The sequence below is a fragment of the Cricetulus griseus genome, chromosome 4 (assembly GCF_003668045.3).
Source record: "Cricetulus griseus strain 17A/GY chromosome 4, alternate assembly CriGri-PICRH-1.0, whole genome shotgun sequence".
NCBI classification, from domain to species: Eukaryota; Metazoa; Chordata; class Mammalia; order Rodentia; family Cricetidae; genus Cricetulus; species Cricetulus griseus.
In genome coordinates this window covers 169,349,890-169,420,662 of record NC_048597.1, presented here as the reverse complement: position 1 = coordinate 169,420,662, position 70,773 = coordinate 169,349,890, and the positions used below count along the sequence as shown (strand labels likewise).

General features: G+C 46.9%; 2 protein-coding genes across 6 annotated transcripts; one reads left to right on the top strand and one right to left on the bottom strand.

Moving 5' to 3' along the window:
* Positions 1 to 17,928: 17,928 nt before the first annotated feature.
* On the top strand, positions 17,929 to 32,737 carry Clk3 (CDC like kinase 3). 4 transcript variants are annotated; one of them, XM_027414949.2, is made up of 13 exons: positions 17,929 to 18,827; positions 22,154 to 22,305; positions 22,935 to 23,151; positions 25,259 to 25,355; positions 25,632 to 25,698; positions 28,015 to 28,131; positions 28,738 to 28,904; positions 30,014 to 30,108; positions 30,206 to 30,335; positions 30,675 to 30,757; positions 31,209 to 31,288; positions 31,579 to 31,669; positions 32,325 to 32,737. In XM_027414949.2, the coding sequence occupies exons 1-13, from the start codon at positions 18,378 to 18,380 to the stop codon at positions 32,499 to 32,501; spliced, it is 1,923 nt and encodes a 640-aa protein (XP_027270750.1). In that variant the 5' UTR covers positions 17,929 to 18,377; the 3' UTR covers positions 32,502 to 32,737. The 4 variants fall into 4 exon arrangements, with proteins under 4 accessions (XP_027270750.1, XP_027270752.1, XP_027270751.1 ...); XM_027414950.2 differs by having other exon boundaries at positions 18,772 to 18,864; XM_027414951.2 differs by lacking the exons at positions 25,259 to 25,355; positions 25,632 to 25,698 and having other exon boundaries at positions 18,692 to 18,827.
* Positions 32,738 to 33,307: 570 nt separating this feature from the next.
* Positions 33,308 to 67,467, bottom strand: Edc3 (enhancer of mRNA decapping 3). 2 transcript variants are annotated; one of them, XM_027414956.2, is made up of 7 exons: positions 67,395 to 67,467; positions 63,502 to 63,683; positions 59,044 to 59,363; positions 47,907 to 48,242; positions 40,637 to 40,790; positions 38,182 to 38,399; positions 33,308 to 35,629 (listed from the first exon to the last, which is right to left on the bottom strand). In XM_027414956.2, exons 2-7 carry the CDS (start codon positions 63,663 to 63,665, stop codon positions 35,295 to 35,297), a joined length of 1,527 nt encoding a protein of 508 aa, XP_027270757.1. In that variant the 5' UTR covers positions 63,666 to 63,683; positions 67,395 to 67,467; the 3' UTR covers positions 33,308 to 35,294. The 2 variants fall into 2 exon arrangements, with proteins under 2 accessions (XP_027270757.1, XP_027270756.1); XM_027414955.2 differs by having other exon boundaries at positions 67,320 to 67,450.
* Positions 67,468 to 70,773: the final 3,306 nt, after the last annotated feature.

Here is a 70,773-nt window from a genome sequence, read left to right as displayed (position 1 = left end):
CCCAAGTGCTGGGATTAAAGGCATGTGCCACCACCACCCGGCTATGACATAGTGAGTTCTAACACTAGCAAGCCTAGAACTCACTATGTCTCAGCTGGGTGGTGATGCCATGTATGACAATAGGCACAATAACAAAAAAGATGGATCAAAGTCATTGTTGGCTACTGTATTAGGTTCTCTAAGGGAACAAAACTGATAGAATGAATATGTATGTATGTTTGTATGTATGTATATGGAAGTTATTAAGAGTGGCATATGGGCTGTGATCTGAGTAGTCCAGTGGTTCTCAACCTGTGGGTCAAGACCCCTTTGGGGGTCAAAAGACCTTTTCACAGGGGTTGCCTAGGACCATCAGAAAACTCAGGCATTAACATTATAATTCATAACAGTAGCAAAATTACAGTTACAAAGAAGCAGTGAAAACAATTTTATGGTTGGGGGTCATTACAACATGAGGAACTCTATAGAAGGGTTGCAGCATTAGGAAGGTTGAGAACCACTGAAGTAGTTCAACAGTGGTCAAAGATCCAGAAGTTGTTCAGTCTGCAAGATTGGTGCTGGAGTCTCAGGGATGTCCTAGAGAGCTGGCTGTTTCAGCAGTAGCTGAGAAATTTACATCCTGATCCATAGACAGGAGAGAGAGAGACAGACAGAGGCTGACTCTTAGCCTAGTGTGGGCTTTTGAAACCTTAAAGCCACCCCACCAGTGACACACCTATTCCACAAGACCACACCTCTCAATCCTGGGGACTAGGCATGCAAATATAGAATGGGGAGTATTCTCATTCAAACCACAACAGAGATGGAGATAGATGAACTGAGGCTCCTTTTCACTCAGGGTGAAAAGTCTGAGGACCACACCACGATACCGCAGTTCCTTCTGTTTCAGGATGCCAGAGAAAACAAGAGGAAATAGAAGCCTTCAGAAAAGGCAGAAAATTTCAAATGTAACACCCTGCCCATTCACATGCACGCAGGCGCACGCAGGCGCGTGCACGCGCACACACACACACACACACACACACACACACACACACACACACACACTCATACACACACTTCATCAAACTGTAAAATCGGAAGACAAATGACTAGAGAGAAGGCTTCGGTATTAGGAGCACCTTCTCTCAAGTGACCTGGATTTGATTCCTATCCCCTTCAGGGTAGCTCACACCATTTGTAATTCCAGTTCTAAGGGATCCAGTGCCCTCTTCTGGCCTCCTAGGGCATGAGGCATACATGCATATATGTAAGCAAAATACTCGTACACAGAAAAAAAAAATCTTAAAACTAAAATAAAGCCAGATGTGGTGGCACATACCTTTAATCCCAGTACTCAGAAAGCAGGCAGATATCTGTGAAATAGAGTCCAGCCTGGTCTACATAGCAAGTTCCAGGCCAGCCACTATATAATGTGACTCTTTTTCCAAAAACAAGAAAGGACAAACTGGAGGAAGGTACTTGCAAAGGAATAGTAGTGAGATGGACTGCTGAATGCTTATTCATTTCTAAGACAAAAGCCAAAATAAGGGCAGGAAGCCAGGCAGTGGTGGCACATGCCTTGAATCCCAGCACTTGAGAGGCACAGGCAGGCGGATCTCTGTGAGTTGGAGGCCAATCTGTTCTACAAGAGCTAGTTCCAGGACAGTCTCAAAAGCCACAGAGAAACCCTGCTTCAACCCCCCCCCCCAAAAAAAAGAAGGGCAGGAAATCTGGGTGTGGAGACTCAGGCTCTCCAGCACTTGTGAAGTAGAGACAGGACTATCAGAAGTTTAAGGAAAGCACTGGCTACATAAGGAGTCAGAGGCTTCCTCAGCTACATGGGACTGAGTCTCAAGAAAAAGGAGGTAGGAGCCAAAAGCAAGTGTGTTTCAGAAGATAAAGATGGAGCTGGGAATGTAGCTCAGTGGTGGAGCTTATGCTTGGCACTCAGAAGGCCCTGGCTTCAGTCAGTCCTCAGAAGACAGTACAGCCCAACCTCACACTAATGGCACAGCTCTGAGGTTGCACAGCAATACCAGGCCCTAACAAGTATGTGTGATGGGGACTCCCTGCTGGGGGGGGTGGGGAGATGGTTTGATAGATTTGGAAACCAGGGCTTTGAAAATTCACTTCTGGGTGTATGCCATGGAAATGAGCACCATTGAACCTGGTGTGGGCTCGGGTTTCTTCTCAGGCTTTTTACATGTATTAACTCCTTTAATTCCTGTGGTGGCTTAAATGAGAATGACCCCATAAACTCATGTTTTTGAATACTTGATCCCCAGTTGGTGGAAATATTTGGGAAGGATTAAGGGATCTGGCCATTTTGGAGGGATGTGACACTGGGGGTGGGCTTTGAGGTTTTGAAAAGCCCACACCACCCTACTTAGCTCTCTTTTTTTCTAACTCCTTATGGATCAGGTGTAAGTCCTCAGCTGCTACTCCAGCACTGTGCCTGCCTCCCTGCTGCCTGCTGCCATGTTCCCACTATGATGAGCATGGCATGGATTCACCCTCTGCAACCATGAGCCCCAATAAAATAAGTTGCCTTGGCCATGGTGTCTCTTCCTAGCAATAGAAAGGTAACTAATACAGTCCTCTACCTATTTATGAGGTTAGACTAACCATTTTTACTCATTTTACAGATGAAGAAGTGGAGAGGTTGAACAACTAGGCCACATAGTAAGCAGGGCTTGGATCATCTGTAGCCACTGTGCCGAGCACTGTGCACATTGCTCATGGTGTGCAGTCTGTAAAACACTTGCTGCTCATTGTGCACATGAAATTCCTGAGCAGAAATGCACTTGAGGAACCAAAGAGCAATCATTGGACTCCAAAGTTGCCCTTTGGAGAAGGGAAAGGTATCTGAGTTGGGGAGGCAGAGGATTCAGGGGTGTTTGTCAGCAGGTCTCTTCTATACCCTGCTGTGCCCATCCAGGGACCACCTAGAGGCTCTAGCATCCTGAAGAGAAAGCCTTTGCTGCTGTCCATAGCTGGCCTCCTTTCCTCTGTTGGACTTCCCCAGAGCCAGTGGAAGCAGAGCATGGGTGGGGTCCCTGATCACCTGGCACAAAGGGTGGGAATCAGAGCTGGAGGGAAGGAACTGGTCAAGAATGGTCAGAATAGAAAGGGTAGAGTGTGGATGCTGAGCTTGGGGAAGTACAAACCCAGACAGTGGCTAAGAGAGGTGAAGGACAAAGACCCAGGCATAGTGGCATATGTCTGTAGTGTCAGAGGTTGAAGGGCAGATGCAGGAGCATCATTTAAGACCAGCCCAGGCTACAAAACAAGGCCCATCTCAAAAGGCCAGAGACCAAGATGGTGAGGGGTGGGCAGTTTTAACAAGCTAGTGGCCTTCCCCACATTGGAGCCACTGAGACAAACAGGAGCTGAGGTTGTGAGAAAGCGAGAAATTTGGGGATGGGGTGAGGTGACTGCGAGGGAGGGAGTTAGTTGAATGCAGCATAGACCAGAATAGCAAAGAGGAGAGGGGTTTATCTGGGCCTCTCAGGTATGTGGAGAAGCCCAGACAGCTGGCCCCACACTGGCCTCTAGAAGAACCCAGAACCGGGAATGTTTTGTCTACAGATGGTACCCCTCTCCTGCTAAAGATCACCCCCAAAGGAACAACTTGATGTCTTTTCCATGTGTGAACCCCCCTTGTCCAAACCTGAAGTCTTTCCATCAAATCCACTTCCTGAGAAGCAATCTGCTCTCACCAAAACCGAGCTCTCTCCATGTAGTGAAGTATGCATTAGACAGTGCACATCCAGCAGCAGTTCAGGAAGGGTCCACAGCTCCTCAGTGTAGAGGGGCACTGGAGCAATTCTAAAAGCTGGGCTGGAGTCTCAGAAAACTCAGCAGTGATGCAGAAGGAGCCATGGCCAACTCTGGTTGACAGATGAGAGTGGGGAACCCTGAGGGGAGAGATCTCATTGATGGGGTGGGGAGAAGTGTCCGGGAGAAGAATGGCCAGTGTCTAAGAGCTACTAGTGCTGTGATGAAACACCATGACCAAAAGCTAACTGGGGCCGGGCGTTGGTGGCGCACGCCTTTAGTCCCAGCACTTGGGAGGTAGAGGCAGGCGGATCTCTGTGAGTTTGAGTCCAGCCTACAGAGTGAGTTCCAGGGCAGGCTCCAAAGCTACAGAGAAACCCCGTCTTGAAAAAATAAATAAATAAATAAAAGGAAAAAGAAAAAAATAAAAAGCTAATTGGGGAGAAAAGGGTTTGTTTGTCTTACACTTTCACATTACGGTTCATCAAAGGATGTCAGGGCAAGAACTCAAAACAGGGCAGAAACCTGGAGCCAGAAGCTGATGCAGAAGCCATGGGAGAATGCTTGCCATTGGCTTGTTCCTCGTGGCTGGCTCATGGCCTGCTTTCTTACATAGCCCAGGACCAACAGCCCAGGGGTGGCACCATTCATGGGCTGCCTGCCCTCCCACCAATCACTAAGAAAGTGTTCTACATGCTTGCCTGCCTGCACCCCCATCTTATGAAGACATTTCCTCTGTGGTGATATATTATTTATGATTTATTAAAGTTTGCCTGAGGATGCAAAAAGCAAAGTCAGCCACAGGCCATAGAAGCCAGGCACACACTTAATCCTAGGACTCAGGATTAAGAGATAGACAAATCTCTGTTAGTTCAAGGCCACACTGAGCTACACCAAATTGATCCAGTCCTAAAGAGAAACAGCTCACACAAAAATGATCTCAGCAATTGGGATCACACACCCTTAATTCCAGGACTCATGAGAGGTATTTAAGACAGGAACAGTGTCTCAGAACTGGCATTCATTCTCCAGCCACATTGAGATAGGAAGGCATCAATTAGCCTCCACGTTCAGGAGAGCATAGCAGTCTGAGTGAAACTGAGGACCAGTGAAGTCAGGAGCAATTGGAGGTTCGCCCCTTTGGTCTGAGCTGAGGTAGAAGTAAGCTAGTGGCTGGCTGCTTTGCTTTTCTGATCTTCAGGCAAGCTTTAATTAATCATAAATAATGTATCACCACATTTCTCCATTGTGGTTCCCTCCTTTCTGATAACTATACATTGTGTCACATTGACATAAAACTATCCAGCACAGCCAGCTAAGCTGAGGGAGATGCAAATCGCAAACTGGCCTTGCCTGTGGCTATTGAGGATGCTCGTACCAACCGACTGAGAGCAAACAACTTTCTGAGACAGGCTAGGAGACCAAGGACTTAGATGCTGCTGGGTTGTGTGACCTGAGGCAAGTTACCAACTGACTCTTGTAGCAGTCTTCCTGCCTGAAAGGGAGATTATACAGCTGTCTGAGGCATCTTAAATAGTCACTTACTGAGTTATCTAAAGCCAGTACTCAAGGGCTTCCCCAGCAGGATACAGGGTTGCTGGTGGCACTCTTATGGCAGCAAGCACAAGAAGCCCTATGAGGATCTTGGCACCCCCCCACTGGTCAGTCTGTTCCCAACTCTCATAGCCACGGGATCCACCAGGAAAGGGGCATGCACATGGCCTCGTCCACCGAGAGTCAGGAACCTTAGCAGTTATGTTAATGCAGGCATTTTAGGTCCCATGTCAGACAAGGGACAAGGACAAGGTTTTGCCAGAGACCTCTGACTGTAGTTTCCTACCATAGCATAGAGCTTGTTCCTCCAAGGAGTCCTTTTTCCTCCCTATACCAGGTCCTCCTACCCCCTAGAAGTGGGCTGGGCTGACCTTGGTCTCTGGAGCACAGCTGTGAGTCTCCAGAGCTCAGGGCCTGTTTCACAGTGCCTGGACCTCTCCCCTGGCTCTCAGTTGGCTTTTGGCTTTGGGTGCTCTCCTGGCCTCCAGGGCTGAGACTGGAACCTGGGAACAGATGAGAAGAGGCTGATGCCAAGAGAGACCAAGAGGCACACAAGGACATAAGCATGGGGCAGAGAAGGGAGGCAGTGGATGGACCCAGCTGGAAATCCCCTTTGAACCTTTTCTTTCCCTCCAGGCTGTGGTGAGAGACCAGGGCACAGAGCAGATCCGCACTTGGGCTATTCAGGGAGGCAGTCACTTCTCTCACCACTTTCTGTGTGTTCCTAAAGCCTCCCCTCGGGGGCTCCAATGAGACCCTGAAGCCCTTAGTGTTAAGAACAGCATCCAGTCCTACTCTCTCAGGACAAATTCTCCTAAGTTCCAGAATGCCTGGTGTGTTGGTTTGAAAGAAAATGGTCCCCAAAGGGAGTGGCACTAGTAGAAAGTGTGGCCTTGTTGGAGAAAGTGTATCACTGTGGAGGTGGGCTTTGAGGCCTCATATATGTTTGAGCCACCCGCAATGAGACAGTTCACTTCCTGTTGCTTTTGGATCAAGATGTAAAGATTCTCAGCTCCAGTACCAAGTCTGCCTGCACATTGCCATGTCCCACCATGATGATAATGGACTGAACCTCTGAACTGTAAGCCAGCCAAATTAAATATTTTCCTTCATAAGAGTTGTCTTGGTCATGGTGTCTCTTCATAGCAATAGAAACCCTAAGACACCTGGAGTCACTTAAATCCCTTTGGGGGCACTGACCACTTTTCTAAATTCCCCAAGAGAAGCTAAGGCAAAGGAAAAGAGCCCCATTCCATGGAGCTCCTCTACTCAGTGTCTCAAAGATGAGGACCTCAGCAAGAGTAGAACTGTCTGAGCACAAGCAGGGCACTGCCACCACTCAGTGTATGTCACATCAGCAACCACGGCTGGCCTTCATATCATGTTTCTCAGTTTGGTAAGAATGCCGATGAAGCCTTGACCACGGGACATCAGATAAGGCAGACTGTGACTAAAGCCCATGCGCAGTGGGCCCAAGCACACACTTGTAGTTCCCGACTTTTGTCCTGATCTCAGTCTAACAGGATCCCAGCCTCAGGAAGAAACTGGGGGGACAGGGAAGATACCATTGCCCCATGTCATCATCAGCCCTGTACAGGGGGCTGCCATTGTCCTCATTTGACAAATAGGTTTGGGGAAGGCAACCCTGACTCCTACCTTTTGAGTGCTCAGTGGTGCAGTGTGAGCCAGGGCTTCTGGGCTTGGAGGCCACTCTTCTCCCAACCATCACCACAGGCCTCACAACATCCAGAGTCCTGGCCATAGTCCCTCTTCTTCCTCCCTGGATCCCCTGGCTAGGAGCATCAGGAGGGACATCTGATCTAGACCATGTACCTCCCTCTTGAAGGCTCATGTCCCCAGGAGGCCCCTGCCTACCTGCTACAGATCTAGGATGTGGGAGTCCCCCACGAGTCCTAGTTTGTCCACCAGATCCTGTTGTAGAAGAGGAACCAGCGGCTATGCTGGCTGTGTGGGAGGAGAGACAGCCGATGGATAACCCCCTGCCCCAAACCCTCAGGGTGGGGAGGCCTTGATTGATCCAATGTGGAGGAGGAAAGGTAGATGGCCAGCTGCACACCAGGGCTTAGGCCTGGGGAAGCCTTAGGGACCTGGCAGAAGTAGAGTTGAGATGGCTGCCGAGTATCTGGTCCTGCATGGCCTCCGGAGCTCACACAAAAACCACAACTCAGAGGCTCTTACTTCCAACATGTCCTATACCCTTTCCAGCTCAGCCCCTGGGACCCATTATACAGAAAGAAGAGCTGAGGCCCCATGAGGAAAAGGGTGCCAGTGACTGGCAGTGTCTGTACATCCCACTGTTTTTCAAGAGCTCTGGGCTCCTCCAGAAGGGTTTGTTAAGGTTTCTGATCTCATGGAGGGTCATCTACCTGATGCTCTTAGATCCTTTAAATTCTTGCAGTCATCTGATTGCTTTCTTTCCCCAGATCCTGTGTCCTGCTTGTATTGCTGGCCAGGGAAAGCCTGTGAGGGGCAAACTACACCTTTATCTCAAGTCCACATACTCCCTTGAGGTTGGGCAGAGCCCTACTGCAAACAGTGCCACTCTGCAGCCTAGCTTTGCCTGACCACCACCCTCCTCTCAACACTGGGACCTCTTGCAGCTGTGATCTTCCTGGGGTCATGTAAGGAGAGAGTGAAAGAATAGCTGCTTCCCAAGATCCTAAGTCACACCCACCCGCTAACAAGAAAGCAGCAGGAAGCAAGGTGGGGGTGTTGTGGGTGGAGCTGTGTCCCCTAAAAAGAATTCTTGCAGTCTCCTGCACCTCAAAAATAAGACCGTATTTGGAGATGATAACCATGTTAAAAGGGTGCCGCTGAACTAGGTCCCAACCCCATGCGACTGTGATCTTTACAGAAAGGGGGAGATAAATTCAGGTGCAGGTATAGCCCGAGAGCCATGGATATGAGGGCAGCAACCCAGATGACAGGAATGGCAAAGGTTGCAGGATCCAGCAGAGCCCACAGCTAGGAGCCCACAGCATCGCCCCTGCAGCAGGGTCTCCCACTGCAAGTCCAGCCTGCAGAACTGTTTTAGACTGAGGCTGAGGTGCTCAGCTGAGGCTAGGCAGCAAACTAAAATGGAGGAACAAAGGTCAGATTCCCCACGTGGCAGCTTTCTGGACCCTGATTTCAAAGAGAACTTTGTCTTCTTGTATGGCCACTCTTGCAGCCCCAGGAAGCATGTAATACTTAGCTACAGTGTGACCATTGATGATGAGCAAGAGTGTTGTCCATTTTTACAGATGAGGCTCAGAGAAGTACAAGTGACTTGCCCAAGGTCACACAGGTAATACAAAGCCAGGATTTCAGACCAGCATTAGTACTCTTCATCTCTGTCTTAGACACAGTAAGGACCATGCCTCCTGGGATTAAGGACAGCCAAGAGTGAAATGGGGGGGAGGGGGCTGGAGAGATGGCTCAGCGGTTAAGAGCACTGACTGTTCTTCCAGAGGTCCTGAGTTCAACTCCCAGCAACCACATGGTGGCTCACAACCACCTTGAATGAGATCTGGTACCCTCTGCTGGCATGCGGGCAGAAGACTGTATACTAAATAAATAAAATCTTTGAAAAAAAAAAAAAAAGAGTGAAATTGGAAGGCAAAACTTGTTGGAAGATTTGGAGTCCTAAGTGCTGGGCCTTTGCCAATCAGATGACATATCATGGGTGGCAGCCAGCCCCTGGCCAACTGCTATTCCACCAGGCCAAGTCTTTGCCTGGTAGAATACTGTGGTAGGCTTAGTTCATGGTCTGTGACCCACATGCCACAGGGCTCTATGAACTGCTGTCACATTCTATGTTGCACCCTTTTGACAGGCTCAGAACTGGAACAGTTCACAGGTGGTCCTTAACCAGCCACCTATCCCATCCCTTCCATCAGCAAGCGAGCCTAAGTAGAGGCTTGTGGCGCTGTGCGGACCCCATCCCTGCCTTACAGCACTGTATCACCAGGGCTGCCTCGTGATATCCCTTGTTGGCGTCTGTGTCCTGCTCTGTGTGCACACTGCTGGGAGAAAGTTCATATGTAATGTGTCTGTGGGAGTGTGCATGTACATGTCAGTGTAAGCCTGTGCACACCTCAGTGTAAGCCTGCACATGCCTGCATTTGCTCTAAAAGACCAAAGGGAAAAGCCCGCCAGGAGAAGGCAGCAGCTGGGTTGGGACTGGAGTTGAGGGTGGGGAGGATCTCAGGGCCTAAGGCACCCTTGAACTGTCCCTGTCCCACATCCCACAGTAACCCCCTCACCAACCCTGCTTGTCGTCTGGGACAGATGTTACTTTTTAGTTGTGTGTGCATGTGCACATGTGGAGGCCAGAGGACAGCTTTATGAAGTCAGTTCTCTCTTCCCTCCTTAGGATGGGTCGCAAGGATGGAACTCAGGTTGCCAGGCTTGTCCAAGAGCTGTTCCCTCCTGAACCATCTCACCAGCCCTTATGTAGCAGTTTTCCAGGAGATAAAATACTCCAGCTTGCTGGGTAGTGTGGCACATGCCTGTAATCCCAGCACTTGGGAGCCAGAGACATGTGAGTTCGAACCAGCCTGCTCTATAGGGTGAGTTCCAGGACAGCCAGGGCTACAAAGAGAAACCCTGTCTTGAAAAATCACACACACACACACACACACACACACACACAGACACACACACACACACACACAATCCATCTTGGAGAGACCTTCATTATGACTCAGGAAGTAAACACTTGAAAAAGCTTCAGGAAGTCCCTGAAACAAATGTGCTAGGGCCCTCTCTCTATAGTAGGAAATTACCAATACGGAGTCAGGTAGAAATATAAGGGTATTTAATAGGGAAAAGCCTTACAGAGCGACCTAGCCAGCTGGCATGGCAGCAATCTGTCCAGCAAGTACCAAAGTGAAACCAAAAGAGCAAATGCAGTATCTACTCTACGTTATCCTGACCACGCCCTCACAAGCATGGTCAGGCACTCCTGTAGCCAGCCCCTAAGTAGGCGTGGCTACAGCTTCCCCTACACCTCTCCCCAAGCTTATCTCTGCAGTAAGGACTGCTGGAGGACACCCTCAGACTGGCCCACTGCTTGGAAGAGACATTCCCCAAACTGCCGGTTACGCTACCTGCAAACTGTGCAATGAGATCCAGGTTTCCAGCTTCAAGAGCCATCACCAGGGCTGGGATGGGTTTCAGTGACACAGCTGCCTTTGAGTCATTTCTGCTCTTGAGACTCTCCCCACACTCATAGACCTGGAAGGAACCCCAATAAACTCGCTTTCCCTAAATTGGACTTGGGTGGTATCTTAGTTAAGGCTTCTATTATTTTGATGAAATACCATGACCAAAAGCAAGTTAGGGAGGAAAGGGTTTATTTGGCTTACATTTCCATCACCAAAGGAAGTCAAGACAGGAACTCAAGCAGAGCAGGATCCTGGAGCAGGAGCTGATGCAGAGGCCATGAAGGATGCTACTCACTGACTTGCTCAGCCTGCTTTCTTATAGAACCCAGGACCAGAAACCCAGGGATGACACCATTTACAGTGGACTGACCCCTCCCCCATTATCACTAATTGAGCAAATGCCTTACAGCTGAATCTCATGGAAGCATTTCCTCACTGAGGCTCCTTCCTCTGTAATGACTCCAGCTCTTATCAAGTTGACACACAAAACCAGCCAGTACAGGTGGTATCCTTACTTTGTCCTTAGTTCTCTATCTTGAGCAAACAGATGTTTGTGCATTTGTGTGTCTTCAGGAACTGTTTCACAGCCCAGCCTGGGTCCCAACCCATCTTCTCTTCTCTGGGCCTCTGTACATGCTGCTTGCTGCTCCTGAAGTGCTCTGTATTCCAGTTTTCCTCTGGAAAATGCCCCGTCAACTCTCAGGGAGGAGTCAGAGGTTCAGAATCCCCTTCTTTGGAGAGGCTCTTGCTATCTATTGCCTTTCTCCTGGTCAAGCTCCCTCCTCACTGGCACACTAAATTGTGATTGTTTGTTTCTTGACATGTATGCCTTCATGTCATGCACTTTGGGGGGCAAGAAACAGGCTGCTCTCATGTGGGTTCTACACATGGGAGAGGTCCAGGTGTATAGTAGATGCTCACCAAATGCATGCTGAATAGATGGGGGCATGGTACAGGGGAGGAGGAGAGGAAGGAGACATAGGATAAACCTCAGAGGAAGAGCCTAGTTGGCTTGCAGTTGGGAAGAGAATGGAGAGCAGAAGGAAGTGGAGAGGGCATCCACCTGGCAAGGCCAGGCCCCACCTGTCTCTGAAGTAGAGCCATATATACTTCCCTTCAGTAGTCAGCTCCTCCTCGTGATGCAACCTGCTCCTCTAGATCCCTCCTGACGGACACTGGTGCCTCCTGGAAACTGGGATGTGTTGACAGAAATGAGATACCCTGGACTCAGTATGGGCCTTAGGTCACTCCACCCATCCCTTTATTCTTTTTTTTTTTTTTTTTCCCGAGACAGGGTTTCTCTGTGTAGCTTTGGAGCCTATCCTGGCACTCCCTCTAGAGACCAGGCTTGCCTCGAACTCACAGAGATCCGCCTACCTCTGCCTCCCGAGTGCTGGGATTAAAGGCGTGTGCCACCAACGCCCGGCCCCTTTATTCTTTTAAAAATAGATGTACTCACTGTCTTTCTAGCTGGGCAGTAAGGTCTCCTTCATGTCTTCCTGCTCACCAAGAAGCCCTCTACCTGGCACTTTAGTTCTCACACACCTTGAGTTGAGCAGCTATCATCATCTTACCCAGCCCTCCTCCCCTGTCTCTGGGTGCAGTCATGAGTGATGGAGATAGAGCTTCCCACCTCCTCACTTCTTTGAGACAAGGTCTCTTGTAGCCTGCACTGGCTCCAAATTCATTGTGTAGTTGAGGATAACCTTGAACTCCAGACACTTCTGCCTCCATCTTCTAAGTGCTAGGATTACAGAAATATGCCATCATGCCCAACAAGATAAGGCTTTTCTTTTTTTTTTTTTTTTTTTTTTTTTTTTTTTTTTTTTTTTTGGTTTTTCGAGACAGGGTTTCTCTATGGCTTTGGAGGCTGTCCTGGAACTAGCTCTTGTAGACCAGGCTTGCCTCGAACTCACAGAGATCCGCCTACCTCTGCCTCCTGAGTGCTGGGATTAAAGGCATACACCACCACCACCCGGCAAGATAAGGCTTCTTAAAACTAAAATTTTCCCCAAGTGCCTCATAAAAGAGCCTGATGTGACCAACAGGAACACGGATACACAAGAAAGGAGTTAGACTCTGACCATGTGACTCAAGGTTCTGATCACTCTTACCAACCAGTGACAGAGGCTGGCCAAGCTCTTGCCAATGGAACCCCTACCAGCCTAACATGCATATGTAGGAGTGTGCCCAAGCAACCACCTACCAGGCCTCCTGGTCACAGATCTCCCTCAGAGCGGCCTGAAGCACCGACTTCTTCTCCCAAGCAACTGGGTACAGCCTACCTTTCAGGGCCTGCACATGGTCCTATAACACTGCTAGCTCTTTCTGCAGCTGCCCTAGAGGGCCCTTCTGGGGCTCTTCTGAGACTCTTGTTTACTAAGAAGAACCCAGAACATCAGAGTAGAGGTTCAGCCTCTGCTGGAGTTGTGGGGCCCAGGCTAGCCCTAAGGGTTTACCCATACGATTACCTCCTCCCTGAACCCTTGAGTCACTCTTTCTTGGGAACACTTTCTTAGTCACTCTTCTGTTGCTAAAAGAGATACCATGACCAAGGCAACTCTTATGACAGTTTTAGAGGCTTAGTCCATTATCATGGTGGCAGAGAGCATGGCAGCAGTCAGGCAGGCATGGTGCTGTAGAAGGGGAAGGGGAGAGACAGAGAGACAGAGAGACAAAGAGAATGATAGCATAACTTAGGCCTGATGTGAGTTTTTGAAACCTCAAAGTCCACTTCCTCTAACAAGGCCAAGGCCACACATACTCCAATAAACTTTATGCCTCCTAATCCTTCTGTTTTTTTTTTTTTTTTTTTTTTTTTTTTTTTTTTTTTTTTCCCAGCCAGGGTTTCTCTGTCTAGCCCTGGCTGTCCTGGAACTCACTTTGTAGACCAGGCTGGTCTTGAACTCACAGAGATCTTCCTGTCTCTGCTTCCCAAGTGCTGGGATTAAAGGCATGTGCCTTCTAATTCTTTCAAATCATACCGTAACTCACTCCCTGTTGACTAGGCAAGCATTTAAATATATGAGCCTTTGGGGAGTCATTCTTATTCACCTTACCACACCAAACCTTCCAGGTGGTGTGTTCCCACCATTCCACTTGTAGAAACATCTCCATGGACCAACTTCCCCTCTAGACCTGTACTGGGTTCCCCACCAGCAGAGTGGGCCAGCTGTGGGAAATGTTCTATAGATGAACCTCCTCAAGTTACACTATGGAGGCATGTTCTAGTTTGTCTCTCCTTGACACTTTCTTTCCCACCTGTTCTTAGTAACCCTTGCCCAGCCTAGAAGCCCCCAGGAATAGGGCCAGGCCCTCCTTTCTCTGTCCCTCCCCCAAGGCATATATATGTGTGCTGGGGCCCATCTGTATTCTTATGTCTCCTGCCAAGAGTCTTAACCCACCTGGGCGAGCATGAGATGGTGCTTTTGCAGAGGCCATTCGGGAGCCAGGGCAGAGGTCTCAGCTACCCACAGGGAGACTCTGCTTGGGCCCCGAGGCATCTGGGCCTTGTCATCATCACAGCTCTGCTCCTGCATCTGCAGGCCAGGCCTCGGCATCTGCTATGGATATAGAGTACAGAATCCTGGGGTCTTCTCCCATTCAAGGGGCACGTTGTGACTGGGAGCTCCCCACAACTTGAATTATGCATCTACAGTCTGGTCTCAATTTCTGTCTGACCAGGGGAGATTGGACTAAACAGTGAGAGATTAAGAAGGGTATCCCTCTGTCTGGCTAAAAGCCTGCTTATTGCACTCCTTCCTTGGGTCCTGCATCAAGAAGGAAGAACAGGGAATAAAGTACAGGGCAGAGTTGAAGTTGTAACAGAGCTGGGGGCAGAGTTTTGCCATACATCCATTTGGGAGGAGCTCTGGTATCATCCTTACCCTGGGGGTCTCTAGGCTAGATTCTGGGCCATGAGGCTGTCAACACATCTGGTCCAAATGCTGCTGTGCCTTTCCCACCAGTGTTTGCAGTAGGAGCTGTCTGCCTGTCCTCTCCCACTCCCATCTCCTCTCAGTCTCCACCCTCACTTATTTTCTGGCCTCTGTCTCTTTTTACTCCTGTTGTCCCTGCAGCAGGTGCCTCTCCTGCTCCTGGTAGGCCAGAAAGCATTCCACCTTCTGGGAAGAATGCTGAAGGCAGCAGACTTGCAGAGCAGCTGAGGAGTGCTGGCTCATCCTCCCAACCCCACACACAGGATAGTCTGCAGCCTCTGATAAAGCAGATTCCTAGCCAGGGGCCCAGCTGATGAGCTTGTACACATGGAGTGTGGCTCACAGCTCAGGGTGGGGAAGAAAGGTGGGCTGCTCAGCTATTATCTCTTACTGCAGAGCTTCAGACATGCACTCTGCACCCCTGTCTGGTCCTACACACACACACACACACACACACACACACACACACACACACACACACATTCTTCTTTGTATCTGAAGATGGCTCCAGAGCTCAGGATAGCAATAAGAGGACTGGGGACTCTGTTATGGAATGCTAGAGAGCAGGGAGGCTAAGAAAATGGTTGTCACCTGGGTCCTGAGGGTCACCAGCCCAGGTGGAGAGCAGTGGGCAAGGAGGACCTGGTGAGAAGATGGGAGACTCATTTTCTGTGAGCATTAGCTCACAGCAGGCCTGGCTTAACTCCAGTAAAGCTGCTCACACTTTGTGCTCACACTTCTGCAGAATTTGGGCTTGTTCCAACAGGGCCTCTGGCACCAGTCACAGGTGGCTGGTCCAGCTTGGTCCACTGCTGCCTATTCTCTGCCAACCTGACCCAAAGCCCCTTTGACTGCCTCTTGTCCCACTTTGAGACTCTGCTGAGCACCTGCCAGGAAGAGAGGGGCCTGCTGTGCCCTGGATTCCAGGAGGCTGGTGGTTCCCTCAGCCCTTCAGTTGGGCTCAGTGGGTGGTCACAGAATAGTGGCCACAGGTGGCAGGAATCCCAGGGACAGCGGGCAGGGCTGGGTATGTGATCCATAGACACTATGCAATAAGTCCCTGCAGGACTATGGAGCAGTCCTGGCTGATTTGAGATGCAGAACTGGGGTCCATCCCACCCTGCACCCCTGGTCCAGGGTCCCTCAATGATTTGATTCACACTCCACATAAACATAGCCTCAACCCATCTAGTTTTCAGTTCTAGGCTTCCCTTAGCTATGGGTAACCTTCCTCAACCAAAAAGACTTTGATCCTCTCAAGAGCCAGGTTAGGAGGGGAACTGAAGCTGAAAACAGGATGATGTGTGTCTCTGGTCATGCTGGCAAACCCAGGAAGCCTGGGATTTGCAGTGTTGTCTGACTCAAGAGCCCACTTTCCCCAACCCTGCCACTGCATGGCGAGCTCCTCCAAGGACAGAGTCTGGAAACTGTAGGCTCAGGTGGACATTTGCAAGCTACTACTCTATGATATGGGGAGCCAGACGCCTTCAGCTCCTGCCCTCCATGCCCACCACTTTGGTGAGGGCTAGTTCAGCTGGTACCACCGTTTCTCACCATTGGCTTCTTCACCTATAAGGAAGGACTGGGTCAAGTCCTCCTGGGATTTCATCCACTCACAGGAATCCTGTAGGAAGACACTGAGGCCCTCCTGTTCCAGTGTCTACAACTCCAGCTTAGGAAGGGCCTAGTGGATATCTCCATTTGAGCAGATGGTGACCAGGCCCCTCTCCTACCCCACCTTTCATGGCTCTGACACGCTATATATTCCTCGAACTTTGTCCCTCTTAGGTTGGTACAACCTTCCAGCAGGCCCCTGCCCCTCTAAGCCCGTGGACTCCCTCCTTGGAGTCCCACAGCCCTTCTTGGTTGTCTTCCTACATCAGCACCACTCAAGGCCACTCTAAAACAGACCATGAGGACTAATCTCATACCCTGGCATGGCACCCACACACAACTCCACTCTAACTGGGTCCAAGTAGAAGAGAGGCCTCCACAGTTAGGCTGCCCATTCAGCAGGCCTGTGCTGAACTTGTTTTAAGAGGTTCATGGCCTTCCAAGCCAGGCTGTTTGGTGTGAGGAACCAAGGGAGGGTGGCATCACAGCACAGAAAGGGGAATCTGACCTCTCTCAGGATGCTTTCCAGGGAGGTGACCTTGGGGCTGAGGCTCAAATTTGTATCAATTCATTCCAGGCAGGACAGAGCTGGATACAGTGGAGGGGAATGCAAGGGCAGCTAGATGAGAGAGAGCTGGGGCTCAAGAACCTAGGGGGTAAAAAAATAAGGTGGAGAGAAACAAGAGGAGCTGTGGGGGTTAAATAAAAGCAGACAGGGGCATCCCCTTGGTGCCAGGGAGCCGCACACCAGCCACACAGAAAAGACTTATGGGCAAAGGGCACAGGCTGGGAAAAGTGTGGTGCCCGGGGCAGTGGGTGAGCATCGAGCCTCCTCCCTCGGGGGATGGCTTGGTCTGAGTTCCCTCTCATCAGAGTACTGGAGAGATGCTGCGGAGTGTATTTATGTAGGGAGGAGTAAATCAACACAGCTTCACTCCAGGACCAGTTCTTTCCTTCTGATAGATGTGAGTCCTTTCATGAAGAGAGACAAGAAAACAGAGCTCTAACGGGAGACCCTCATAGAGGAAGGCCAAGCTGCAGCCTCTGGAGTTGACACAGCTAGGAGACAGCTCCTGTTTAAGTCGAGAGGGGTGCTTTCTAGAGCCGGGGTGGGAGTGGGGAGCTTCCGGCAGGTCGCCTGGATTTTCCATGTTAGGAGAGCAGGCATGAAAATACACCATTCCTGATGCTTGGGATAGGGCAGGAGACAGGAGCTTTTTGAGGATATCGGCATTAAACTGGAGGATAATGGTTTCCCACAACCGTGGAAACGTGGGTGGGCAATTTTGGTGTGTGTGGGGGTGATGACACCACAGAAACCTGTGAATGTATGAAATTCTGTCAGTGTGGCCCTGAGCTTCAGGCGGGATCTGCATCTTCTGACACCTGGATTTTTCAGTATCTTTGGCTTCTGGGGTGGGACTAGAGGAAGCAGCAACTGAAGCTGCTGTTGAATTTCTTCGTGGTTAGAAGGTGACTATGGGGTCAGCTTGAGGTTACGTTAGCAATTTTAATCACCCAGCTTTTTTTACTCAGCTACTGTTTACTTTGGTGGTGATGAAGATGCCCGGCCACTACGTCAGAGACAGAGACTAAGGTCTCTAGAGAGACACTTTCAGCATGGGAGAGAGGCTCGGTGGCGACAGGGCCTGGTGGGCGTGCATCTCATCCAGCATGGGGAGCAGGGCACATGGGAAACCCTGGTTGTCCCCCGCCACCCCCCGATTCAGTGAGATCCTTAAGGGAAGGGATGCCCCGCCCTGGCCGGCTGCTCCAGCCTCTCGGGCCTCGCGTGGCGTGGGGCAATTAAGTGCCGCACCCGCCCGCTTGGCTGCGCGACGCGCGGGGGCGGAGACGCTGTCAAAGCGAGGCCTTCCCAAAGGACCTCGACCTGCTTTCTGGAAAAATAGGACCTCATGATCCTGCCACGACAAAAGCGTGGGGCAGTAGGTGGGAGGGGTCACGCCCGAGGCCGCAGCAAAAAGGACAGCCGAGTAACTCAGTGGCAGAGCTGGAGCGAGGCACGGCGCGGGGCTTTGTGTGGCGCGGGTTTCCTAGCCCAGCAACCGTGCTGATTGGCAGCAAGACGCTCTGAGGTGTTCAAGAGAAGGGGACGTACTCTCCTCAGACCCCACCGCCGAGGCTCGCGGGCATCTTCCCGGAGACTGCTCCGCAAGCTCGAGAGAGCTGGGGCGTGGCGCCAAGACTTTCAAAAACCCCGCACAAGCCGAGAGCAGAATGTGTCGCTTGCTTCTTGCGCGCAAGCGGAGTCGCGCCCGCCTTCCTCAGCCCGGGCGCACCGTCCGCTTTCGTCTCTAGCGCCCTCCCGGGCCCCGGGAGAACAATGCCAGTCCTCTCCGCGCGCAGGAAGAGGCTGGCGAGCACGGCCGGGCCGCGGCGGCGGAGTGGACCCAGCCTGGCAGTCCGGTGGGTTCCTTCTTTCGGCCCAGAGCCGAGCTCCGGCCGCGGTGGCGGCCGAGCACCGATGCGGCCTCGGGGGCCTACGTGCACTACAGCACGGCGAGGGGCGGGTCGCGGCCCGAGGATGCTCCCGGGACCTCCCGGAAGAGACCTCCACCGCGGCGACCCCGACCCCAGAGGGGCAGGTCGGTCCCCCAGAGCCTGCGAGTTGGGGGCTAGAGCGGCCAGGCCTCTGGGCCGGGTCGAGCCCGGGCCGCCGACGGCTGCGTCACGCGAAGGGGCGGTGCTGCCACGGGCGGAGGCCGGAGCCGGAAGCGGAAGAGGCGCTCGGAGTGGGGAGTGGGGCCTAGCCGCAGCCGGAGCCTGGGAGACGGTGAGTGTGGGCCCGAGCCCGCGGCCGGGCGGCTTGGGTGAGTCGGTGGCGACGGGCAAGCTGGTACGGGTACCTCAGCTCCCGGTCGGGTCTCGGCGTGTACCTTTTTCCCCTCTTCGGCCCACGTCAGGCCGCGGTCCCGACCTCTCACCCCTGACCCGCCGCTTCTCTCCCGGAGGGCGGTCACTGTAGACCCCTTTTCTGGATCCCGCGGTGTTGGAGGCGGAGTCCTAGCGGCCTCCGAGGCGGCTGGGAGGTTCCACATTGGGCCCCACGCGGGCCAGCCGGCTGGGGTCGCGTCCGACCTAGGCTAACCTGGAAAGGCTTTCCCTGCCCCGGGCTCGAGGCTTAGCCCGCAGACCTCCTCCGCGCGCCGCCTGGAGTTTGATTCTGGCCCAGGCTGGCCTTCCCTCTGGCCGCCGGGTCTTCCCTTGGCGGTTACGGGGAACGGGGCTCTGAGACCCCTGGGATCCGGGCGGAAGGAAGGGACTCGAGTGCCGGCCTCCGGCCCCTCGGTGTTTTGTTATGATGGAACCGCTCCATCCCGGAGAGTGGGCCAGACCGAGCCGGGAGTACAAATGTCCAGGCTGCTCCTCGGTCCGGCCGGGAGCCTCTATGCTTTAGTTCCGGGTGCGGGTGCCCTGATGCTTGGGTGGGAATTGCTTGAGTCTGGCCCCCGTCAAGGCGGAGTTGGCGGCCTTCCAGCTTCCCTCCTCCGTGCCCTTGAAAAGGAGGAGCGTTTTGCCCGGTGGCAGCCGCAGCTTGCGAGGTGGCAGGTTTGAGGTTGCAGTGGTGGGGCACTGCCAGCCAAAAATAACCATGGGTCGCTTGGGTGGCAGGAATCCGGGAGGGCAGCCGCTGACCTGGCTGGCTGCTCTTCTTGTCAGCCCGGTTCTCTAGCCAGGAGCAGCAAATGAGAAGCCAGCTAGGCCTGTGCTCAGAGAAAAAGCTGGCATCCTTAGCTTGGTTTCGTTGGTCACATTGCTTTTTTTCTTCATTGTACAGAGCAGAACCTCCTAAAGCATGATTGTGGCTCTTTAGTTTTAAAAAGCCTCTCTTTCTGCTGAGGTCTCAGAAAATCAGAGGGAATTTATGAGAAATGAGCCCAAAAGCCCTGGCTGGGATGATGACGTGGGACACCTGGTATTTCCCATATATCACCTGTTCAGGATGAGTTGCAAGGGAGGTGATCTCCATTACTACTACCCTGTGTGTGGTACTTAATGGCCGTCATACTTGGCCTTCTTTGCCAGGTGTTATCTTCATTTTCCTGGCATGGCAACAGAGGTCTAAAGTGATTTGTATAAATAAGGCCACAGGGCCAGTAGTGGCAGCACTGGGATTGAGTTCAGGGTTTTCTGCCGAAACTTCCTACCGGGTCCCTTGGAAAGGATTATAAATTAAGGCATTCATCATAACCCTGAGTGTTACCTGGAACCTTCTTAGGGTTAATGAAAGGCTATATTTAGTACTTATTATGGCCCAAACCTTTTCTAGGCTTTTGACTTTATAGGGCAGACATATTTAATTCTTCTAGAACCTTTAAGAGATTATTGTTTCCTTGTTTCAAGAGGAGGCTGAAGCTGAGTGGTTAATAACTTGTCTAAAGGCAAACATTGACGTGGTAGTGCCGTGGACTAGGTTGTCATTGGACTCTGAAGCTGTGACTTTCCTCTCAAGTAGACACGTGGTCATGAAAGATTTCTAGGTCTCAGAAGGAAAACTTTGGCCACGTGTATGTTAGACCATATCACCACATCCTCCAGATAGGGTGCTTTTTCTGCCTGGTGAGGATGGGCAGGACCACACTTGTCTTGAGGGAAGATATGTGCTCTGGTCAGTAGGATGTCTTTTGGGTCAGTTAGTGAGACATGAGATACTGCTTTCAGGCCATAGCTTGAGCACCTGCTGTAAGATAATTGGGAAAAAACAAAAACAAAATGATTATTTAGATGATTGTGAAAACAACAAATCTACAGATCTTATGTAGTGTTTATCTCTGAGGATTTCTGGGTGGCCCAGACTTTTCAGATGGAGGGTTGCTAGTGGGGAGATAGAAGGCAGTGCCTTTCTTAGGGTCCCCAGAGACTCCCAGTGGTTTAGATGAATTGGCCTCCCTGTCCTGCTCATACACAAGTAGCTGTTTCATTTTTGAATTGTGTTGGTGAGGTGAAGCAGCCTTGATGGATTTGTTTAAAAGGTGCTTGGCCAGGCAAGCCTGGGACTGTGCAAGACTAGAGGTTGGGTGTGAGCAATTGCTGGCTTGGAAAGCAAACAAGCAAAGGTCTCTTGCCTGGCCATCTGGTGAGGAGAATGTGAAGGGGCAGGATATGGGTGAAAATGGTACCATCCTCATGTAGCCATCTTCCTCAGCTGGTTGCTGATCCAGCTTGGGAGTCTCCTGTACTGGATATAAGTCCTCAGTGGCTAGGGGTAGTGAATCGAAAGCCTGCTTCTGCTTCCACGTGTAGACCTACAGCCACGTCTTCTAGGCACCTCCAGAGATAGTCTCACGAAGCAGTGATGGTCAGGGGAGCTAGACCCGATGGCAATGATGCTGTTGCTGAAAGTTGAAACACCTGGTATGGGACTCTAGTTGGTCTGAGGGCCTCTAAAATGTGCCTCAGGCAAGCAGCTTAGATTCTCTGAGGATTGTGGCACCTTCCTGGGCTGAGACTGGATGGGCCAGCAAGGGCTGGGCAGGCCCTCTGGGCCTATGCCCACTTGGCTACACCTTGGTAGAAGGTAGGGAATGTTGATGAGACATTGTGTCTTTGCTCAAGGTTTAGTGTTCTCCTTTCTACTGTGTCTTCTCACAACTTCGAGTTGAGTCCAGTTCAATGCTTTAGCAAGGCAGCTTGCAGTTTCTGAAACCACTAAGTACATTGGTTCCATGCCACCAGTTCATTAGTTTCAGGCTCCTAGAACATTTAGGTTATAGGATTCCATAGGCAGGAAGACATTGAGCAAAGCTCTTCTTTCCCCCTGTCCTAGCATCTCTGTGACAGTGCTCAGAATCCCCTAAGAGATCTACTTCTGTATCTGGGCCCTGACTTATCCAGTTCAAGTGTTCAGGCCCCTAGGCCATGCTGGGGAGGCACCTGTTTGTTTATTCACTGGCAAAAGGATGGAGTCACCCATTGTCTGCTGTTCTGTTACTGTGACCTCAGAGTTCTTCTTTACTTCATAAACCCGGGGGTAGGGGGGTTGCCCCTAAATAGAACAATGGGCCTCTTCTTCAGGAGCACCTGGCTGCACCAGGCAGCCCTGTGGCTGGAAGCAGTGAGCTGTGTGTTGAGCAGGGCTTTCTCTTTCTTGTGGCCTAGATGCATCACTGTAAGCGATACCGTTCCCCAGAGCCAGACCCATACCTGAGCTACCGCTGGAAGAGGAGGCGGTCTTACAGTCGGGAGCATGAAGGTCGACTACGATACCCATCCCGAAGGGAGCCTCCCCCAAGGAGATCACGGTCCAGAAGGTGAGTGGGAGCTGGTTTGGAAGGAAGGAAACACTTGTTTCCTCAGCGAGATGAGCAGATGGCCCAGAGGCTCTGGTGGCTTTAGGTTCTTTTAGATGACTGCTTCTGCCCAGCTGCCTGTGGATCCTTGCCTATTTCCTGGCCTCAGCAGAAGCTACCCTCCTTGTCACCCTTTCTTTGTCACAAAGTGGTCCTTCTTCTCCCTCTGTATTTTCTACACCAGTACCCCACCTATGAGCCTTCCTCAGTGGGAAGTAGGAACATTGTCCTAGCCTTAGAAAGACTGGTCCCAAGTCCTGTCTGAGTCCCCAGACCAAAGTAACAGTTGTACCAGGCTAGTCAACTCTGTCACTGTTGGAGGCCTTTCTCTATGCTTGCTCACTTTTTTTTTTTTGCTTCCTCACTCCTTGTGGCATGGAGGAGCACTGTCATTACCCAAGGCTCTGGAGAATAAGCTTGGTACCTTTGCACCTTCTCTTTTGTTTACTTCCCTCAGCTTGGATGCTTCAGCTCTGACAGGCTTTCCCTTAAGAGCCTTTGCAGGGGCCCTGCCAAAGGCCTCTTGCCTGCTGGCAGGAACCTGGCTGGTAGGACCCTTCTTGACTCGTGTCCTCACTTCCTCTTGGCAGCCATGACCGCCTACCCTACCCTCGGAGATACCGGGAACACCGTGACAGCGATACGTATAGGTGTGAAGAGCGGAGCCCATCCTTTGGAGAGGACTGCTATGGGTCTTCACGTTCTCGACATCGGAGACGGTCACGAGAGAGAGGGCCATACCGTACCCGCAAGCATGCCCACCACTGTCACAAACGCCGTACCAGGTCTTGTAGCAGCGCCTCCTCGGTGAGTGGTGGCCAGAGTGTGCTAACAGAGGCCTAAAAGCCTCATCTCTTTCTAGCCTTCTCTCAGGCTGCCTGGTCTGGGTGAGTACTGGCAGCCCTGTGCACACACACCATTGTGTGTGCACACATTTGTGTGCGTGTGCGTGTTTGGTACAGGGCTAAGCAAGGATGTTATGCCCTCCATCTTCTGGCCCCTTGCCAGTGGCAACTGTAGGGGCTCTGGCTCCGGCGCTGGCTGGTTTCCAGCCTGTCTGTGTCTACCCATTGTTCCAGGCATAGGCTACATGGCACACATGCCTGGGACACACTTCTCAGGGATCGTACTAAGATTGCTGGTTTGTGGCTTGGGGTTTATATGCCTTGTTCCCTTCATCTCCCTGCACATTGCTAAGTGCTTTGAGTGTGGACTTGACCACCTCTGTCGCCTCACTTTCAAACCCTGCTTTCCCAGAGGACCAGAGTCTGCATTACCCAATAAAAAGGGACACTTTACGAGTGATATTTTTTTCCTCTTTTAAATGCTGGGAATCCGACCCAGAGCCCATACATACTAGGCAACTGCTCTACCACTGAGCTATGTCACATCCCAGTCCCCATGCTTCCTCTTTGTTTTTGAAAATCTTGTTATGTATTCCAGGTTGGCCTAAAACTCCTGATCCTTTTGCCTCTACTTCCTGAGTGCTAGGCGCCACTGCCTGACTTCCTAGCCCTTTCTCTTTTTTGATACGAATCTTGAATTTCTGTGTTGAACCTTCTAAGTTGATGGTCTACAAGAGCACATCACTTTGCCCTGTCAGTCAGCCCAGATGGGGAGCTTCCAGTCTGACTTCCAGCCAGGCTCTCTTCTGCCTTGTTCCTTGATAGGTGGGATACTTGTGGTGAGGAGAGGCAGCTATCTGTGTGATGGGCCCCCAGGCCTCACCTTGTTGCAGACCACTTAAAAACAGAGGTTGGCCAGCATTCTAGGGTGGTGGGGTGAACAGACCAAGAGCCAACCCTGTACTCAATCCCATGGAAAAGGAAAGTCACTTGTATGTTTCTGAGGTTATGTGCTGTCTTCTCTGCTCCCCATCTGTTCTCCCCATGTTGTCCTCCTGCTGGCCAAGAGGCCTATGAATAGTAGTAGTGGGTTCATTGGAGGTATCTTTTCCGCTCAGTGCTCTGTGACTTGCGTGGCATGGGTTGAAGGTTGACTCTTGCAGGTGAGTCCAGCATGGCCTGTGGCCTCAGACAGTGCCACATGCTGCCACAGGATGGCAGTGTAAGTCTGTTGCTCTGCTTATTTTTGGTGCCCTCTGTCGTTGTGGGACGGGTTTGGTTTGTGAGTGGCACAGGTCCTAAGGCCAGGTCAGGAGCTGGCTTGGGGCCTGAAGGTCGGCTGTCCTGGAGGATCTCAGCCAGGCTCATTTCCTGCTGGAGACTGGTGGCAGGAGGGCTGCTGGCAGAAGGCTGTTTATGGTAGTTGGTTAAGTCTGGCCAAAGATGTCATGTGGGGGCAGGTAGTAGTTTGGTTTTATGTGGCAGCTGTTGAGCATGTTGTAAGGTTGTGTGGGCGAGTAGAGGCAGGCAGGGACAGGCTGAGCATACTGCTGCAGATACTGCTGCAGCTAAAGCCAGGATAGCCTTCTGACCAGTCCAGAAGGTTGGACCAGTTTGGGCCAGCCGCCTTTTTGCGCCGTTTGCTCTCACTGTGTTTTCAGCTCTGGCCAAAGTCATGGGAGGGTCAGGGCGGGGGAGACTCAGAAGAGGAGGGAGTCAGGGCTGTGGCTGTCCTTGGGGCCTGGCCCCTCTGTGTCAGAGGCTGGACATCTTTCTGAGCATTTGTGGCACTCTTCTTAGAGATAATGTCCGAGTTTTCTTACATACCTGTAGCTGTTTTTGCTTTTCTGTTTTGAAGTCAGTTTGTGTCTTGACGTGTCCCTTGCAATATCCCTATCGTTATATATGCTGTGTGCCTTATGAAATGCTGGGATCTGGAAAATCCAACCAACCAACCCACCGGCTCCTCACCGTCTCCACCTCTGCCTTTGACTGACACCTCAATCTGTCAATCGGAACCGCCTACCATGCGATTGGTCGGATGGCGTTTCGGGGGGCGGTGCATGCAGAGAAGCCAACAGAGCAGTAAGCGCAGCAGCCGGAGTGTGGAAGATGACAAGGAGGGCCACCTGGTGTGCCGGATCGGCGATTGGCTCCAAGAGCGATGTACAGCCACCTTTCGTAAAACTTTACCTCTCTACTTTCTACCCCCCTTGTTAGATGAGACCTCTCCTGCGTGGAGGGGCCTCTAGTGCTCGTGGCTCCTTAGTGGGGCCACCAGTAATTGCCTGAATGACACAGACACTAGCAACTTCTGTTTTTAAGAGTGTAGCAGTGAGCAAGAACCTTTGTTGTTTTTGAGGATTTGAATGCTGTGAACTTACAGGAGCTGCCAGACTCCCACCCTCCAGACTCTCATGCCCAGCTTCTTCTCTCTCACAGATGAGATCGTGGGGAACCTGGGTGAAGGCACCTTTGGCAAGGTGGTGGAGTGCTTGGACCATGCCAGGTGAGCATGTTAGAACAGCACAGCCAATTCTGGGTGTGAGCATCCTTGGAAGTTTGGGGTTCATGAGGGTGCAGCTCTTTTTGATGGGTAGCACCAGTGCAGGATGTATGTGTTGGGTTTTGCTGATCTCATGAAGTAAGGGAGAAATTCTTGGAGTTTGACGGGCATGTGACATCCTGCCCAAGAACTTTTGGTTATCTCTGCCCTTTCTGAGGTGTGGCATTGGTAACAGGGCAGGACCAAAGGCCTGGCTTATGTGGCCTGTTGCTGTATCCCATGAGCTTTTAGAGATTTTTGGCCAGGCATCATCCTTTTTTCTGGTTTCTTGGGCAGTGAAAAGGACAGATACCAAAGTTCTGGGAACCTTTCAGCAATTCAAAGTGAGTCAGTACAGGCCAGTGGAGGTGGAATTCAGCTCTGCCAGCAGCCCTGGAAGGGGTTTCTTTTGGAATGAGTTACACCCATGTTAAAGATACAACCAATGTAGGGGGACCTGGTCTGAATTAATGGCTTCTCTTTCTCCCTCTGGGCCAGGAGGTTGATCTTTGCCCCTCCCATGTCGGCTTGAGAGGTTCTAGCCAAGGGAAATCAGACTCTGGCCTTCTCATCCAGCAGCTGCTGCCCATTCCAGTGTGGCTAAGGTCTTGAATAGTCCGTGTTGAGTGTGTCCAGATTGGGGAGGCAGTGACTTCCTGTGTCATTCTCCTGTGGCCACATCTCTCCCTCCCATCCTAACAGTGTAACACTTATCCCCTATCATCTGCCAGACTAGGATCCTTGCTTTCTTCCCTATAGCTGTAGGTGAGAGGCAAACCTCTGGGAATCAGTTGTTCTCATGCCTAATAACCTCTAATTGCTTTAGTGCATTAGCAAAAGAGTACTGGTGTCCTCATTTGAGCCATGCCAGTCACTGCTTCAGAGATGAAACAAGAACATCCTCTGAGGTTGCCCAAGTTATACCTCAGCCATTGATGACTGAGCTGGGCCTGCTGCTGTTCATGGTTCTCCCACATTAAGTGGGCTGCTTAGAAAGAACCATTGGACCGAAAGTCAGCCATTCCTTCAGCCGTGAGTTGAAGTCTAATGTGACTGAGAAGCTCCCTTCTGCTCCCAGTTTCCACTCAAATACCTGTTCATCCACCATGACCCAAGAATGAGTGTAGGGGCACATACATACTGTCCTGTGACCAGATGTAGACAGGACAGATCCAAGAACTCTTGACAGCAGGAAGACAGCTACAGTGTATGGGCTGTTCCTCTTTGAGTAGCTGGGGATGGGAAATGAGCCTGAGGTCACTAGAGGACCGACATAAGGTCTTGGGAACGTTTAAAGAATTCAAAGGGAGTCAGTGCAGGCCAGTGGTGGTGGAGTTCAGCTCTGGCAGCATCCCTGGAAGGGGTTTCTTTTGGAATAAGTTACACCTGTGTTAAAGAGAAGGCCGGTGGGGGTGGGAACGGGGACTGTTTCAGAAATCTGAAGTAACAGCCATTCCTCGGCCTGGAGAAACCAGAAAAATGAATGAGGGCTATCGAAGCAGGCCATTCTGAAGAAGTTGCCTTTGCCTGTGGGCCTATGAACTTGTTTCCAGCACCAAGGCCAGTCCTTGAGCCACCAGAGGGTACACCCTGATGGGTCAGGGCCACCTCATTCCAGGTCTTCATTGGCACCTGAATACTAGCTCTCATTGACTAGTCTTGGCAATCCAGCCTGGCATGTTTCCTTGTCTGCTCACACCCTGCACACGGCCTGCTAGAGTGGGTGGGAGTAGAGTATGAAGGGCAGACCAACAACAGTGGGAACTCTTGGGACACTGATAAAGAGTTCCTGGCCCTCTATAGCTGGTGGTAAATGCTGAGACAGTTAGATAGTTGGGGGGGGGGCACACCTGGATTATAGTATAGGGAGTGACCCAGGCTTCCAGTGAAGAAGTTAAGCCTTACTATTGCCCAGGTAAAGAAAGTATGTGGTTGAACTCTGGGTAGGGCAGCTTGGCCTACAGGGGTAGGTTATCAAATACGCTTCCAGGGGCTGGGGTTGGTCAGGATTGGCCTCAGCTCCTCTGGATTCTTCTTGGGGAGCTAGAAATTTCTGAGAGCCTAAAGGTATATGATAGCATGGAAACCAAGAACATTCATACAGATGTCAGGGGATCTTGTATGGTGATCAGAAGTCTGGTGTTGCTTTTGACAGGCTGGACCTCAAGTGTAAACACTGTCTCAGGATCTGTGGTTTATATAGTGGTGTTATTGAATTGCTGAGGGGAGAAAGCTGAACTCTTGGCTGATGAGAGCCTTTACTTCTTTCCCGGTCTACAGAGGGAAGTCACAGGTTGCCCTGAAGATCATCCGTAATGTGGGCAAGTACCGGGAAGCTGCCCGTCTAGAAATTAATGTTCTCAAGAAAATCAAGGAGAAGGACAAAGAGAATAAGTTGTGAGTGTCTGCAAGGCGTGGGAGGGGTTCACTCAGTGGGGTAGCATCCTCTAGTTGTAGCTGCCTGGACCCTAGGGATTTCTCAGTGTCGCACAGGAGTTTGGTACTGCTTTCTCACAACACTCAGTCAGGGGAGTATGATGGGTCTTTCTGGAAAGAGCCCTTGGATTTCAGGCTCTACCCTATCTGGCTTTGTCACACTTGTTTGGACCCTTAAAGAGAGATTTTCTTTGGCAGATAGATGCCAACCAATCTCTCCAAGCACTTTACTGTGCTACACTCCGAAGAGGGGATGGGATGTACCTGCTCAGGCCCTCAAGAAGCTCAGCAGTACCTGGAGACCTATACTTGGTGCAGTTCTATCTCCCCCTCAGTAACTTGTGTGGCACGGCTGCTCACCATCCCAACCATGGGTGAGCTGGGACTAAAATGTAATCCCTCCACACAATAGGAAGTACAGTTCTTGCTCAGAGCCCATCTGTGTGACAGTGGATTGAAACATGTACTCTGGCTCTGAGGTTTGCGTTGTATGGTATGCAAAACAGTGGCCTTAACCTGGGAGTCAGGTGAGGTGGAGCTTGAACCCCACCTATCCTTTTCCTCTAGCCTGTGTGTCCTGATGTCTGACTGGTTCAACTTCCATGGTCATATGTGCATCGCCTTTGAGCTCCTGGGCAAGAACACCTTTGAGTTCCTGAAGGAGAACAACTTCCAGCCTTACCCCCTACCACATGTCCGGCACATGGCCTACCAGCTCTGCCATGCTCTTAGATGTAAGTGCCCAACATACTTTACCCTCAAAATAAAATCACCTAGTGTCTTGCCACCCTCCATCTCCTCTAGTGCATTGTTGATCATTCTGCAAAGTCTGTTAGAACTAGGGCCCCTGACTGAAAAGTCCTTCTGTCTTCAGTGCAGGGATGCAGGGACTGTATGTGCCAGGCTCTTTCCTGGGTTCTTAGGAAGAAAACGGGAAAGTACTCTAGAAGTTGCCTAGCTACTGACCCTGCCTTCACCTGCCTTCACCTTCATAGAAAAGAAGAAAAGGTAGAAGGTGGACCTGACAGATTTCTCCTGTCACTCAAATATCCACCAAGCTTGAAGAGCAGCTGTGATGGAACCAATGCTCAGCACACTAGGACTTATGTAGAAAAGGCAAATTGGAAAGTGACAAGTGAAGGTCCTAGAGCTAAGATGTATAGGGTCTGAGTAGGTGACAGGGGAGAAGAACCAAGTAAGGGGCACAGTTCTGCAAAGGTCTAGTGCAGAGGGAACTTGGTGGAAGTATGGCTCAGATGAGGTCATGGAGTTGTGAGGCTCTTAACTGGCCACACATGGGAACACTGAGGTTGAAAAGTAATGAGTAGTTGAACGTGCCAGCAAAACAGATTGGATGCAGAAGGCTTCCCTGCTTAGGGCTGGCTTATAGGCATGTGATCAACAATCTTACCTTTGGAGCAGTGAACCCTATTACATAGCTAGTGCTGAGGAAAAGGACTCACTAATGTTGCAGATTCAGTGAGATGGTATGGTAAGGCTCTGCCTCTAGAGAGAGTGGTAGAGGGGCTGTTTGATGGAAAGCATTCCTTCCCTCCCTGCCTTCTGAGGCTCATGAGGCCTTGCAGAACTCTTAAGAAAGCTGGGAGGGGTCAGGCAGTGGTGTTGCACGGCCTTTAATCCCAGCATTTGGGCGGCAGAGGCAGGCAGATCTCTGAGTTCAAGGATAGCCTGGTCTACAGAGCGAGTTCCAGGATAGCTAGGGCTACACAGAGAAAACCTGTCTAGGAAAAACCTCTGCTGGGGTTGTGTGTAGTTTGAGCAGGTCTGGCCAAGAGGTGATAGGCAAGCCTGGGTTCTCAATATATGTTTCTCACTCTCCTAGTTCTACATGAGAACCAGCTGACCCACACAGACTTGAAGCCAGAGAACATCTTGTTTGTGAATTCTGAGTTTGAAACCCTCTACAATGAGCACAAGGTAGAGAGCACTGACTGGGTGGGCAAGAGTGTGGCCCTGCTCCAAGGTAGGTCACCTACCTGGGCAGACTGACCTAGCTGGCCTGCCTTGCCTTCAGAGCTGCGAGGAGAAGTCAGTGAAGAATACCAGCATCCGAGTGGCAGACTTTGGCAGTGCCACATTTGACCATGAACATCACACCACCATTGTGGCCACCCGTCACTATCGCCCACCTGAGGTGATCCTTGGTGAGTGGCTTCATAGCCCCCAATGTTGTTTATACCCGGCAGTTGTCAAAATGAATAGTTGAATGTGGTAGCACACACCTGTAATCCAAGACCTTGGAAGGTGGAGACAGAGAGATCAGTTTAGTCAGCCTTGGGCTACACAAGACCCTGTCTCAAAGTGAGGGTAATAGTACCCATCAGTCTGCTGCTCAGGACTGGACAATACCTGAGAACCCCTGACTTGGTCTTAGTTAGAAACAGCCTTGTTAGTGGGGCTTGGGCAAGAGCTGTGCCAGCCAGAGTAGCAGCTTCCTGAGGATGTGGGGTGCTGGTCTCATATCTTACTGTCTTGGCTTACAGAGCTGGGCTGGGCACAGCCCTGTGATGTCTGGAGTATCGGCTGCATTCTCTTCGAGTACTACCGTGGCTTTACACTCTTCCAGGTATAGTACGGAGTTGGTGGGCTGCAGAGAATATGGTCAGGGAGCTCTGTGTGGTTAAGGAAATGATTGATACCTTCCATCCTACCAGTTACCATGCAAGTCTAGACTCTTAAGGGTTATAGTTGCTCAGGGGAAGGAATCAGTTGAAAAGTCTAAAGCAATTAGGAGGATTTCATCAATGACAAGACTGGGTACAAACAGATTCTGTCTGGGCAGAAGCATATCATGGGCATCCTGTAGCATGAAGAACCAACCTTATATTCAGTCAGCCAGCCAGGTCCACCTGTGGGGCCAAAGAGCATGAGCCTGGCCCTGGTTCCAGGCCCATGGGCTTGCCACCAGGTTGGCTTGAGATAAGAAGAGATAGCCTAGCTTTCCTCACTCTTTATTCTCCCAAAGTGGGCAGAGGTTGGGCCTAATTCCTACTTGCTCTGTCCCTGGTCTTCTGCAGACCCATGAAAACAGAGAACACTTGGTTATGATGGAGAAGATCCTAGGGCCCATCCCATCACACATGATTCACCGTACCAGGTAAGAAGGCTCCATGGCTCTGGGTCAGCTGGGTACCAGAGATACAATACAGCCTTTGCCAAGTATTCTGTGGTTCTCTAAGGTCCTAAGAGCCTTTACTATATGTCCCTCAAACCAGTCTGGTAAAAGCTGTTTGCCCCTACTACCCTTTGCAGGGTCAGGCCCACACCTCTTTTCTGGCCCTATTGCTACCTGAAGACTGACAGGCTTTTTCCCACCTCCCACCTAAGCCCAGACCCTGAGGGCTTCTAGTCCTTGACTCCCCTTCCTTCTCATTCTTGATTTTCCAGGAAGCAGAAATATTTCTACAAAGGGGGCCTGGTTTGGGATGAAAACAGCTCTGATGGGCGGTATGTGAAGGAGAACTGCAAACCTCTGAAGGTCAGTTTCTGGCTCCCCCAGCTCAGCTCATGCCAAGGAGACAGACCCCAGGCATTGGGCAAACAAGCAACAGAGACAGGACAGGCAGCCACCAGCTGCTTGACCATCCCAGTTCTCTGTGTGAGGCAGCACCCAAGCCTACTGGGTACTGGCAATGAGGCCTTCTGCAAGCTGCCCCTGAGGGGTCCTTAGCCCTGCCCCTTTCTACAGGGGGCTGAGAATATAATGGGGAAATACACCAGAAGAGCCAGTTGTCAGACTGCTGCTTCCTGTCCCCCTCTCTTCTCTCAATTTTGAGAAGAACTAGGCAGAACTGAGGCAAGGGGGAGGGAAGACCTAGATGTGGCCATGAAGGAGGCCTGTCAACGGTTATTTGGTACCTGGACAAGTGCATTTTGCAGAGGTGATTTCTGCCCACCCATCAGAACTTTGCATGTGGGGTAGAAGCACCAACCCAGCAAGATCCCACCCGGTAGCCTAAAGTTCTGAGCATGAAAGGAAAGGAGCTGGTCTGTCCTGGAGGGCAGAAGTAGCCCTCTAAGGAGGCATCATTGCCTCCTCAACCCATTCCAGCAAGGCATCCCAGAGGCAAGGGGACTGCGGTGGCTTCCCACAACCCTGCCGTCACACTGAGGCACCTTGTGTCCTTGAGCAGAGTTACATGCTCCAGGACTCCCTGGAGCATGTGCAGCTGTTTGACCTGATGAGGAGGATGTTAGAGTTCGACCCTGCTCAGCGCATCACACTGGCAGAAGCCTTGCTGCATCCCTTCTTTGCTGGCCTGACCCCCGAGGAGCGGTCCTTCCACAGCAGCCGTAACCCCAGCAGATGACAGGTGCAGGCCAGCACACAAGGAGTTGGAGAGCTGGACTGGGCTGCTGGCCCCTTTTCTCCAGCCTCTCCCACTGGCCTCAGAGCCAGAGCCACCGATGAACAGTGCAATGTGAAGGAAGGCAGGAGCCTGCAAGGGACGGGGGGATGTGGTGCCCAGCTGCCAGAAAGCACAGATTGGACCCAAGCTATTTATATGTTGTAAAGTTATAATAAAGTGTTTCTTACTGTTTGTAACCCCCTGGTACCAGTGTGTCCATCTCCAGGCTCTTTGCCTTCTCCCTTCTTTGACTGACCTTAATAAAGTCTTTCTTAGCAGTCAGCTTGTGGAAAGCTAAGTGTGGATTGGGCCAGACACAGAAAGGCAAGCCAATGAATAAGCCAGAAGCTGGAACAACTTCTAGGACAGCAGTTCTCAACCTGGGGGTCCAATGACCCTTTCAGAGGTCGTAGACCATCAGAAAACAGATTCTTACATTACGATTCATCAGTAGCAGACTTACAAAGTAGCAACAAAAATAATTTTATGGTTGGGACTCAACACAGCATTTGGAAGGTTGAGAACCACTGCTCTAGGGCTAAGTAGATCGGTTTTAGCACCAGGATAGGGATGAGGTGGCAGACTTGCCAGACCTAGAAGACTCTTGCATCTTTCAGTCTCAAGGAACATAGCACACTGTGACTAGCTAAGCAGAATTAGGTTTTGCCTTAGCCATCGTGTCACTATGTATATATCCAACAATCATGGTAATCAGGGTAGGCTCTTAAGGATTGGGGAAACAGCACTCCCATCATTCTACAAAGCAGTTTAGATAGCACAGAACTCTTGTCACTTTTATTGTAGTGCTGGCTTTAGGTTTCCCAAGAGCTGCATGAGACACTGACTTGACCATTTGACTGAAACTAGGCTGGACCTTCCAAGAAGAGCTACAGGTAGGAGTAACACATTTTCAATAACTCAAGCAGGGGTTCAGGCCTCAGGCCAAGGGCAGAGAGAAGAGGAAGAGGCTTCTTAAAGTCTTATCACTTCCAGGGACACCAGAACTTGCTGATGAACCATCTTTAGGACCAGAGTTCTACCTCATTTTATATGTGTCTAGTAACCTGTAATGGCTGCCTGCTGTCCCAACTGTAACCCTGTGTTCAGGAAAGAGGCCCGGCTGTTGGTGGCACACACCTTTAATCCCAGCACTCGGGAGGCAGAGGCAGGCGGATCTCTGTGAGTTCAAGGCCAGCCTTGTCTACAGAGTGAGTGCCAGGATAGGCTCCAAAGCTACACAGAGAAACCCTGTCTCAAAAAAAAAAAAAAAAAAAAAAGAAAAGGCCCAGCTTGAAAGTTACAAAGTCCTGAAGTATGCAGCTGAGGCTGACAATCCTCTGGCCTCTTTCCTGCAGCTGGAGATAAGGTAAGAGAAAAGACGATGAAAAGTAAAAGCTATCATCTGTTTGGGTCCATGTTCCTGTAAGAAAAAAAAAGATAGCCTGAAATCTATGGTACCAGGGTTTTTATCCAATACCCAAACTTTTTAGCAAGCCCATCTGTTTGTCCACCTATACCCCTCAACCAGTGATGGGTACAGCAGAAAGAAGCCTGCAGGGGGAAGAGCTTCAAAGTACAAATCAGGTCCTTGCTAAGGCTCCAGGCATGGTCCTATCCTACTAGCCTGTAGGACCCAAGTCCAGAATGATCCTGAGGATAATGCCCTAGGATCTGAGCAATGTGATGTCCCCATGGTTGAGCCCCACCAAGGTCATCCAAAACTGGGCTCATTTTTGGCATCTTTGAGACAGGTCATTAGTCCCAAGTCTGTACACCTGGGGAGGGCAACTATAAAGGGTTAAAGCCCAGGCATAAGAACTGGGGTGAGGCCATGGCATGAGGGGAGAGGGACATGTAACTTATCCTAGGGTAGCTGCAGAGGACCATTTCCAGAGATAGAAGGGAAAACAAGGAAATTATTTATGGGCAAGAAGGAGGTGATGGCCTAGGACAGAAGCACCAAGGAGCCTCCTCTGGCTCAGCACCAAACTTCCCCAGGATCTCCCCAGTACTGAAAAGCTGCACCCTGAATGTCTGGCCCCCAACTAGGTGGGCACTGTAGCCTCATAGGCACAAAACGTCTGCTAAAGATAACAGCAAAACAGCCAACCCAGAATCTCACCACAGTCATCATCCCAATGCACTCCCCAGGAAAAGTTCCATCATAAAACTGGAACATCTCAGGAGGGTCTAAAGCTTCTAAACAAACTTGAGTTGCACTGGGGGAAGGCAGAGACAGCAACCTCAGGACATAAGGAGAGCACAGCTCTGCTTTCTGGATAGCTGCCATGCAGCCTGATCTACATGATTAGAGTAAGGGTGAGCAGGCTGGCTGCAGAGCCAGAGGAAGCATGGGAAAGACAAAGCCTTCTGAAATAGCGTGGGTGGAGACCCCAATAGGCCCTGGCCCACCCCACAAGGTGCCAGCCCATGCCCAGTGGCTGTAAACCTGAAACAGTCTTAGAGCTGCCTATGTCTGTAAACAAAGCCCCACCTTAATGGAGGCATGGTAGGATAGAAAGAAGCCTGGAGCCACTGGTCTACCCCCCGACACGCATGCCAGTGGGAAAGCCTTCCCTGATTAAGGAAAGGTGGCAGGCAAGTTTTAAGAACGTTTTGTCCTCTCACAGAAGAAACAAATCCAAAAGATAATCTACAAGGTCCACAAAGCTTCACATCCTTAAGGCGTCCGTTGTCGGGTTTGGCGGCAGGAGTAGTGCAGGGGAATACAGGGTCCAGCTGTCCAGAGCCCCTCTAGGCAGAGTGCAGGGGAATGACAAACTTGCAGCCAAAGGGTGAATGGTAGTTGATGCCAACCTCCTGGAAGACCTGCTGGGGAATGCCAATGTCACACAAATAGACTCGGCCTGCGTGCTCCCCTAGTGGCAGAGGCAGGCCCAGTGCCAAGGACCATTTGGCATCAATGCCCTGCTCAACTTCATGCACAGGAGGGTCTATGCTGAGCACTGGTGCCCGGTTCTGGTTGGCCCAAGCCACAGCTGCCTTGTACCACGGCTGATCCCGAAGGAAGGCGTTCTCAGGGCAATCCAGGCAGTTGATAACCAGGTCCACAGGGCTAGTAGGGAGATCTGTAGATGGAAAGAATACATCTGAAAATTCTCGGAGCAGACAGCAGGCCAGACCTGGGCTTAGGTGGCTCCATGAACATCTGGTTTTCTAGATAGTACCACTCTAATGCCCTCCCTTCAAAGGCCAGCTTTCTCAAGGGCATAAGGCCCTTACCTTCTCTGCCTTGCAGACAGGGTTTTATAACTGACTAACCCTGATGATGTTACAAGTTCTGGGAAAGCAGAGTCAGCCCCACACATCCCCCTCTAACCAGTGTGCCCTTCTCTGGGAATTCCTCATGTAAATGGGTTCTCTACTCAGCCTAAACTTAGGAATAGGAAAAAAACAATCTGTGTCCTCCCAGCACTTAGAAGGGCTTCTCTAACAGCCAGTGAGATGGCCCAATGCCTGGTGAAGGCGCTTGCTGCCAAGCCCAATGACCTGAGTTTGACCCCCAGGACCCACAGGTGGAAGGAGAGAGCTGACTCCTCTAGGCCTCCATACACATGCCACAGCATGTGCACACCTACAAACTTAAGTAAAATGTAACAGCAAGGCTAAAAAAAAAAAAAAAAGGTTCCTCTGCATAGCTCCAGTTCTAATAGGTCTTAATAATAAAAGCCTGGAGTCAGATATATTAGAGGATGAAAGCTGAAAGATCAGAGAAGCACAGCAGCCAGCCACTAGAGCTCTTACCTCTATGAAATCTCAGACTGAAAAGAGACTCTTGAGCTCCTGTCTCCTCTCACCCATATTCCTTTCTCCGCCCAACTATCTCACTGCCTATCTGTCTGTCTAGACCTCCAGACCTCTATGTTTAGTTAACTAGTAGCTAGCTCCGAGCTCTGGTCTTCAGGCAAGCTTTATTTGTTAAGAGTATAGACGAGATATTATGACACCTCTGCTCTTCATTAGGCTATACAACCTAATATATAGGTGTAAGGTAACAGTGTAAGAACAGGAAGTCTCAACATGTGTGCAAATCTTGGATTCACCTAAGAAATCATGACGGGAGCAGAGAGGAAGCTAAACTGCAGGGTCATTATCCCCAGGCCAGCCCTAACCCTTTTAGATAGCTATAAGGACTGGCAGGAACTTGGCACTTCATCAGAAATTGCAATCCATTCCCAGTATTCATCCTAAAACTCAGCCTACAGTTAATAACATCCCTCAATTAGAGATTCACAGCTTCCCTACTTATTTGCATGATTTTGAAGTTTCTGTGGGTCATGAATGGCTCAAGAGATTAAGACTGGAACCCTTTGTGTGTACACAGGAGCCTTCGGTTCTAGTCTAAGATCCTCCTGACTTGCCATGTGGCCTCTGGCAAGGTCTTTCCCTCTTTAACCATCTTTGTTCCAATTCTTACCCCATTCTCACTACAGTCAGACATTCTACACCAAAACTGTGCTTACTAAGTATCCCAGGCTCCACGCTGCTAAATCTAATCCTCAGTCTTCCGTGAATTAACGTAGAGCTCTTTCCTCCACCTGGCTTTCAGCTGCACAGGCCACTGCATCTCCTTCTCCCTCCCTGACAGCTCCTGCCCATCTCCTTGACTTCAGAAACAAAGAACTCAGTCTGCTGCCCTTCTTTCCTTTTCCTGGCTAATCAGCTTCCATACCCCCTCAACACCTGAAACTGCAGGCTGGACACTTCCTTTTATTCCAGAGTCACAAAATTTCCTGCTGAAGTGGCATAGGTCCTAACCCTGAACACTCAACAAACATCTAACTTGGGGTGTTCTTTTTTGTCAAGTGCCACTTCAGAGGAGGTACTTACTCAGGCCAAAAAATTTAGACCATTCTCTCTCTCTCTCTCTCTCTCTCTCTCTCTCTCTCTCTCTCTCTCTCTCTCTCTCTCTCTCTCTCTCTCACCCCCCTCTCTCTAAGATCTTTTATTTTATGTGTCTGTATGAATGTGAATGACATATGTGGAGGCCAGAAGAGGCTCTCAGGTACGCTACAACTGGAGCTACATGGTGTTTTGAGGTGCTATGAATTGAATCCAGGTCCTCAGCAAATAGAGCAATTGCTTTTAACCACAGAGCCATTTCTCTACCCTCCTCCCTCTTTTAATTGCACTGCTAAGGCTGGCTTGAAAGCTGAGACCTCTATGGCTCAGCATGTTTATTCCCAGAAAAGTACCTGTCTCATAAATATTTATGGAATGAGTTAGTGGGTATCCAGATCTCTCTGAGTGCCAGGAAAAGGGTAGGGCCTAGGGTATTTCCTCTAGGTCATTTAAAGACTCCTTAGAAGCAGAACATTGTGTGTGCATGCGTACATACATACACACATATTTCCCCCAGATAGATTCTCACTATGTAGTTCTGGCGGGCCTCAAACTCAAGAACCTCCTGTCCCTATGCCCTGAGTGCTGAGATTTTAGGTGTGGGTCACCACTACCCATGTGATGCCTTCCTACTTGTCACCACCAGATGGCACCACGAGACTGGCAAGGAAGCTAGAAACCATGGCTGATACTTAGAGGGCACTTTTTTTGTGAACCTAGGTCTTTACACAGAAATTAAATATTCTACTCTTGAGTTACACTCCAATGCTGAGCTCACCTCTTAGGCTAGACACTTGTTGACCTTGGGTCTTGCTGAAGAGAGACAGTTCATTGGTGATAGACTCCAGCATCTTGACAAAGTTGGGCAGGAAGAGGATGACTTGCACATCATGGTTGGCTAGGTGCCTCCCACAACTGATACCCTGAGCCCCCTTTACATGGGGCCCACATAGCAGGGCTACTGTAGGCCTCTGGTGGACATTCTTAGGATTCAACCTAGAACACAAAGTGAAGAAGCAGTTACTGGACACAGGCTGGCCAATCTCTTAAGTGCCCATCACAGAAGCAGCAAATTGTTACTCTCAGGGGCACCCCACTCTCCACTGCTGACCAAGTCCTAGGCCCCAGAGAAACCCAAGCCCAAGCCCACTACAATAGGCCTGTAGCGGGGCTCTCACTACTTGTTCTTCCCACTAGGAGTTCATCCAGAACAAGTAGCACACAGCCCTGTTTGCCAGAACTATGTTCTGACCCAAGAACATCTTCATGGGAACTGGCAGGCCCAAAATGCCATGTGGAAGAACTGCTCCATCTCTGATCTCCAAACCCCTACAGTTATTTCGTTCCTCATTCTTTACTGCGCTTGTAAGGCTCTTTCCTGCCCATGCTCAAACTGTTCTCTGGCCAAAGAGCCCTTCACTTTTCAAACTCTGAGCAGCTTCTAGATCAAGGCTCTCACCTCTGGGGGATTACTCTGACTCATTCTAGTTGTTGTTCTTTTCTCAACCCCTATTTGTCCTCCAAGTTTGCTCCTGAAATGCCAATAATCTGATGAGGACAATGCTGTGGATAACTCCTAATATTTCCTAGGGAGCTGTGTGAGCCAATGGATGAGAAGCAATTTCCAACACAATTCTCAACTGAGATTGAAGGGACCAGCTCCCCATTTCGGCAGCCATGACAGTAACACGTGCTCGCTATGACCTTGTCTTAGTCACTAGAGGTTAGGTGCCTGGCTCATGACAAGGAACCAATCAGAAGTTAGCTGGTGGCGTTATGCTTTACGACCCTGAGTGTACTTTATGACCCTGGGTGTACTTTACGGACAAGCGCACAGCAATGACGCACAGAGCATAGCAACCACCCTGGGAGGGCCTATGGGCCATAACAACCAGTTGACTGATCAATACAGGGCAAGCCCTCCAAGCCTGGAGGCACACCAATCGTGAGCCTGTGCGTACCCCTAGACACTCCCCTTACGCTGCCCTACAAGATCTCTCGGCAGCCGGTTAAAACTGTCTTTTGTAGCCAACCGCCATGGTGGGTGGACAAAAGACCCGAGCTAACATGGGGTTAGCTCATTAGGTGCTAGACATCAATCTACTTTCATGCTGCTGATGGCTTGTGGTGGGGTCTGCTTCTCCAGTGGGCCCTTCCTCACCACCCCCCACACACACACAGTACACCAGCAGTATTACCTGGGTGGTCCTTCAAGCTCTGAGCTATAGGCTGCTCCTCTTAAATCATGGTGGAGGGACCAGATCCTCACCCAGCCCCCTGCTTTGGCAGCCATGACAGGCTGCAGAAAAGACCCAGCAAGATGTAGGCCTCTGACTCAGCAAAATGTGCTGAGCTCCCTGACCTTGCCTGACCTCCTAGTTACTAGGAGGTCAGATACCCTCTATGTGGCAAGGAACCAATCAGAAGTTAGCTGGCAGGCTCTGCATGTGCTTTACCGTGATAGTGGCATACAGAGCACAGCAACCACTCTGGGAGGGCCTATAGGTCATAGCAACCAGTTGGCCAATCAACATAGGACAGGTTGCCCAAGCCCAGAAGTGCACCAATCCTAAGACTGTTGCAGACCCCTAGACACTCCCCTTGCTCTACCCAATAAATTCCCTGCCTCAAGGTCCCTTTGGGTCCTTCTCGCTCTGTCGGACAGACCAAGGATCCAAGTTAATGCAGTTAACTCGTTAAAGTATTAAAGACTCTGCTTTTTCATTGGGACGGGTCTCTTGGTGATTCTGGGGTTCAGAATCTGGGCACAACAGTGTGTTGTCACTAGTATGCTCAGTGTCAAGCACAAGGTCTAGTACACACCCACTAGTAAGACAATGCTCTGCTCTTAACAACGACCTTGGGCAGGCAGGAACTATCTCTTCTGCTAGGTTCTCAGGGTGTTTCTAGAAGTATGGCACTCAAAACTGATGTGCTTCCTACTGAAAGGCTGAGTGTCAAAGGCCAGATCTATGCGCCTTTTCAAAATTAGGCCTGTCAATTGGCAGGGCTCAAAAGCCCAGACAGCTGCTGTCAGCAAAGAAGGAAGAGGAAGGACTTCCAGGAGATGAAAAAGAGAAAGGCAAGCAAAGACTTCTGGCACACAGGGGGGCTCCCATGAGATGAGCAGCGACTGCCTGGCAGTGGTTCCTATGTGCATGTGAGGTGTTGTGGGCTGACCAGGCAAGACAGCATCACCCCACATTCAGTATTGTAAATTTAGAGCCACTTACCTGTTGGGTCCTCCAAGGAGAGTCAGTGCCATCTGACTGGCACACACACCAGTCATCTCAAGTCTCCGCTCTAAGGTCAGCCCATGCTTCTCAGCCACAGATAACAGCTTTTTATGTAGCTCATAGGAAACACTTGGGACCACCAGGCCAGAGTCTGTGGTTAAAAGAGGCAAAGAGCAAGGGAAAATTACTATAAGAACCAGGTTTAAAAAATGTGGACATTCTATGTATACTCAGCAAATGCCAGCTTTTTTGGTTTTTTTTGTTTTTGTTTTTGTTTTTTTTTTGGAGGCAGGGTCTCTCATGTAGCCTAGGCTTAAACTTACTATGTAGCCAAGGATGACTTTGAACTCCAAATACTCCTGTTTCCACCTCCTAAATGCTGGAATTACAAGTGAGCACAACCACACTGTTTATTCTGTATTGAGAACTTTGTGCATGATAGGCAAAAACTCTACCAAATGAGCTATATCCTAGGCTAAATGCCAACTTTTTAAGATCAAGCCTTGCAATGCCTTACATGACTTTAATCTCAGCAGTCCAAGGGCAGAGGCAGTCAGATCTCTGTGAGTTTGAGAAAAGCCTGGTCTACATAGTGAGTTCCAGGGCAGTCAGGACGACGTAGAGAGTCTGTTTTAAAAACAAGACCAAGCCTTACCTGGTCCATTCTCTTCCCTGAGGCTAAGGCAAGCTTGAGGAGTAAATAACAATCTATATATAACTTGGTCTGGATCAGTGGTTCTCAACCCGTGGGTCAAATGACCCTTTCACAGGGGTCACCTAAAGACCACCTGAAAACAGATATTTACATTATTATTCATAACAAAATTAGTTATGAAGTAGCAATGAAAATAATTTCAAAACAAAAAAAAGAAAAAGAAAATAATTTTGATTGGGGGTTACCACACCATGAGGAACTATATAAAAGGGTCGCAGCAGGGGCTGGAGAGATGGCACTGACTGCTCTTCCAGAGGTCCTGAGTTCGGTTCCCAGCAACCACATGGTGGCTCACAAACATCTGTTATGAGATCTGGTGCTCTCTTCTGGTGTGCAGATATACATGGAAGCAGAATGGTGTATACATAATAAATAAATAAAATCTTGTTTAAAAAAAAAAAAAAGAGGGTCGCAGCATAGTAAAAGAGAATGTACTTTTCCCAAAGTGGGGGAAAAGTCACCCTGGACTATGGAGTTTTCCTCATAAACAGGCTGCTCCTCTATTCCAAGAATTAGAACAGACACTAACTAGCCCTTTGACCTCTCTGAACATGGCTATTCTAATCAATTTCTTGGCAGAAAGTTCCACCCATTTGTTCTCTGCTTCCTCTTATTTCTCTCTTCTGCTTAGTTCTTCTTAAATAAATTCAGACAGCAACTTGTTTACTCAAATAATGACATTTTCCCCCTATTTGCATACTACCCAACCTTCTGGCCACAGCAAAATAATTGTCAAGCTACTTGAACAAACATTATTTTCATTCACCAGAAACAAAATTCTAAGAATTCTGTCTGGCAGTTAGTATATTTAGAAAAGTTTATGTGGTATACCCTGCATAAGTCAGTATCTGCAGACCAGTGACATCTCAGACAGCAGAAAACCAAAGAAGAAATACCAAAGTAAAAACTTGTGATTTGAAGTCATTGCCTTAAGAACCAGGGTCTCCGTCTCCCCAGGGTAACAATGTCATCTTACAAATTTGAAAGCTGGACTGGCCCCAGAGGATCACACCCACTGCCAAAGAAGACCATTCAGCTTCCCTGTCTGAAGAAACAAACATGGGCTCTGGGCTAGAGAGACAGCTCAGAGGCTTAGAGCACTAGCTACTCTTTCACAATCAGATACAGGTTAGATTCTCAATACCCCACATGACAGCTCACAACTATCTGTAAACTCCAGTTCCAGGGGATCTGACAACCCTTCTGGCTTCTGTGGGTACTGTATATACATGGTACAGACATACATGTAGGCAAAACCATACACATTTAAAAGACAAAAAACAACAACAAGCCAAGCTCTAGTAAGTAATCCGGATTGTCTACTGGTTGTGTCTAGCATTTCAGATCCTGTATCCTCAATTATATTGGACTGCAAACTCCAAGTAGGGAGATGACTTTAAAAAAACAAAACAAAAAAAAAAAAAAAAACACACACATCAGTAGCCATGGTTTCCTGAGCTTGTTAACTTGTTGCATCTCTGTGGAAGGTAATGGTCTCACCAATTGGTCAAATGTATAGACACAAACCTCACAGCCAAAGTTTCATGTTAACACCTAAAGAATGGCTATTCCCAATCAAGTAACTGGGAATGAGGAGTCAGGGTGCATTTGGGAAAGAACAACTTGGATTTGATGTGTTACCTTTAAGGAAGATGGTAGATACTCTAAAATCAAACTTTTTTTCCCTCTGGATGAGCAACCATGGCACTGAACAAACAAGAAGGCATAGATTAACAATTCAGCCATATTGGTAGGGATCAGCCCCGTGTGCAAATTGGGGACACATCAGTCCCTCCAGCCCTTAGTTTGACTTCAGACTCTTAAAATTGAGCTAACAAGCTACATGAGTCTCTTCCCAGTGGAACAATAACCACAAGCTGCCTTACTGTGCAGGCCCAGAAACCCTGAAGACTTCCAACGTGGATAACTTTTTCCACTCTGGAAATGAAGATCTGCTAGACATGAGGTTCTCCAAATCACTCAAATGGCCATCAAGGCAGTCTGCTTGCAAACATCTGATTTCACAAACTGGGGTCATTGCTTCTGCTCATGAGGAAATGAACACCTTGGTGTGCACAGGAGCACAGTTACAAGTTCACATGTTCTAGTCAAAACACATTGAATTCCACTCCTGTTGTCTTCTGTGTGGTTGTCCCTTGGACTGTGCTCTCTATAGCGCCTGTTTTAGCCTACAGAGGGAAAGTGCTGAGTCTTGAGGCTCATGGGGAGACTAAGGTAGGAATTCACCTTTGTGGGTCCATGGTCCGAGAGATCATGAGATGTGAATCAGTGCCACTGCTTCTGACATCCAATTCTAAGTGAGAAGCAGTTGCCTCAAGAACATTAGCTACTGCTGAGGGAGGCCTCCACATTCCTCAGTGTAAATTCTTCAGCAGCCTCTTCAACATCCAGATTGTTTTTTGGAATTCTCCTGAGCATATACATTCAAGCATAACAGATTTCCTCATGATGTGGGTGGTTTGAGACAAGCTCAGGCTGTCCTAGAATCCACTGTGAAGCTTAAGTTGACCTGGAACCTAATGCAGATCCTTCCACAGCCTCCCAAGTCCTGGGACTAACTACCTATTCTTGAGATAAATACACTGTTAGTCTTGGAAATGCTAGAAGGTTCTTGAAAGACTCTTGGTAATAAGAAACACAGGGAAGTGGCTAGAGCTCAGAGGCAGAATGGAATGCCAACTATGGAAGACAACTGCTGGGTAGGAGTGATGAATCAAATCTGCCCCAAGTGGAGGAGATGCCCCATCAAGACTCAAAAACTGTTTGCCATGGTGGGAAAGAAACATAAGACAGGAAACAAACCAACTCTGGCCAGAGGTCAAAGTAGAGCCTGCAGACCAGAGGTTAGGAGAAATGGGTCTGAGGGGATAGCACAGGAGCTAAAACCAGAGAGAGCTTAACTCAAACTTGGAAATGGATCCTCTGCAAGACAATAAACAGGTTTTTGTTGCTTTCTTAATCTCAGCAGACACAGAGTAGAGGTAGAGAATAATCCTTCAATAAAGCTGAGAAGATAGGTGCAAAGAATCAATGCCTCCATCACTAGTGCCCAATGGCCCCACCTGCCCTTTTAGAAGAGGGACATATAATAGAAAATAAATGGTAGAGGTTAGTAAAATCTCCCCATCAAACTAGAGACGGCTCGACAGCTAAGAGCATGTACTCATCTTACAGTGGACTGGAACTTAGTTTCCAGCACCCACGTCAGGAGGCTCACAACTTCCGTGACTCTAACTCCAGGGGATCCAACTCCGTCTTATGGACTCTGAGGACACTGACACTCAAATGCACATTACTCACATTCTCTCTCTCTCTCTCTCTCTCTCTCTCTCTCTCTCTCTCTCTCTCTCACACACACACACACACACACACACACACACACACACACACACACACTTTAAAAACTTTTTCCTAAAAGTTGAAAGTTTCCCCAAATGGAATGGTTCATGAATAGAGAAGAATTTATCAGAATGTGGGGGGAAAAGAATTCAAATGACTCTCAAGTCATTCTTGATCAAGTCACCTAACATCACCAACAGAGATGATAAAGATAATGATCTCAACAGTACAATCTCAGAGAGGCCATAAGATCAAATGATGTAAGTACTTGAAGTACTTTGAATGGTATTTGGATGTAGCATTATCTGTTATGCTGTTGATTATAATGCTGCTCCTAAAGTAGATGTCATCACCCATTTCAGCCACAGCTAAGCACCCCATTTCTATATCTGCATGTTTACACATTTGGCTGCTCAGCACTCTAAAGGTCCTGAGGTGACTGAGTATCTAGATTTCTAGTACTTAGTGTCTGGCACTTAGTATATCTTGTAAATGTTGATGCTTTGAAATAACCTTACTTGGGGGTCTGGAGAGATGGCTCAGAGGTTAAGAGCACCGACTGCTCTTCCAGAGGTCCTGAGTTCAATTCCCAGCAACCACATTGTGGCTCACAACCATCCGTTATGAGATCTGGTGTCCTCTTTTGGTGTGCAGATATACATGGAAGCAGAATGTTGTATACATAATAAATAAATAAAATCTTAAAAAAAAAAAGTTCTTAAAAAAAAAAAAGAAAGAACCTTACTTGAAGTAGCCTTTGCAACTACATTTAAACTCGAGTATTTACTGAGTACCCAACAGGAACTTGGAATTGTGTTAATTTTTTTTGGTTCTTTGAGACAGGGTTTCTCTGTGGCTTTGGAGGCTGTCCTGGAACTAGCTCTTGTAGACCAGGCTGGTCTTGAGCTCACAGAGATCCGCCTGCCTCTGCCTCCAGAGTGCTAGGACTAAAGGCATGTGCCACCACCGCCTGGCGGAACATGGAATTGTGCAAGCTGCTCTGCAGTTTACTTTATTTGACAATGATTACCGACTCTACAGATAAGGGCACAGACTCATTAGCTTCCTTATAATTCATGATTCTTCTCACTGAAACACACAATTACGCTCTATATCCTTCAGAGTGGCAACTTTACCTTTTTCTTTCTCCAGGCTCAACCACAAAACATTGCAGAAGAAAAGATGTATCACAAAACCATACAAAGCTCTCTGTAAAGTTAAGCAACTTAACTACAGCTAGACTCCTATGGTCATTCTTCCTAAACTATACATCCAATGCCTTTTAATCCTCTGGCTTATTCAACAGGAAGATTGAGTTGGGGAATGAATAGAGGAGAGCAAGAAAAGAGATACCTTAATAGAGGAAGCCATTATAGCTTTAAAGGGATTTCTAACCATGGTTAGGGAAAACAAGAAAAACCAGATGGTGAGGGGCTGCTGGGCTTCTTGTCCCCTTACTGCCATGCTCTAGTAGAATGCCACTTATTACTACACAGCACAAGCTGACATCCCTGTGTTCTTGATCAAGAACCAGCACCTGTGGCTTGTAGGATATTTGTTGATTGCAAGTTTAGGAAAATAATTAAGAGGACAGAACTTTCTATACCTGTCATTAAAAATAAAAGATGAAAACAAAGTTTGAGAAGTATAGTATCTAATAGGAAAAATGATGTGATAGGTACTTGAACCCGGAGATCTCTCTGCCTCCCAAGTGCTGGTATTAAAGGCCTGCTCTTCGGCCACCACTGGGCCTGATTTCAAGGTGTACAAAGGCAGTTGGAGGTATGGACTTGTTGGTCTGTCACTAGGGGGTGGGTTTTGAGGTCTCATTATGCTCAAGTCACACTTAGTGGAACATTCTGTGCCTGCTGCCTGCGGATACAGATATAGAACTCTCAGCTCCTTCTCCAGCACCATGTCTGCTGCCTGCCACCATGCTTCCCACCAAGATGAGAATGGACTAAACCTCTGAAACTGTAAGCCAGCTCCAATTAAATGCTTTTCTTTATAACAGTTGCCATGATCATGGCGTCTCTTCACAGCCATAAACCCTAACTAAGACAAATTACCACCTCTGTTTTGGTCTCTTTAGGAAATGTTTTCTCAGGTTCTTCGGGATCTGAAATGCTTTCCTCATTCTCACTATGGACTCTTACCTTTTAAGTCACTTAAGTACAAAACAGAGCATAATCTTCCCAAGCTCAGGGATTCATGTAGTCTAAATAATTCCAGAAGATCACATATTTCACAATCCAACCACCTCTGCAGAGTCACAAGGACAACAGCCCAAAGAACTGCAGCAGGAATAGGCAGTTGGTAGATCAGGCCAGCCAGGGCTACATAGTGACACCCTGTCTAAAACCCAAAACAAAACAAAACAAAACAAAAAAAACAAACCTTAAAACTAACTGAGGTACTGGCTGCCCTTCTGGGCTCCAAGGGCACTGCACACATGTATAGACTATATGCAAGCAAAATACCCACATATATAAAATTAAAAAGTAAACCAACCTAAAAGAAAATCACCAGGGTAAGAGAACTATACTATAATACAGTGGCTTTTTTTTTGGGGGGGGGGTCAGTGGAGGGGGCTTGAGACAGGGTTTCTCTGTGTAACAGCTCTGGCTGTCATGAAACTCACTTGGTAGACCAGGCTGGCCTCGTACTTACAGCCGCCTACCTTCGCCTCCCAAGTCCTGGTATTAAAGGTGTGTGCTGTTACCACCCAGCTACAGTGGCTACAAAGGGACTACTCTGTTAGGTAAGAATTTTAGCCAGCCAAACTCTCAAATGACCAAGATACTGAGAGATAAAGGCAGTAGGACAAACAAATGTAATTTCTTGAAACTCCAATTTTAGCACATGAATTTTATCCATCTATAGTTCTTGTATCAGCCAATAACTAGTAAACAGAGCTACATTTCTGGTGAAATATACTGTTACCAAGGAAACCAGACTGAAGTTTAACATGTAATATGCCAGATACAGGACGTAAAAGGACAAGTATTGAAACTACTCCTCCACCATAGCTCCGTGACAAGTTAGCCATCGTCCCCAACAGACAATAACACTGCATCAACTGCCAAGTCACTAATTTCTGATTCAAGATGCTGACTTCCAAACAGTTGGGCTATTCTGTTTTAAGCAAATTTAAAAGACAGAGTAGCCCATGGTGAACTCAATGTAACTCACCCGTGCAGAACTCCTTGCTCACACTATGTGGTACTGTGATCCTACGGTAGACAATAGGCTCTGATTCCAGGATGTTTTCATCATGGCGATACCTAGCAGGGCGTTCATTTGGGACACCCCGGGAACGGGTGCCACTTCTCCTCTCATAAGTGTCAATCTCCTCAAATACAGCTGCCTTGTCAAAAAGGGCTAGATTCCCCTCAAAGTCAAAATCTGTATCTGGGATCTCCTCGATGTCATCTCCAAAACATTCATCATCTTTATTCTTCATTTGGCCATTTTTTAAACCACTTTTCTTTGGGGTTGCCTGGTTTGGGTGCCTGCTACTAGATGACCCTGGGAAAGAAAATAAAGAACAAAGTCAGTGTGTCCATATACAGTATAAATGGAAAATATTAGTCATCTGAGAGTGTTACAGGAATCAAAGGGAAAGGTAGGGTATTTCTAAATCACATTAAGGAGAAAAAAGAGCAAGAACAAAAATCTTATGTGGAATAATAAATTTGAAAAACCACCTAAATAACTAAACATGAAATGAGCAATAATCCACATTTTTTTTTTTTTCAAGACAGGGTTTTTCTGTGTAGTCCTGGCTGTCCTGGAACTTAGTTTGTGGACCAGCTGGCCTCAAACTCACAGAGATCCACCTGCTTTAGCCTCCCGAGTGCTGGGATTAAAGGCATGTGCTACCACTGCCTGGCCTCCTGCAAATCAATCAGTGCTGCCTTTCATAAGGGAAGAGGTGATAACAGAAGTTTTATGTCAATGAGGTTATCAGTACCTCCCAAACTGGCCTTGAACCCCCAAACAGCTAGGATTACATTTGTGTACCACCAACAAAGCAACAGAAGCTTATTAAATGAGAAGTGGAAAGCTAGGATCAGCAGTAAATCCTCAGGTCAGTATGGCTGCTGCCACCAAGGTAAAGAATGAAGTCTACAAGGAGATATTGTTCAGTTCTTATTCTCTGCATACCCAACAAGGTCCTTTCTAACTTAATTTACTATCAGGCTAGCTGGCAGCAGGTAAGAATCCAGACAACAGATTCAGATAGTCTGAAATGTCTTTCAATCTTTGGTTAACATGATCTCTTTTCTCAGAACTTTATCTCTTCTATACATCTTCATTTTCTGGACTATCAAAGACAAGTAACCACAGCAAAATAAACACCAACAATGCAGCAACCAGCCACCGTGCCTCTTAGACTCTACTCGGCTGCTATGTATTATCAACACCACTCTAGCAGTCAAACAGAAAGCCTTGTAAAATTCTCTAACCCAACCATTCACAGAATAAATGACACCTATACATACAGGTAGGCAACTCATTTCGGCTCAACTGCATTGTTCTTTTCACAATCCTTCACTGTGCCAAGAGTTAGAAGATCTTTAATCCAGTTTTGCCATCAAAATAATATATATTCTAGGGGCTGAGGAGATGGCAGTCATTAAAGTATGTGTGAGCAAACAGGAGGACCTGTGTTTGGATCCCTAGCATGGATATAAAAGCTTGATGCAAAGGGGGACACATCTGTAACTGAAGGATCCCTGAGAGCTTAATGGTGACCCAGCCAGCCTAGCCAAATCAATGACTTTCAGGGTCAGTGGAAAGGAATGAAAGAGGACACCCAATGTGGACCTCTGCCATCTACGTGCACTGGCATGCACGCATGCACGTAACCACATGAACATATGCATACAGTTACATACATAACTTGGGGATGGAGTTGAAGCCCAGATGGCAGAGTACTTGCCATGCACACACTAATCCCTGGGTTCAATTTCTAGCACCATAAAGACTGGGAATGATGGGGCAAACCTTTAATCCAAGCACTTGAGAAGGGGAGGCAGGACAGAAACTCAAGGTCATCCATTGGCCTAGGCTACATGAGATCTTGTTTTAAAAACAAAAACAAAAAGCAAATATTATATATAATCATATATTCACTGTTCAACTTCTTAGGGCTTCAATTTCCAATAAGCAAATGTTTATAGCACAGTTTCTAGGCAGTCAATAAACAACTGACAAATTAATCAACACTAAGAGGCCATTTTAACATTATTCTGAAGGGCATATATTATGCAAATATAGCTCATGTTTTTCTAATGCCTCAGTATGGAATATGTGACCTTGATCTCTGAGAAAAAAACAAAACATAAAGAGTAGAGAGACACCATTAACAATTCAAATTATAAACCGATACAAAATAAGAAGTGATTTAGACTAAATTCCATTTTCGATGGTTTGCCAAACATTTACTTAGAGAATGCTGAGTGGTATAGCTAGGTGCTGGGAACACATTATATATAATTAATACTAACTAAGGAGAAATTAAGAATGCAAACAGTGAAAATGCAGTGTTTTAAGATTCAAATCTTAAAAACCTTTTGTTTTTAGGTGGGTGTGTCCCTATAAGAAGATGTCAGGTGTCCTGCTCTATCACTTTCCACCTTATTCCCTTGAGACAAGGTCTCTCACTGAACCTGGAGGTAGGCTGGCAAGTCCCAGAGATCCTCCTGCTCTGACCCCCACAGCATTGGGGTTGTAGGCACAGGATACGCTCAGATTTTACTTTTGTGCTGGAGATCTGAACTCAGGTCTGCATGTTTTCATAGCAAATGCTCCTGCCCACTGAGCCATCTCCTCAGCCCAGAAATTCATAAAGTGCCAGGAGAAAATAGAGCTGGATTAAGAATGGGAGAACGGGTATGAAAATACAAGGATAATATACCATTAGTAATATTTGTAGTAAAAGGGAAGAAAGAACAGGACAAAAGTCAAGCTCTCAAATAAGCAATACATCAACTATCTAGACTGGAAAACAGGCATGTAACCCAATTGCCTCTCTGGTGGATGTACTCATCCCCAGGTCCAAGCAGGATAATACAAATGTTTTGAATATGATACAAAACATTTTATTCACTTTTAATTAAAATTGTAGGAAATTACACTTCATGAATTTAATATGCTGATGGAAACTGGCACCCTATGAGGTTTCATGCCAGCAAATCACTATCATTTCTGAAGCATCTTAAGAAAACAAGTGTGTCCATGTAAGTGGACTTATAAAACTTTCTTGCCCTAGAACACATTGTGCCATGAAGCCCAGCAACAATTCCAGAAAGCTAGAATTACTTGTATGCGCCACACAGTTGGCTGTATCAATATTTAAATTATAACACAAGTCATTTAATGATGAGGACACATTCTAACTATATAATAGTTCTGTTATATAGTTTGGTTGTTATACAACATTATGGAGAGTGGTCACACACAAAGACTGTTCCAACAACAGGCAATAAATCTTGCACATATAGCCAGCTGATGACTGAAACATCATTATGGGACATGGCTTTTTATGTAAAGTTCACCATTTTTGTCCCCCGCCCCCCTCTTTGTTGTTGCTATTGCTGTGTGTGTATTGGTTCTCAGGACTGAACTCAAGATCTTGCATATTTTAAGTAAGTGCTCCATCACTGGGCTAAACACCCCTAGACTTTTCATCATTTTAACTTTTTTTTTTCTTTTAGAGACAGGGTTTCTTTCTCTCTGTAGCTTTGGAGCCTGTCCTGGAACTCATTCTATAGACCAGGCTGGCCCGGAACTCACAGAGATCCACCTAGCTCTGCCTCCAGAGTGCTGGGATTAAAGGCATGTGCCACCACCTCTGGCTCTTTATTTTAGTTTTAGCCGAGACAGAGTTTTGTTATGTATCCCAGGCTACCTTCAAACTAGTTGTCCGCCTGCTTCAGCCTTGAAAATGCTGAAATTGTAGATTTAAGTCATCATGTCCATGCTGCCTTAACCATTGTGGGTTTCCGGTGGTACTGGGGAGCAAGCTCAGGCGCTGTGCTCGTTAGGCATGTACTTTAATTCACCTCCTCTAAACATTTTCAAGTACATAGTTTTCTGACATTAAGTACAGTCACACTGTATAACTATGTCAATTTTAAACTAAAGCACAGAAAAAAAAATGATTACCTGGCTTTAAAAGATTCCAGTTTTGTTTTCGTTAAGTGCATTTAAGAATACTAATGCGAAGTGAACAAGAAAATAGCAGAACTATCATTTTCCCTATTTCTTTTTACTGGTATTCTTTGGACAGCATGAGGTCTTTAAAAATTAATCTGATCAGTAACTTGCTGGCAGAGAGCATTTACCTAATATGCAGGAAGCAACAGATTTAATTCTCATCACTGGGGGGAAGAGGACCTCCCAATTAAAAAATAACAAGCCTAGGGCAGGGCATTGGTGGCACACGCCTTTAATCCCAGCACTCTGGAGGCAGAGCCAGGCGGATCTCTGTGAGTTCGAGGCCAGCCTGGTCTCCAGAGCGACTGCCAGGATAGGCTCCAAAGCTACACAGAGAAACCCTATCTCGAAAAACAAAACAAAACAGAAAACAAACAAGCCTATTCTGTATATAAATCCACAGATTATCACTAATAAATTTCATCCTAAATATGCCATAATAGTGAATGTCTACAAACTAGAGCCTAAAAATCAAATCCAACCAAGCTGTTTCTGCAAATAAGGTTTCAGAAACACAGTAATATTCATCTGTTTATAAATGGTCTATGGCAGTTTTGTCATTGTTTTGTACTTTGTTACAAAGGCAAAATTAAGTATTCCAGATGAAGACTGAAGTCTGTAAAGCCTAAAATTTTTTCCATCTGGCCTTATTTAACTGGATTTGAAATGACCTTCAAAGACTTATGTATTAGAAGTTTGATCTCAAAGCATCAACTTTCAGATGTGGGGCTTTGGGAAAGTGATCAGACACTAAGGCTCCAACCCCATTAATCAGTTCACAATCTGATGGACTACTGGGTGGACAATTTGATGGACTACTGGACTACTGGGAAGTCATGGAAACTGAGGAAGCCACATGGTCTAGTCTAATTCTTTTGTTGTTTTGTCTTGGTCTTCCAGACAAGGTCTCTCTCTCTATGTAGCCCTCACTGTTCTGGAACTCCATGTAGACCAGGTTGGCCTCGAACTCACAGACATCTGCCTGCCTCTGCCTCACAAGTAATGGGATTAAAGGCATGTACCACTCAGCCTGGCTTCTAGTCTAATTCTTTTTTAATTTGTTTTGTTGTTATCGTTGAAACAGGCTCTATGTAGCCAAGGCTAGATTAGAACTCAGGATTCTCCTGTCTTCAACCCTCCCAGAAAAGAAGCATACACCACTACAATCAGTTAATTAGCATTTTATGTCTCATATCTAATGTATACAATTCATAGGTATGGTAAAAGTTAATAAATTATTGAGTCAATCAAGAGCTCTTAATGACTGTCATTGAAATGTCTGATCTGAATACAAGAAACTTAATAAAGCAGTATCGGTCAACAACAAAGTTAATAGCGTATACTCAATTTTGTGCTAGATATAGCACATCCAAAGAGATACAAAGTCAAGAGGACTTCTAGTGGAACCATGGAATCATAAGTTCCCACCTCAGAGGACTACCAAATTTAATAGTTCATTAAAGCCCAACTATGTTGCAACAAGCTAACATCCAACATCTTTAAAAGGTTTAATTATGTTTCCCAATTTCTATCTTTAAAAAGGAAGGGGGAACCTGGTACCAAGTAGACATAATATTGTACACAAACTATTCTACATGACATTGCAATGACAAACATACAACCATGTATTTGGTAAAAACCAACAAAACTTTGTAACAAAGAGTAATAAGCCCTTACATGTACAAATAATATTCAAGTCATTCAGTAGGTTTGAAGAATCTCAGAATGGAATGAAAAATGAAAATCTGTATTATGAATATAAGAAACAAATCAACAACGTGGGTGAAAAGCCTAAGTAACCCTGAAAATAAATGGAGCCTGTAAGATGAAAGGGAAAAGGAATCACACGTAAACATTTATTTTCTATGTGTCAGTCTCCCATAGAGATGGGAAGTACACGTTAGTAGTTCTGATATAGATTGAGTATTCTTCATCTGAACTGCTTGGGACCAAGTGTTTTGGATTCTAGGAATATCTGTATATACACACAAGCTATCCTAGGGATAGGACCCAGAACTAGACACAAAATTCACTTATATTTCACATATGCTTTTTACACATAGCCTGAAGGTGATTTTTATATAATATTTTCAGTATACCTGGATTTTGATGGCAATCTGTCACATGTGAATAGGTTCGGAATTTTCCAATTTGGCATCCTGTCAATGTTCAAGTTTCACATTTTAGAGCACTTTAAATTTTAGATTTTTCAGATTGGTGATGCTTAACCTGTATCACTACACATACATTAGACTCAAGTAATGAGTAGGTGGCAAATGGCAGGAGTTGCTCACTCACTGTTGGAGTGAAAGGTTATAATAAATGAAAGAAGGTAAAAATGATCCCTAATTGAAGTAGAGAGATGGCTAGCTGTAAAGAGCCAGTACCCACATGGAGGCTCACAACTGCCTAAAACTCCAGTTCCACAGGCTCTGACATCACTCTTGAACCACTGCGGCATGTAGTGGTACACAAAAACTCATTCAGGCAAACACACATACAAATAAAAATAAATATATCTTTTTAAAAAAAGCTAATCCACGAACATTGGTATGATTTCTGTTGCTCTGATAAACACCATAACCAAAAACATCATGGAGAGAAAAGGGTTTATTTGGCTTACACTTTCCAATCACAGTCCATCACTGAGGGAAGCCAAGGCAGGCACTCAAGCAGAGAAGAAACCTGGAGGCCAGAAATGATTAGCCATGGAGGAATGCTGCTTACCAGTTTTCTTTCCATGGTTTGCTCCCTTGTTATGACATACAACCCAGGACAACCTGCAAAGTAGTGGCACCACCCACAGTGGGCTGGGTCCCTCCTACATCAATCATTAATTAAGAAAATACCCCCACAAACATGTCTAAAAATGTGATGTAGTCAATTCCTTAACTAAAGTTCCTTCCTGTTAGCTGACCCTAGTTTTTGTCAAATTCACAAAACTAACCAGCATAATGAGATAACAGATTAACGTTAGAGACGTCGGTGGACTCATATTATAGCATGGTATTATAGTATTAGTGGTTCCATACAGATTAGAAACCTGTATGGATTAAATATAGACACATCTGTTTCTTTGCTGTCAGGTATAAGGATGACAGTGGTTAGCAATGAGCAAAGCCCACATTGTGGTTTTAAATACTATTTTCCAAAAAAGGAGACAAAATTCCTCCTGATTCATTTCAGGGCTAAGGCAGCAAATACACAAGATAAGACTTAAGTTATCTTTAGTGTCATAAAAGAAGTATTAGGGAATAAAAAATATTTCCCTATGTCAGTAGTATATCAAAGGGACACTGGATTCAATAAAAAAGTGTTTCTATAACCAAAGCTGATATAACCAGGCACCAAATGGCACATAGTAGCTAGAACATGGCTCACAACAAAGCAGCTGCCTAACCCACAATGCCCTGAGTTTAATCTCCAACACCAACAAAATAAAGAACAGAGTAGGGGAGGAGGAGGTGGCTCAGTGTGTCAAGTGCAAGCATTAGGACTTTAATTCAGATCCCTAGCACCCACAAAAAAACCACATGTGAAATCCCAGCATTAGGAGATAGAGATAGAGATAGGAGGAACACAGGTGCTCAGCAACCAGCCAATATGGTCAACTGGGGAACTCCAGCTTTAGTGAGAAACTGTCTGAAAAAATAAGGTAAGATGGAGAATGTGATAGAAGAAACTACCTTATGACAACCTTTGACCTCTACAAGCACATACATTGTGCAGACATATGCATACACATGCGCAAAAACGCATATGGTACATCACAGGCACACACACACACACACAATCAATGAGCCAAGGACAAAATAAATACATTTGAGTCAAAACTCTACTATAAATGACTCATTAAGCCAGCACTCAGGAGGCAGAGACATGCAGATCTCTGAGTTCTAGGCTAGCCTTGTTTACATGATGAGTTCTGTTCAATCCTTGGCTACATAGTGAGACCCTGACTCAAAAGATAAAAAGGCACAGATAAATACATGGGGTAGCGGATCTCTGATGCAGGTAATTCCAAATAATTTGTGAAGACACTGTACTGCTAAGGAGAAGCAACATTAATTGTTCACTCTTTGGATGTGGGCTATACAGATTTTCCAAAGGAGAAACCTGACATGCTTAATCAGGTGACCAAAGTTATGGTGGAAATTCATAAATTATGGTCACTGCACATAACCTTGATACAATATAATGAAAATGTATCTTATCTTTTATGTTCTTCTCTCCCCACCACCAAAAACAACAACAAAACCCCACTAATCTAATCACAAGAAAAATATCAACCCAGGGACTGTCTACAAAATATCTGATTAGTATGTATCAAAACTATCTGTCAACAAAAACAGAAAGTCTATGGCTGGAGTGATGGCTCAGTGGTTAAGAGTGTATGCCTTTCTTCTAGAAAACACTAGCAGGTCACAACTGACTAACTCCAGTTTTAAGGACTCTGATATCCTTTTCTGACATCCTTGGGCACCTATGTTCACTCACACACTCACACTCACACACTCACACACTCACACACACACACACACACACACACACACACACACACACACACACTGAAGTAAAAAAAGTCAGTTCAAGATTATCTCTCCTGCCCAAAGTAAGCATTCCTATAACTTAAAATGTTAGCTCTGACACATATGTCACATCACAAGCTAGAACTGAAGTAGCACAATAAACCTCACTACAAGGCCACTGAGACAAAATGAGGACCTAAAAGGACAGTAAGTGGCATCTGGAACTTTTTGTTATCAACCCTATAATGTGGGCTTCAGAAAGCAGCTCATTCTAAATTCTGCCTTTTAGAAGGTTATGCCTTAGCCTTAGTAAGACTCTATGAGTTTATATGCGCTATTAAATTCCCAATCTATTTTGCTACTACTTCTAAGTATAAAATGGAAGTAAAAGTAAGGATAGTATAGGGCTAGAGAGATGGCTCAGAGGTTAAGAGCACTGGCTGCTCTTCCAGAGGTCCTGAGTTCAATTCCCAGCAACTAGTTGGTGGCTCACAACCATCCGTTATGAGATCTGATGCTCTCTTCTGGTGTGCAGGCAGAACACTATACACATAATAAATAAATAATTCTTTTAAAAAAAAAAAGGTAATTACAGTGTGCTGGATAGTTCTGTGTCAACCTGACACACCTTGGAGATATCAGGGAGGAATGAACCACAATTGGGAAAATGACCCCATTGGATTGGGATGTGGGCAACCTTGTAGGGCATTTTCTTAAGTTAGCAATTGATGGGGTCGGGGTGGACATTGTGGGTGGTACCATCCCTGGGCTGGTGGTCCAGAATTCTGTGGGAGGGCAAGCTAAACAAGCCTTGAGGAACACGCCAGTAAGCAGCACTCCTCCGTGGCCTCTGCATCAGCTCCTGCCTTTGGGTTCTTGCCCTGCTTAAGTTCCTGTTCTGACTTCCTTAATGATAAACTGTGATGTGGAAGTGTAAGCTAAATAAACCCTTTCCTCCACAAGCTGCTTTGGTCATGGTATTTCATCACAGCAATAGTAACCCTAACTAACAAAGTTTATCATTTAGAAGTAATTTTTTAAATATTTATTTTTATTTATATGTATGTGTATCTATGCATGTATGTATTCAGGTACCAGGTACACAAAGAAACCAGAAGAGGGCCTTTGGAGCTGGAGTTACAGGCAGTTGTGAGCCATCTGACTTGCATACTGACAATTGAACTCAGGTCCTCTGTAAGAACAGCAAAAGTGCTCTTAGCTACTGAGCTATCTTTACAGGCCTAGAAGTAATTTTTTAAATTGTATTTATTACTTTATGAGTATGAGTGTTTTGCCTACATGTATATATGTGTACCACATGTGTGCCTGGTGCCTTTGGAAACCAGAAAAGGGTATCAGATTCCTAGGACTACAGTTATAGACAGTTGTAAACCACCATTTGGGTGCTAGGAATCAAAACGGGGTCTTAGACAAGAACAAGTACTTTTAACCAACAAGCTGACTATCCAGCCTTCCTAGAAAGAATTTTTAAAAGAACATTCGCATGTATTTAAGGCATGACAACAAATGTGAACAAATCTGTTATGTAGCAAAATTACACTACTCTAGCACACATGTTAAAAAACCTTACAGGTTCTAATGGCCCATATACGGTTCTATGATCAGCAGGTGGAATTCAACAATCTGTTCTAGCAAACAAAACCGGAGAGCAATGTATACCAGTATATGCTCTTCTTAATGTTTTAGTGGGGATGGTAAACACAACAAAATTTAAGTGATCAGTCTGGGGTCTGGTGAGATTGTTCAGAAAATAAAGGCACTTGCCACCAATCTTGTCAACCTGAGTTTCATTCCCAGGGCCCACATGATGGAAGGAGAGAACCAACTCTCCAGTTTGTGCTCTGACCTCCACATGCACATAAGTAAATGTACTTTAAAAAGAAGAAAGAGTAAAATGGTCAGTTTGGGCTAGGGATGGAGCTTGGTAGCAGAATGCTTGCCAGGTATGTACTCAAGCCACAGCACCTCAACAAACAAAAAACAATCAGTTTGCCAGGCGGTGGTGGCACATGCCTTTAGCCCCAGTACTTGGGAGACAGAGACAGGAGGATCTCTGTGAGTTTGAGGCCAGCTTGGTCTACAAAGAGCTAGTTCCAGGACAGCCTCCAAATCGACAGAGAAACCCTGTCTCGGGGTGGAGGTGGGGGTGAATCAGTTTGTCAGAAATGATGATAACAGTGATGCCTACACTTCTCTCTGAGAACAGAAGTCTTACTCAAGAATTAACTGGAACAGCCCAAGTAGAGTCAATTCAGACATCAAAATCACCACCAGTTATCAGATTTAAAACACCAATACGGTGCAGAGCTCCAATTTTCCTGAAGGAAGAAAAGTAAACACTGGGCAAGAAGCTTAGGTCTACCTCTAATAACTCATGTTCTTTTCCTTAGTATCTTAAGGGACTAGCCCTAGAGCAACAGAAGTATACTGCATTTTTGTGAAACTGCCAGTACCCTTTTATAAAGTAAAGGATTCACTTAAAGAGCAACAGCAGGTTAAGAGCTTACAACACTGAGACACTAGGTTATGAGAAACAGCAATTTGACTGTACTTACAAGAGTTGTGCCGACGACGGAAGCTTTTGGACTGACTCAAGGACTCCATGTGCCTGTCCACGTAACTCTTTGAGCACTGCTGCTGCTGAGGAGAAACGGCAACATCCTGGCTCTTCACATCTGTCCTCTTAGGGATGTTCTGAGGGGCACTACTAGAAGAGGTTGGCTTCTTGACCACCTTGCCTGTACCATTCTGACTGACACCCACTTGGTACCCAACACCAGAAGAGCCTAATTCTGTCTGATGAAGGTCTCCAAACTGTTGGTTGTCTCCAGGACCTGGTATCTCCAGGATTTTTAATTCTGTAATATCACCTGCCCTGAAATACACAAAAGTCCAAGCCTTAAAATTATAACAGTAATAGGAAAATTGTAAGGATGAAACTGAGATTAATGGAAATCAGCTACCCCTCTGCAAAGCTACACTCAAGGAGTTGTCAGCACTTAAAGACAATGCTCAGCCACCAACTTTCAACTCATACCCTACTGGCCTTTAGAGAAAGACAGCTGTTAATAACAAAACTCTATAGCCATCTTAGATTTTCAGATGTTAGTGGCTTTTTAAATTCTTTCACCCACTTGCTCATTCAACAAGCATATATAATTTCCTTACTAAGTGGTAAGCCCTGGCTAGGAGCAGGATGCACAAAACACAGGACATACTTATAAACAACTCAGTCTGAGCACTGGAAAAGACACTATTTAAGCTATGTCTAGGGTGCACACACTGGGAAACAGTAAAAGCATATCAAGCAGAAAACAGTAGGGAGAAAGGCATTTCAGCCAGAGGGTCAGAAATGAAAATGTGATGTCATCCCCAGGAAGAACTGCCAATGTTGTCTATGGTATTACATAAGGAAAGAACGCTTGTAGAGGCCCATCAGGAAGATAAAGTGATAACCAGGGCCCAAATCACGAGCATAATGGGCCTTTCCCATGGCAATAGGGAGGAGGGAGAAACCAGGAGGACACTGTGGCTGCTGTCTGAACCCTACATCTGGGAAGCAGGATCATCACAATTTTGAGGCTAGTGTGATTTACATAAAGAGTTAAAAGACAGCCAGGACCACACAGACCTTGTCACAAAAAGAGTCAGAAAGAATCCTATTCTTGGGGGCTGGAGAGATGGCTCAGCGGTTAAGAGCACTGACTGTTCTTCCAGAGGTCCTGAGTTCAATTCCCATAAACCACATGGTGGCTCACAACCACCTTGAATGAGATCTGCATGCAGGCAGAAGACTGTATACATAATAAATAAATAAAATCTTAAAAAAAAAAAAAAGAAAAAAGAATCCTATTCTTTTTCTAAAGCCCTCTCCTGCCACGTGGCTGTCTGCTACCATGTGGAGGACATCCATGCTGGAAACTCAAATGGCATAGCTTTTTTCCTTTTTTACTCCACTGGGTAGCTGCTGAGGTAGGGATTTTCTTACAAACTCTAAAGGGAAAAATTTATTATGATTCTTAAATTTTCTTTTTAAGTTTTTTTTTTTTTTTTTCTTGGAGCCCGACATGGTGGTATGTGCTAACAGATCTCTGTGAGTCCAAGGCCAGCCTTGTCTATATAGTAAGTTTCAGGCTTTGCAGCCAAGTCTACATTTTGAGACCCTGTTTCAAAAACAATTTTTTTTCCTTGGGCTGCAGAAATGGTTAAGAAGACTGGCTATTCTTCTAGAGGACTCACGCTGTCTATAACTCCAGTTTCATGGGATCCAACAAACACTCTCTTCTGGCCTCCCTGGGTCCATGCATACATAATATATATAACACAGGCAGATACTCATACAAATAAATTTTAAAACTTTAAAAATACTGTCTATATTTATTTATTCATTGCATAGGGGACAGTGAAGATGGGAGTACAGGGTGTCACAGTGTGCACATGAAAGTCAGAGGACAACTTGAAGGAGTTGGTTCTGGGGATTGAATTCAGGCTGTCAGGCTTATTGGTAAGCACCTTTACCTGCTGAGCCATTTCACTAGCCCAATCCTTAAATTTCTACTTTGGTGAATGGTGTTAACATGAGATCTCTGGAAGAAGAAACATGCAAGTAAACAGTTGTCCAGCTTGTAAGTCTTCAATTGAGGACATCTTATAGAATATTCAATTGGGAAGGACCAGGAGACAAAATATCTACAACTCACACAATGAATTTCAAAGGACAAAGGTCTGAGTTCTTACTAAAATACATAAAAAAGTACACAAGATTATGTAGAGTCCAGCTTAAACAGTGAGCTGTAGCACCATACTGAGTCACATAAGTGAACTCAGGGTTTTGAAAAACTTGGCAATAGTAAAAGACCCCTGAACATGCAATGACCAAAACTGAATTCAAAATCAAACATATAATAAATCCAATGTGTTTCTGTATGCTGTGCATGTTGTCATGCCATCCAACCTAGTATCACTTCCTCAAACACCTCAGCTCAAATTTGAGACTATACTGCACATTATAAATTGCAGGGTTTCTACTCTACAAAGACTGTTGGTCTTGTAAAAACATAATAGTTTTATCATGAAAACAAAGACATTCAATATCTTCCTACTGTCATTTCTCAGTATGTAAATATCAAATTAGCTAATTTCCTAATTGTATAGTGTTAGAAGTATGATAAAGATTGCTGCTTGAGCCGGGTGTTGGTGGCACATGCCTTTAATCCCAGGCAGAGGCAGGCAGATCTCTGTGAGTTCGAGGCCAGCCTAGTCTACAACAGCTAGTTCCAGGACAGCCTCCAAAGCCACAGAGAAACTCTGTCTCAAAAAACTAAACAAACAAACAAAAAGATTGCTGCTTGAGTTACTCAAAGTTTCAAAAAAAAAAAAAAAAAAAAAAAAAGGTCAGGCAGTAATGGCTCACACTTTTAACCCCAGCACTCGGAGGCAGAGGCAAGCAGACTACTGATTTCCAGGTCAACCTGGTCTACTGGACGAGTTCCAGTACAGCCAGGGCTACGCAAAGAATCCCTGTCTCAAACAAACACAAAAAAAAGTTGGGCCGGAGAGATGATGGCTCAGTAGTTAAGAGCACCTATGGCTCTTGCAGAAGACCTAGGTTCTATTCCCAGCACCCACATAGCAGTTCACAACTGTCACTCCAGTTCCAGGTGGATCCAATGTCTCTTCTGAGCTCCTAACTCACACAGTGTACACACATACACACATTAAATAAGACACAGAATAGATGAAATAAGGTCTCAAAAGAGGAAGAGTTCATCTCAAGCACAAATGAAAAGGACCAGTCCAAACACAAGGGCTATTTGCAGAGACCACAGAGATAAGCAGTAAAGAGAAGGTACGCCTGGGGTTAGTTTGATGTCAACAGTGAAGAGCACCTACTGCAATTGGCTGTGGTGCACACCTTTAATCCCAGCACTCAGAGAGGCAAAGGCAAGCCAATCTGTGAGTTTGAGGCCAGCCTGGTCTATAGAGTTCCAGAACAACCAGGACCACTTCAGTTCTCAGCAGCCACACTGGCCTATAACTCTAACTTCAAGGCATCCAACCCTCTTCTGGCCTCTGCAAGTAACTCAGCATACCCCAGACACAAATGTATATTTGTGTGTATAATTAAAACTACATAATTAAAAATAATCTAAAAAAAAGTAAAATAAAATTTAAAAAAACAAAAATATAGGTACTCAACCAAAAGGTTGTATGGGCAAAAATATGAAGGAATTGCTCAGAAAAATCAGGAAGCTCACACCTGACAGCCTATTTGGGAATATAAATATAGGAGGCTGACTCTCAAAGTGATGAAGACGGGAGGGAATGTGAAGATGAAACTAAATGAACCCTATTGACAAATATTAAGAAAAGAACCACCGGGTGTTGGTGGCGCATGCTTTTAATCTCAGCACTCGGGAAGCAGAGGCAGGAGGATCTCTGTGAGTTCGAGACCAGCCTGGTCTACAAGAGCTAGAACTAGGACAGCCTCCAAAGCCACAGAGAAACCCTGTCTCAAAAAAAGCAAAACAAAACAAAACAAAAGAAAAACGAAAAGAAAAGAAAAGAAAAGAAAAGAAAAGAAAAGAAAAGAAAAGAACCACCTGTAACTAAGGACTTTAGTTACTGGCTACAGTGTGCTCCTGAGGATAAATCACACAAATTTAAAAAGACACATACATTTATGCTAAAAGGAAAAAAAATGATTTTACCTTTGATGCAAGAAAGCACATATAATACAATACTGAAAAAAAGACATTATAAAAGTTATGCTGAATTTAAATAAAATTCCTTGTCTAACAGAGGTAATTAACAGGTTTCACAACCCTAAATCATTAGCTTGAAACTGTATTGTAACACAAATTCTCCACTGAGAATAGCAGCAGAACTCTAAGACACATAAGATTATGAACTCTCCTTCCTGACAAGACTCAATGCAAAACAGAGCCCAGTGGAAAAAACACTGTCAATCAGACCACCAGGCTGGGATTTTGAGTGTTAATCAGGACACTTACCGAAAGGTGACTTCTGGTACAAGACACTTCACTCCATTGTGGAAGGGCCGAGTAAGAGAAATGGTCTGACTGACCTGATCCACTGCTGACACTCTTCCCTGATAGACACCCAAGCTATCTCCACAGTTGATTGACACAATACTGCCCAGCCAATCCATAGCCATGATCCAGATGTGGAGTCACTGTGAAGAGAAGGGGCCGTTTAGTGCACCTTGAAGAAAAACTTAAATCAGGAACTATGTCAGGTTCTCTGTACTTAGTGCTATTTGATGATGCTCCGCCGGAAGTGATAAAGCATAAAAAATAAATAGACAACTTTGGTAAGAAGAGAGGCATAACGGCACACACCTCTATTTTATTTTCTACTTTTGTTTTATTGTTTTGAGACAGGGTCTCACCATGTAACTGGCTGGCCTAAAACTAGCTACATAGATGTCAAACTCACAAAGATCTGTCTGCCTCTGCCTCCTGAGTGCTGAGTTAAAGTTATATATCATATAAAGTTATATAAAGGTGTTTTCATGCCCAGCTGAAAACACCTTTAGTTCCAGTGTTGAGGGTGTGGAGGGGAGACAGAGGCAGATGGATCTAAGTTGAGGCCAGACTGGTCTACACAGAGAGTTCTAGGTCAGCCAAACCACACACTAAGACTCTGTCTCAAAAACCAAAACCAAAAACTTTTTTTAGTAGAGACATGCAAATTAATACACAATATTGATATATGTATACACAGACCATGTAGATACCAGGTGGTAGTGGCACATGCCTTTAATACCATCACTCCAGAGCCAGGGAATATCTATGAGTTTAAAGCCAGCCAGGTCTACAGAGTGAGTTCCAGGAAAGCCAGTGCTACACAGAAAAACCCTGTCTCAAAAAAACCCAAAACAAAACAAAACAAAAAAACAAACCAACCAACAAACCAAAAACCCCAAAGACCACACAGTTGTTTTAGTGTATGCACTACAGATAACAGCACAAAATCTTTCAAAAGAGAAGGCTGGGGATGTGACCCAGCAGCGGAGGAGTATTTGCCTCGAAAGCACAAAATTCTGGTTTTAATTTTTAGCACCATCAAAACTTTTTTAAAAGTTAAAAAGCTGAACAAAAAGGGTTGGAGGGAAGGCTCAGCAGTTAAAAACACTGGCTTCTCTTTCAGAGGATCCCAGTTCAATACCCAGCATACACACTGATTCATGTCTAACTCCAATTCCAGGAGATCTGATGTCCTTTACTGGTCTTTTCAAATACTGCACACGCATGATGCACAGAAATACATTCAGGTAAACACTCATACATGTAAAAATAAAGTAATTTTACTTTTCAAGACAGGGTTTCTCTGTGTAGCATTGTAGACCAGGCTGGACTCAAACGCAAGTGTGTGTATGTTTAGCAGGAGATCAAACCCACAGCCTGTGCCTGTCCCTAGGCAAGCTGTTACTGAGTTACATCCCTAGCACAGGACAAATATTGAGGCATTCTTTTCTTTCTTTCTTTCTTTCTTTTTTTTTTTTTGTTTGTTTTTTGAGACAGGGTTTCTCTGTGTAGCTTTAGAACCTGTCTTGTAGACCAGGCTGGTCTAGAACTCACAGAAATCCACCTGCCTCTGCCTAACAAATTGCTATCTAGTTATAATCCAAATAAAAGAGTATCACTACACAGAAAAACAAACAAAAAATCCTAAGGCAGGGCCTCACTATGTAGCCCTGGCAGGCTGAAACGCAAGACCACCCCCCCCCCCCCCGCCCCCAGCTACGGGGTACTGTAATTACTGGTATGCACCATGACATTTGGTCATCCAAAATTTTTCACAGCAATCCCCCATAGAGCTATGACCTAAATATTACAAGGGGCTCCACTGTGTCTCTATAAAGGTGCTGCTATTCTGACATCAGGAAAGATCAACCTATGCTGTTTTAAAACTTCACACAAGTGGAATCACGCAGTTTCATGTGTCTGGCTTCCTTTCATCAACAGTACATCTGTAAAATTCAACTGTTGCATGAAGCAAAAGCTAATTACACTGTCTGTACTTTATTATTTAGGTATACCTCAATTATTTTAGCCTGTCTACCAAGATAAACAGCTGGCTTATTTTCAGTTCTAAGTTCCATTCTAAATAACTAACATTTCTTTCTTTTTTAAAAAAAAAAAGATTTTATTCATTTTGTATACAGTCTTCTGCCTGCATGCTAGCAGAGGGCACCAGATCTCATTCAAGGTGGTTGTGAGCCACCATGTGATTGCTGGGAATTGAACTCAGGACCTCTGGAAGAACAGTCAGTGCTCTTAACTGCTGAGCCATCTCTCCAGCCACCCAATAACTAACATGTCTACATGTGTTCTTGTTCATATTACACAGAAAAATCAGAGTCACAATTGTATTTGACTGTATTAGAAACTGCCAAGTAGAGTCAGGTATAGTGAAATACACTTATAATTGCAGTACTCCAGAGGCTAAAGCAACTGGGCCCAACACCCAAACCAATAATACTTGGTAATTAAAAAGCCAAGGCTGGTGGCAGCACAGGTCTTCAATCCCAGCACTCAGGAGGCAGATGCAAAAGGATCTTCGAGTTGCAGGTCTTTTGGGTCTACATAGAGAGTTCTAGGCCAGCCAGAGTTACACAGTGAGACTGTCTCCAAAAAAGGTAGTTCTTTGCCCAATACATACAACAAAAACAAAAAACTGGGTTACACCTCAGGGCTCCAGGTGAGATACTAACAGCTCGGGGTTAGTCATCTGTATTGTAGAAGGATTAAGGGCTCCTCTTAGCTCTGCAATTGGGAGACTGAAAATCAACTAACAAAGTTGGTGAGGGCTATTCCTCCAATACACACCAACACTCAAAACCACAGGTCAAGTTTTACTAACAAATGCAGTCTCATCAGAGAAAGGACTGACAACTGGAGCAGTGCACTGAGAGCAGTTAACCGTGGGCACTGGCAGGGCATCGGTATCCATGTCCACATCCCTGCCTGTCACAGTTAGCAACCAACCACCACGTGGCACTCGCACTCTTCCCGACTATTAACCCTTGTGGCCAAAAGGAAATGAAGCAAAAAGAAGTGGATGAGAGAGAGGGGGGGGAGGGAGGAGAGAGAGAAAGAGAGAGAGGGAGGGAGGGAGAGAGAGGGGGAGAGAGAGGGGGAGGGAGAGAGAGAGAGAGAGAGAGAGAGGAGGGGGAGAGAGGGGGAGAGGGAGGAGAGGGAGGGAGAGGGGGAGGAGGAGGGAGAGAGAGGGGGGACGGAGGGAGGGAGAGAGAAGGGGGGACGGAGGGAGGGAGAGAGGGAGGAGGGAAGGGAGAGGGGGAGGGGAGGGGAGGGGAGGGGAAGGGAGGGGAGGGGGAGAGAGAGAGTGTGTCGCTGTGGCAACCTAAAACGGCCCGAGAGAGATTAGACCGCTGTCGCCTCCCATCTCTCTATCTCGGGACTCGCACATCTAACCCAAATCCTTGGGCTCTAGACGTAGCCTGTGAGTACCCGATACGCGCGCGCATACAAACGATTACACACACACACACACACACACACACACACACACACACACTCACACACACGGAGTAACTACATACACACACGCACACAGAGTTCCTGCCTGCCAATCCTACGCGCACGAGAGAGAGAGAGAAAGAGAGAGAGAGAGAGAGAGAGAGAGAGAGAGAGAGAGAGAGAGAGAGAGAGAGAGAGAGAGTTCCTGCTTGCCAATATAAAGGTACAAGGCCTGGAAGCTCGCAGCCTAAAAATCAAACCGAGTGGACCACCCCGGAAGCGCCAGCCAAGGAGCACCGCGAACACCCGGCCTCCCTCGCGCTCACCTCCCACCGTCTACACCACACCACACCAAGCCGATCCCACGGCGCCAAAACACCACCAAGGGGCTTCACGCCCACCTCCACAGTCACAGAAGCAGCCGCCGCCGCCGCCGCCGGAAACGCCTCCGCGCCTTACAGACCTGAACTGATGTCACTTCCGTTGATAGCGTAATACGCCGGAGTGAGGAGGCCAGGGGGCGGGACTCCCGGGAAATTTGAGAGGATCGGCGTTGAGTGGAGCCATTGAGGGAGCAAACGAAAGAAAGTAACACTGCAAGTGTGGTGGCTAGTTTGTCTACTTGACACAGCTAGAGTTATCTGAAAGGCGGGAACCTCAATTGAGAAAATGCTTCCATAAGAATAAGATCTGGGATCTGGAGGTGGTGGCACACGCCTTTAATCCCAGCATTCAGGAGGCAGAGACAGGCCTGAGGCCAGCCTGGTCTACAGAGGGAGGTCCAGGACAGCCAAGGCTACACAGAGAAACCCTGTCTCGGAGGAGAGGGAAAAAAAAAAGAATATACGCAACTCTGTAAAGCATTTTTAATTAGTAATTGATGGGAGCTAGGCCCAGCCCATTGTGGGTGATGCTATCCCTGGGCTGGTGATCCTGGGTTCTATAAGAAAGAGGGTTGAGTCCCTGCGTTGGTGGCACACGCCTTTAATCCCAGCACTGGGGAGGCAGAGGCTGGCGGAACTCTGAGTTCGAGGCCAGCCTGGTCTACAGAGCAAATGCCAGGATAGGCTCCAAAGCTACACAGAGAAACCCTGTCTTGAACCCCCCCCCAAAAAAAACAAACAAACAAACAAAAAGAAAGGGTTGAGCAAGCCAGTAAGCAGCACTCCTCCATGGCCTCTACATCAGCTTGTGGATCTTCCAGGATCCTTCCCTGTTTGAGTTGCTGTCCTGACTTCCTTCAATAATGAACAGTGATATGGAAGTATAAGCAAAATAAACCCTTTCCTCCCCAAGTTGTTTTTCGGTCATGGTATTTCATCACAGCAATAGGAACCCACACTAGATAAGTTGGTACCAGGAATGGGATATTGTTGTTACAGACCTGACCATGTTTTTGGGAGGGTTGCTGAAGAACCTTGGAACTTTGGGCTAGAAAAACCACAGAATGTTGAGAGCTCAGTGAGTTGTTCTCAAGGGGCTCAGAAGATAAGAACACTGAGACCGTGCAGTTGATGGAAGCCTGGCTTGTGAAATTTCAGAGGGACGTTTAAAGACTGTCAGTACCATTTGCTATTTTTAACTAAGATTCTGTGGTTCTGGTTAGTTGGAACTGAAGAATCAGCTGTGATTAACAGAACTGCTGAAGCAAAACCTTTGCTGGGATACTAAATGCTGTTTGGCTGGAGCTGAGAAATTAATGGTCCTTAAGAAGAGAATAGCATTATTGAAGTGAAATCTGGGAAGTATCTCCTGAGAGTCAGCACGTGGTGATGGGGGGGGGTGGTGGTGGTGAGATTGCTTGGAAGTTAAAAACTCTTGTTGCTCTTCCACAACCATCCATAACTCCAGTTCCAGGGGATCTCACACCCTCTTCTGACCTCTAAGAAAACCAGCCAAACTCGTGGTTCATGTCTTAGTGTTTCAATTGCTGTGAAGAGACACCATGACCACAGCAACTCTTATAAAGGAAAACACTTAATTGGGTGGCTTACAGTTCAGACATTCAGTCCATTATCATCATGCTAGGACATGGCGCTGGATAAGGAGCTGAGATTCTACATCCTTGATCCATAGACAACAGGAAGTGCTCTGTGATACTGGGAGTAACTTGAGCATAGCAAAACCTCAAAGCCCATCTCCACAGTAACACACTTCCTCTAACAAGGCCACACCTACTCTAAGGCCACACCTCCTGTATTAGGGTTCTCTAGAGTCACCAAATTTATGGGATGAATCTCTCTCTCTAAATTTATATATGGGAATTTATTGGAATTAATTACAGGCTGCAGTCCAACAATAGCTAGTTGTGAATGGAAAGTCCAAGAATCTAGTAGCTGCCCAGTCCCACAAGACTGAGGGTCTCACCTGGTTTTCTGTATATGCTGAAATCCCAAAGAAGAAGGCCCCCCAAGCCAGTGAACCAATGGATGTGCTGATGAGGTGAGTGCAAGCAGGCAAAGAATGAACACATTCCTTCTTCCATTGTCCTTATATAAGCTTCCAGCAGAAGGTGTGGCCCAGACTAAAGGTGTGCCTTCCAGCCTCAAGATCTGGATTAAAGGTGTGTGTCATCTAGCCTCAAGATCCACATCCAAAGTGTATTGTCTTCCTGCCTCAAGATCCAGATCACAAGTGTGCCCTCCATTTCTGGATTATAGTTTGTTCCAGATATAGTCAAGTTAATAAAGAAGAATAGCCATCACACCTTCTAATAATAGTGCCACTCCCTTTGGGGTCCATTTTCTTTCAAAACACCACAGTGCACATCCATACATGCAGGCAAAACATCTAATATACATAAAATAAAACTTTAAAAAAAATAAAAATTTTATGAGCTCATAGATTCAAACACAGTTGAAGGGTTTTAATTGGAGGGGGGTGTTTCAAGGCAGGGTTTCTCTGTGGCTTTGGAGGCTGTCCTGAAACTCTGTAAACCTGGCTGATCTCGAACTCACAGAGATCCGCCTGCCTCTGCCTCCCGAGTGCTGGGATCAAAGGCGTGCTCCACCACCGCCCAGCAAAGGGTTTTAATTTATGAGGAAAAATTTTTGAGTCAGTATCTTGCTATGCAGCCCTGGCTAGATTTAAACTTAAAGCAATCCTCCTGTATGAGCTTTGAGATTAAAGACACATGTCACCATACCCAGTAGAAGTTATTGTCAATACTCAAACTGTTCTATCTTCAGGAGCTGAAACCTCTTCTAGCTTGTTCCAGAGTGATTCAATCCATTCCTGGAATCTTCATAGCATCTTTACCATCTGGCATGACCAAGTGTTCCATGATTGTCTTTTTTTTACTACATCTTCTGTCCCAGATTTGTGGGTAATTGCTTTCCTAAGAAGGCCTGGATCACAATCTGGGTATTAGGAAATCAGAATGCTCATTTCTGTGAACTGGCCATTGCCTCTGCGATCTAGGATGTTAGCCAGGCATGATGGTACATGCTTGCAAATCTCAGCACTCAGGAGGTTGAGACTTAAAGATCAAGAGTTGGAGCCAGTTTGGACTACAAATTGAGACCCTGTATCCAAAAACAAACAAGCAGATGTAGGAAGTTGATAGACAAGTAGATAGAGATGCATATATTGGCTAAACTTAACCACTTTTATATGGTGATATTGAAAGGCCCGCTGCCTCTCTGTCTTCCCCCCGCCTATGCTGATGCTGGATGTTCTCTCTGGAGCAGCCGGGAGGGGCTGGAGAGTGCAGCGCGGGCGAGCTGCCGCAGAGCCGCCCTGCCCCCGCCGGCCTCCACTTCCCCCGGCTGCCGTTTTCCC

Coding starts and splice junctions, on each gene's coding strand:
- Edc3 (XM_027414956.2), bottom strand. CDS start 63,665: ATGGCTATGGATTGGCTGGGCAGTATTGTGTCAATCAACTGTGGAGAT. Junction 48,243..59,043: donor CCGTCGTCGGCACAACTCTT/GTAAGTACAGTC, acceptor TTTCTTTCCCAG/GGTCATCTAGTAGCAGGCAC. Junction 40,791..47,906: donor GAGCAAGGAGTTCTGCACGG/GTGAGTTACATT, acceptor TTTTAACCACAG/ACTCTGGCCTGGTGGTCCCA.
- Clk3 (XM_027414949.2), top strand. CDS start 18,378: ATGCCAGTCCTCTCCGCGCGCAGGAAGAGGCTGGCGAGCACGGCCGGG. Junction 18,828..22,153: donor CAGCCGGAGCCTGGGAGACG/GTGAGTGTGGGC, acceptor CTTGTGGCCTAG/ATGCATCACTGTAAGCGATA. Junction 23,152..25,258: donor CTTGTAGCAGCGCCTCCTCG/GTGAGTGGTGGC, acceptor CGGTGCATGCAG/AGAAGCCAACAGAGCAGTAA.